The sequence below is a fragment of the Zingiber officinale genome, chromosome 3A (assembly GCF_018446385.1).
Source record: "Zingiber officinale cultivar Zhangliang chromosome 3A, Zo_v1.1, whole genome shotgun sequence".
NCBI lineage: Eukaryota > Viridiplantae > Streptophyta > Magnoliopsida > Zingiberales > Zingiberaceae > Zingiber > Zingiber officinale.
The window spans coordinates 147873170-147945258 of NC_055990.1; the positions used below are offsets into that span (position 1 = coordinate 147873170).

At 38.0% G+C, this 72089-nt stretch overlaps 1 protein-coding gene and 3 long non-coding RNA genes across 5 annotated transcripts; 3 read left to right on the top strand and 1 right to left on the bottom strand.

Moving 5' to 3' along the window:
- Positions 1 to 9598: 9598 nt before the first annotated feature.
- On the top strand, positions 9599 to 32704 carry LOC122052728 (histone-lysine N-methyltransferase ATX4-like). 2 transcript variants are annotated; one of them, XM_042614405.1, is made up of 21 exons: positions 9604 to 11085; positions 11173 to 11228; positions 11294 to 11492; positions 12499 to 12567; positions 12850 to 12923; positions 13024 to 13122; positions 13855 to 13990; positions 14222 to 14315; positions 14434 to 14533; positions 14650 to 14774; positions 20400 to 20545; positions 20651 to 20755; positions 23689 to 23753; positions 23960 to 24161; positions 24812 to 24898; positions 25006 to 25062; positions 25158 to 25247; positions 27606 to 27692; positions 29918 to 29992; positions 30072 to 30172; positions 32369 to 32704. In XM_042614405.1, exons 1-21 carry the CDS (start codon positions 10180 to 10182, stop codon positions 32457 to 32459), a joined length of 2964 nt encoding a protein of 987 aa, XP_042470339.1. In that variant the 5' UTR covers positions 9604 to 10179; the 3' UTR covers positions 32460 to 32704. The 2 variants fall into 2 exon arrangements, 1 of the variants encoding a protein (XP_042470339.1); XR_006132086.1 differs by lacking the exons at positions 30072 to 30172; positions 32369 to 32704 and having other exon boundaries at positions 9599 to 11085; positions 25190 to 25247; positions 29918 to 29973.
- A 10389-nt stretch (positions 32705 to 43093) lies between these two features.
- Positions 43094 to 45266, bottom strand: LOC122054114. Its single transcript, XR_006132566.1, has 2 exons — positions 44787 to 45266; positions 43094 to 43303 (listed from the first exon to the last, which is right to left on the bottom strand). It is a non-coding gene; the product is annotated as an uncharacterized LOC122054114 (long non-coding RNA).
- Positions 45267 to 63565: 18299 nt separating this feature from the next.
- Positions 63566 to 64559, top strand: LOC122054116. The gene is made up of 3 exons (XR_006132568.1): positions 63566 to 63833; positions 63943 to 64128; positions 64496 to 64559. It is a non-coding gene; the product is annotated as an uncharacterized LOC122054116 (long non-coding RNA).
- Positions 64560 to 65195: 636 nt separating this feature from the next.
- On the top strand, positions 65196 to 66339 carry LOC122054115. The gene is made up of 3 exons (XR_006132567.1): positions 65196 to 65629; positions 65714 to 66053; positions 66297 to 66339. It is a non-coding gene; the product is annotated as an uncharacterized LOC122054115 (long non-coding RNA).
- Positions 66340 to 72089: the final 5750 nt, after the last annotated feature.

Sequence of the window (72089 nt, forward strand, 5' to 3'; positions counted from 1 at the left end):
CCTTTTCATCGAGCATTATTCCGAACTCCATCAAAGGAATGGGGTCGAGCAGAGAAGGACCGGGGGTCTTTCTTGGATGAAGCACCCGTTCGGGACGCGCAAAAAGGGAAGGCACCAAGGGACGATGATTTGCCTAAGCGGATCAATCAACAATTCTCATAGGGGATTCTGGATGACTCTCTGCCCAGACACTACACCCCGTTGGCGATCAGAGAGTACAATAGAATTACCGATCCGGACGACCACTTGGTCAAGTTTGACAACGTGGGCACACTTTATCAGTACACCGATGAGGTGAAGTGTCGGGTCTTCCTCACCACCCTTTCGAGATCAACTCAACGTTGGTTCAAGAGATTGTTGAACAGATCAATTCACAGCTTCAAGGACTTCCTAGTGGCGTGTTTATACCACTTCGCCAGTAGTTGTCGCCAGAAGACAAGTGTCAATCTGTTCTCCTTGAAGCAAGGGCCCAAGGAGACACTTGTTGAACCCCGTGGTAGTTTTGATGTGATCAATCAAGTTGGTTAGGTCTTGCGTTTTGTCTGATCCCTGTGTCTGAGTGTGCAGGAACTTAGGAGCACAGGAAGTCGAGCGGAAGACGCAGCTGGCGAGAAGGACGGCACGGGAAGGGAGCGGACGGGCTCGGTGCGTCCGAAGGACGGGAGAGCTGCGAAAGAGTACACCCGGTGGGCGAGAAGAACGTGCGCGGCGTTCGAGGGACATAAAGCCGGGGAGGAAGCCTGCTCGAGGAGAAGGCCGGGAATTGGGTTCGGGTGAGCCCTATTCCGGTAGGCCGCAATCACCCAAGGAACTGAACCGGAACAAGTCAACTGGAAGTTGACTTGTCAATGGTTCGGCCGATCAACCCTTGATCGGCCGAACCCTTCAGATCCGGGTTAGCTGTTGACACGCCGGGCCACGTCAAACCCAACCGTTGGAGCTGATCGGTCGACGAACCTTTGATCGGTCGACCAACCAAGTCTATCAGAGACCAAGTCGAGCAATCCGATCGGCCAACTCAGAAGATCGCGATCGGTCGATCGAACAAAGGATCGGCCGATCAACCCAAGCTCGATCCACGAGATCGCACTCGACGCCGTCGGCAGTGCACAGAGTTCGATCGATCAACTCGATCGGTCGACCGATCCTCTCGAGTCAAACTTGATCCCGAAGGATCAGGTGATCTGATAAGCTCGAGAACCCTATATAAAGAGGGTCTCGGTAGCTTCGATAATCGAAAACAGTGAACGAATACGAACGATTTGAAATACAACTCCTGACTCTCATTTCCTAAGCAACAGTTCTGTCCTCTTCAAGTGTAAAGGCTACTTCGCCTTCAGAGAAGGAGGCTTCCTTTGTTGTAACCAAGTAAATAATCGAGTCTTATATTTATCTTATTTTATGTTGAATTTCATTAACCTGTTGCTTTATTTAAGTTGAAAGCTTGAGGAGGGTTAGGTTTTATTGCAGGCAATTCACCCCCCTCAAGTGGTATCAGAGCCCAATAGCCTCAGAGGGACTAACCGTCATCTGAAGCACAAAGATCAGAACAATGGCCGGCGCAAACATCCATCCCCCGAAGTTCGATGGAGATTTCGCTACATGGAAGCGAAAAATGGATGTATTCGTTAAAATAGATTTTGATATTTTAATTACTATGAAATAAGGTTTTGCAGCTCCTAAAGACAAAGAAGAAAACACGTGGAGCAAGAAGGAGCAAGTCGACTTCGTTGCCAACGGAAAAGCGGAATTCTACCTCCTCAGTGTTCTGCCACCTCAGGAGGTAAGCCGGATCGGAAGTTACGATTCCGCGAAAGATCTCTGGGAGAAATTCCTGGAGCTTCACGAGGGTACATCCGAAGCGAAGCTAGCTAGGCGCGACATCCTCCGGAACCAGTTAACGAACCTCCGAATGAACCAAGACGAGAAGGTAGCGCAGCTCTAAGCAAGGATTAAAGAACTGATCACGCAACTAACCAACCTTGGAGAAGAAGTAACGAACCGGGATTCCATCCGATACGCGCTCAACGCCTTCCCGAGGACTCCAGAATGGGCATCCTTAGTAGATGCGTACTACATCTCTAAGGATCTTGAGGTAAGTAGTTTAGAAAATTTGTTTTCAACTTTCGAACTTCACGAATCTCGAATTACAGAAAATCAAGTAGAAAAGTCGAACCTCAACATTGCCCTACGAGCTGAAAAGGATGATCCCGACTCCGAAGCGACAATTGACGAAAACGAAGCTGCGTTAATGGTAAAATGATTTAACAAGTTTTTTAAATCTAACCAATTTAGATCGCAGTCAAGTAAACATCGTCAAAAGAGAAGGACAGTCCGTTGCTACAATTGCAACGAAGAAGGGCACATCAAGGAGGACTGCCCAAAATTGAAGTGCAAACAAAAGGAGAAGACAAAGACCAATTACAAGAAACCAAATTCCTCCAAGCACAAAAATTTGAAGGCGACATGGGACGACTCTTCATCCTCCGAGTCAGAAATCGAAGAATTCTCGGGACTAGCATTGGTGGCCAACCACCTCTTTGAAGATAACTCAGACTCAGAGATGAGCATTGATCAAGGGGGAGAGACAGAAGAGGAAAGCTGCGATGAAGGGGGAGCTACCGACAAACAGGTAAGTAAGGTACGTGCCCTAAACCCTAAACAGTCTTTTGAGTTTATTAAAGCTTTGTCTAAAGATCTATTCAAATCAGAAAAAGAAATTGTCAATTTAAAAATAAGTTTGGAAAATTTAAATTTGGAAAATGAGATTTTGCAATTAGAAAATACAAAATTAAAAAATGAAATTGAAAAATTGAAAAGTGATGCATGCTTGAAGAAATTTCCAAGTTCAAAAATTAGGATTTATGGAAAATTAAATTGGTACATTAGAAATCATTAAGGTCAACTTAGAAAAGTACCAAGAAACTACATACCCCCTAAGTATCTGACTAATCCAGTAGGAAGGAACCTCTATTGGGTTCCAAAATCCGTACTTAATTAATCCTTTAAAATTAAAGGCTTCAAAAGAGAAAATTAAACATTGATTTTCCTAATGCGGCTTTGACTAGAAAGTGATTGTTGCTCCAATAACCAAGAAAGTCTAGTGCCTCGCCACTACCTGGAAGCCAAATTTAGAAATGAACTGTTTAATTAACGTTTTGATAAAAGCATTGAATATAAAATTGAATAGTGCTTAGAAAAAGTGTTTGGAACTTAGAAAGTTTTTTTTAACATAACCCAATTTCTTTTTTCATTTACTTAGAAACTTGTTTAGAATTTTTTTAAAACTTAGAAAATGTTTCACGTTGAAAATCTTTTTGTCCCTGTTTTTACTATGATCAAAGGGGGAGAATAAAAGATAAGTTCAGTTGGGGGGAATTTAAAATTTTTTATATATATTTTAATGTTGCAATTTAGTTCAAAATTGCAAATTTATGCCTGAGTTGTTAGTTTAGTAATTTTCTTCAAATTACTATTTGTTTGGTTGACCCCTAACTTGAACCTGGTTGATGCACATCAAAAAAGGGGAGATTGTTGAACCCCGTGGTAGTTTTGATGTGATCAACCAAGTTGGTTAGGTCCTGCGTTTTGTCTGATCCACGTCCGGTGTGCAGGAACTTAGGGCGTGAAGTCGAGCGGAAGACGCAGGCAAGAAGAAGGATACGGGAAGGGAGCCGATGAGCTCGGTTGGAGAGCTGCGGAAGAGTACACCCGGTGGGCAAGAAGAACGGGCGCGCGCTCGAGGGACGAAGCGGAGGAAGCCCGCCGAGGAGAAGGCCGAATTGGGTTCGGTGAGCCCTATTCTAGGCCGCAATCACCCAAGGAATCGGAACAAGTCAATCGAAGTTGACTTGATCGTCTTGGCCGATCAACCCTTGATCACGATCAACCTTCATATCCGTTACCAGTGGTGACACGTCAAGCCACGCTGCACCCAACCGTTGGGAGCCGATCGGTCGATCGAACCTTCGATCGGTCGACCGAATCAAGTCTATCCGGAGACCAAGTCGAGCAATCTGATCGGGCCAACTCAGCAGAAGACCGTTGGCAGATCGGTCGACCGAACAAAAGGATCGGTCGACCGAACCCAAGCTCGATCTACAGAGACTGCACCTGGATGCGAAGCTGGGCAGGTACAGCAGGTTCGATCGACCGAACCTAGGGATCGGTCGACCGATCCCTCTCGAGTCAAACTTGATCCCGAAGGATCAGGTGAACTGATAAGCTCGAGAACCCCTATATAAAGAGGGTATGGGTAGCTCTGAGATAATCGAAAACAGTGAACGAATACGAATGATTTCGAAATACAACTCATGTACTCTCATTTCCTAAGCAACAGTTCTGTGCTCTTCAAGTGTAAAAGGTTACTCCGCCTTCAGAGAAGGAGGCTTCTTTTAGTGCACTCTCTTACTGTCTTGGATTAACAACCTTCTTGGTTGTAACCAAGTAAATAGCTGAGTCTTATATTTCTGTTTATTTTAGTTCTGTTGAATTTCATAACTGTTGCTTTATTTAAGTTGAAAGCCTTGAGGAGGGTTTAGTTTTTATTGCAGGCAATTCACCTCCCTCTTGCCGGTCTCCGCTGCACCAACAACACTGAGGGCTTACATCTAGCGCTTCAACCAGGTGGTCATGGATATTCCCTCGATCTCCTCAGAAGTATTGGTGAATGCCTTCGCCCAAGGCCTCACCGAAGGACAGTTCTTCCGATCACTCATCCGGAAGACGTCGAGGGACTTTGACCATCTGCTTAGGAGGGTCATGGAATACACAAACGTGGAAGAAGCCCCAAGTGGACAAAAGAAAGGAGGCGTCTGCCGAGCTCACAACAGCGCCCGAACGACAACCATTGAGTAGCCATCAACCACCCAAGGGACCTCGATCGGAGGGAGCACAGTCACACCACGAGCCCAGGATGCATGCTGTGTAGTATGTGGCAGCCAGTTGGCTAAAGACTGCAAAAGGCAAGGCATGGACGCCACTATTCTGCTTCTTCCATCAGTCGACAACGTACAACATACACGACTACTATGATCTAACTCCGATTGCAAGATGACTGGCTCCTCAAGGATATCATCGTCGGTCACCATCACCCGATCGACATCACATACGTCAGTCAACCGATCGGGGGGAGGAAGAGAGAGGGGTGTCTGAGCGCCGCCATCATCAGCCCCAGCGGAGGAACGACACGAGTCCTGCTTGAGCTTCTGCTGAGCGGAATATACCCTTAGCTTGGGAGGAAGAAAATAGCAACAACGCCGCTCGGGGAGAAATTGGAATGATTGCTAATGGGGCGACAGACGGTGATTCCAACCGAGCGAGGAAATCGTACACTCGACGACTGGAGATCCACGCTGTGGGGTGCAGCAAGGAGAAGGCCGAAGGGCCTAAAATAAGCTTCGACCCTCGAGACTTAGAGGGAGTGGAGATCCCTTACGATGACGCCCTGATCATCCGAGCGGTAATCGCTAATTATACTATTCATCAAACCTTTGTTGAAACAGGGAGCTTGGTGAATATTATATTCAAGAAGGCATTCAACTAGCTGTAAATCGACCAGGGAGAGTTGCAGCCAATGACGACCCCCACTCTACGACTTCACAAGCAACGAATTGTTGTCGATCGACCAGTCATGGATGGTCATTTTGCTCAAAGAGGAGTCGCTGAAGAGGACAAGGATCACAAACTTCATTGTGGTGCCGACAAGCCCTCAACGAGTTCCGAGCAGTAGTATCCACCTTCTGCCAGAAGATTAAGTTCCCGATGGACAATAAGGTGGGTGAGGTCAAAGGCAACAGTTGGCCACTCGGCGATGCTACGTCTAGATGGTCATGTCCGAAGCAAGGGACGCTCGGAAGAACCCGTGCTTGGTGGTAAACACCATCATGGAGGAGCCCCCTATGCTGGTCTACGAGGAGAAGGAGGTCCAGATCGACCCTAGCCGATTAAAGGCAAGGTGCGTGAATAATTTAGATGTATTTGTATAAGTGTATGTCTTGTGGATGCAGTAAGAGAATGAATAAAAATCCCAAGTGTCTCAAACTCTTGTGTCGACCGACCAAGTTAAAAATTGAGCGGCAACTATAAACCCTTGTCTACGTAAATCAACAGTCGAGCGACGACTTTAAACCTCAGTCTTTGTCAACAGTCAAGCGGTAACTTTAAACCCTTGTCTTTGTCAAAATGAGGAGAGAAAACGTGATAGAAGAGATGTCGACAAAAAAATATGATAAAAGAGAAAGTGTGATGACAAAAATAAAGAGAAGAAAATAGTAATGAGAGAAAACGATGAGAGATTTAGAATAGAGAAAGTGTGATGCAAAAAATGAAGAGAGAGAAAGTGTAATAAGAGAAAATGAGGAGAGAGAGTACGATAGGAGATATTGAGGAGAGAAAGTATGGTAGATATTGAGAAGAGAGAAAGTATGATGAAACAAATGAGAAGAGAGTGTGTAATAGGAACGAAAGTGTGATGAAAGAGAAAGTAGGATGAAAGATGAAGATAGAGAAAATAAGAAGAGAAAGTACATAAAGGGAGAGAATACAGGGAGAAAATGATAGAGAATGAGAAGGAAAAATTATAATGAGAGATAAATAATGATGAGGGAACAAGGAGAGTGTAACACCCCTAGAAAGCCTAGAAGGGTAATGGGAGTACGAATGAAAAGAGGATGTAAATACTCTATGTTAAATATTAAGATGGATTTAGATGATTAAAACTTTATGAAAGAAAAATAAAGTTGAGAATATAATCATCTATACATGATTTAAAATGTATGGAATTAATGTGGACAAAAGAAAGAAATAAGAGATAATATGTACATGTATGAAATATTTATGCATAATGCATAATATATATGAATTATTATGTGTAAAAGAAAATAAAATGTTAGAAGAGAGATTGAACCTTGGATCTCTTGTAGGAAACATGTATAGGATACCAAAGAGGATAGGAGAATTATTAGTAAAGAGAGGAAGGATTAAGTAGTTAAGAATAAGAAAGGATTCTTTCTACTTAAAAAGAAGAAGTAAAATATGCATAACCAAGTTTTGAACCTTGGTTCTCTTGTGGATGCATGCATGTGTTAACCAATTGGGATAAGAGAGGATATTGTAAGAGGAGAGATAGAAAATTTTATTAAAGGAGAGAAAAGAGAGATTAAGAGAGAACTCACAAGGCATATCTCTAGAATATTCCTATCATAAAGAAGAGGAATAAATGGGGAGGATGAATCAAGTCAAATTTCCTCCCCTCATTTTAGTATAAATAGGCATGGAGGGTGACTTCAAATTCATCCTCCACTCCTCCTCTCCTCCTCCCTCTTGTGCCGAGACCCCCTCTCTTCTTCTTCTTGTTGCCAAGCAACACGAGAGGAAGGAAGTTCCTCTTCCTCCTCACTCCCTCCTCTTCTTTCTTCCTTGTTGTTGCCGAGCAACACAAGAGGGAGAAGCTTCTTCTTCCTCCCCTCTCCACCAAAAGACCTAGCCACTCCTTTTCCTCCATTGGTGCTGAACCTAGCAAGCAAAGAAAGGTCCAAGCAAGTTCTCAATTCTAGAAACTTGCGAAGAAGGTAAGCTTCCCCTCACCGTGGTACAAGGCTTTTTTTTTAATGTGAAATTTATGTAATGCCATGATATGTGATAGCATATGAAATGCTATACATAATGAGAAGAATGAAATATATGTAAATGCCATGATATGTGATAGCATATGAAATGCTATACATAATGAGAAGAATGAAATTATGTGAATGCCATGATATGTAATAGCATATGAAATGCTATACATAATGGGAAGAATGAAAAATGAAATGCATGAAAGATTGTTAAGGATATGATATGATAGTTATGCATGATAAATTACTTTGTATGGTTTGTACCAAGGGTGGGCTCCGTAAACGCCCCGGGGTCGATGGAATAAGACTCGGGCCTCGTCAGTAATGGGCTTCTGATGCCCTAGGTCGATGGAGTAAGACTCGGGCCTAGTATGTATGTATGGTAGGGTTCAAGACTTGCTACCTTGGACCTACGTATGATGTATGTGGTACAAACCGGGATCCCCAATGATGATGATATTAATTTCAAGTACTTACAATTATAAGTTTTCAAATTCATGATGCATTGCCTGCATATGTGCTTGAATTAGCTAATGATTTGATATGATGCCATGATGATATGAATATGATACCTTTGTATGTTATATGCTTATGATATTACGCATGATATTAATATACGATGATTTTCGGTTTTAGTGAGTAGGAAAGGAACTTACTGAGCCATGAGTGCTCACAGCTTACTTTCCTTATACCGCAGATAAAGAAGCTGGATGAGCTAGAGGAGCAACAGGAGGAGCGGATAAGGATGTGTGTGGTGGTGGCTCGGCAAAGAACGATTCGGACAGATTAATATGATTAGTTATATAATCAATATATGCATATTTTATCTGTGATATCATGCTTATTTAAATAAAATGAATAGTTTAAAAGTTTTTTTTTCTTCCGCTGCTATAGTATAACCAAAGCATGTACGTAAGTAGTATAAAGAACGTAGCGCCGCCTTTGGTTGGGTAAGAAGGGCGGGCGTTACAGAGAGAGAAAATAAAATGAAAGAAAAAATTGAACAAATATATTAAGGATATTTTTGTCCAAAACATAATTTTTATTCCCATTCCTATCAAAACCAAAGGAAAAAAGATAGGTTTTATCAATACTTAAAATTTTAAATTTTATTTCAAAATTTTAATTCCATTCATATTAACCAAACATAAATTTTGAGAATGAATTTATTTATTCATTCTTAAATCCTTAAATAAAACGTCACCTCATTTTTATTCTCATTCCCTTAAATAAGAAAAGCTAATTCAAACATCAAACGGAAAAAAATTCTTACTATTATTTTTAAAGAAAAAACTTTGTTTTTGAAAGTAGAAAACGTCTCAAGCCATTCATAAATATTCTCAACCATCTCCAAAACAAAGATTTAAAAAAAACAAAGAATGGAGAAGCCTTAACTTACTGGACAACTATTTTGCTCATCCAGCCACTGACTCTCTTAGACCCCAGCGTTCATCTCTGGCTCACTCGCCCGTGCTCAACCGACGAAGATGAGCATCGTTGCCGCCAAGCTCCTGCATCACTCCTAATCACCACCTCTCAAGCCTCAGAGCTCTGCCGCCGCGACTACCGGAATTCAACCTCGCGAGGTTAAATCTTTGCCTGTTAGTCAGAGAAAATGCTAGAACGAATGATACATAAATTGCTCGGAAAACTGGAGGAGATGATTCAAGCGAGAGAGCAAGGATTGTCTGCTACTGCCTCTTTGACATCATTTCGGCTACCCATCCGCCCTCGTGCCGAGAACTTCTCTAAAGCTACGCGTTAATTATATGAAACCGAATCCACAAGCAACCTCGAGTCGATCCATTCTTCCAGTCCAGGAAAACACTGCTGCAGCAGCACATTGCAATCGAACCCGAGAAGAAGACTTGAAAACCAAAATTGCACGTCGCGAACAAAAAAAAAAAATCAAATCAAATCAAGGAAGCGATTCGTACGTTGAAATGGGACTGCGTCACAATCTTTCTCCCGAGTTCACAATACTAATGAAAAGCCTTCAATCCTTCCTCGAACATGAACCTGCTGCAGCAGCCATGGCATGAAAATTGTTCCCCCGAACTCTAGTTACAAATTCTGTTTCAATCCGCCATAAACGATTGGGCAGAGCACGAGTTCAATTGTGTCTTAATCCGGAGAAACGAGGGTGCCAAGATTCGGCTGCGCTCCTTTTCTTCATCCAGCCCAACAACTAGACCAAACCAGACGCGATGAGGAAGGGGAGCGGGGCGGAGAAATAAAATTATAAAAAAAAAAGAAGGCGAAAAATAGAGTGGAAAATTAATAGTTCTGTTAAGGGAATATAATTGGGAGACGGTAAGATCTTCGTGTTCCTTTGCATTTCGATTTGGAATTTATTTGAACAGATGAGGTATCCGCCGCTGCCCTCGTCTTCTCTCTTTTTTTGGTATCGCGCCGGCGCTTTCGTTGGAGCCCTAGCCCCAATTCTCGACGGTTGCTAGGGGTTGGGGGTCGATTGGGAAGGACGGGGAGAGGAATTTTGTCGCGGATCTCCGTGAGTTTGGTGGAGGGATTAGGGTTTTCCATCGCGCAGGGGAGAGGGGGGATGATCATAAAGAGGAGTCAGAGGGCGCTAATGCCGACCCTCAAGCGGTGCAATGCCGAGGTCTCAGTGGGCGACGGCGACGGCGATGGCGGTTGGAGGAGGCGGAAAAGGCGGAGGGAGTTGGAATCCTTCCCTCTCGAGGTTCTGGGTCACGTCGCCGCAGCCTCCGACTTCCCTTACTTTCCCTTCGGTTTCGCGCGGAGACTCGAGGGCTGGGAGGAGGACGCCGCCGGCACCGTGAATTCTTACAGGTGCGGTGATTCCTCATGCTGCTCCGCAGAGAGGTATCTGGGGGCGCGGAACGGGCGGAAGGGGAAGATGGGACTGACACGTCAGGAGGTCAGACCGCCGGTGGTTCGGAAGACGTCGAGTGGCCGCGCACAGGTGCTGCCTTCCAGGTTCAATGACTCGGTTCTGATTGACCCTTGGAAGAAGGAGAAGCCTAAGGCAACAGCCTCGGACCCTGATTTTGAAAGTAGCTTTGGTTCGGTGTTGCCCAATTCGGTTTCGGTGTACGACGAAGAAGAAAGATATCTTGCATGCCGAAATATTGGCTTGAAAAAGTACTCTTTGTTAAGAAATTCGTCGACATATCCCCAAGAGGGTTTCAAAGACAGAAATGGAAGATTTGCACAGGTGCGTAATCAACCTAGTTATGTATGTAAGCCAAAGGCAGTCAAAGAGAAGTCAGTGAAGGAAACTAAGAAACAGAGGAAGACTGACATTAGACCTGATGAGTTTACTTGTGGGGATGTTGTTTGGGCTAAGTTGGGAAGAGACTCTGCTGTATGGCCTGCAATGGTAATTGATCCAGTGCAGCAAGGTCTGGTACAGTCTGCAAATGCCTGCATCTCTGGAGCCATCTCTATAATGCTCTTTGGCAAACAGGAGAGTGGGAATGAGAGGGTTGGTTAATCTCTGTGTTATTCTTATTTTGCCATTTATACACTTGCTTGTTCCAGCGTTTGTAACAAAGATATTGACTTTGATCAGGAGTATGCATGGGTGAAACAGGAGACTGTTTTTCCTTTCACTGATTTTGTAGACAGGTCAGTGTTCAAATTTAGAGGGGGGCATTTTTGTCATTAGTCTTCAAATCTAAGTTGCATTGCAGGTTCCAAGGGCAGGCTGAATTGCATACATCTAAACCCAGCGAGCTAAGGGCAGCCATTGAGGAGGCCTTCCTAGCTGAACATGGATTCTTCAACATGGAGGGTAATGTGATTAGTTCAAGTGGTGAACCTCCTTACTCTACTAGCATCAAGGAGGCAACTAGTTCAAACCATGAACAGGAATGCCAGTCAGATACCAAGGCAAGTCATTGTTTCATCTTAAGAACATAATACCTTTTTGTTCTGACTTAGCTGCCCACCATAAAAACAAATTATGCCCTCTAATCACGTGCATTAGCATTTTACTGTGTAAAGCTCGTAGGTGAGCTCGAAATATACTATATTGTAACAGTCTGATCAAGTAACAGTTTTCTTGCCACTATTACATAGTAGACATCATTTACCCAGTATAGAGCTTGCTAAATTTGTTCTTATTGTGTTTTAATATTGAATTATTTTAGTAGACATCTAAACACTTTACCATACTACCTCTGTCAATTGTGGAATGTGGTTATTTGATGGACCTCATGTCATCAACCCATCTTTACTACCAACAGTCACATGTGCTTAGAAATTAGCATAGCTTAAGCACTAGGTTGACTTTCCTGCTCGCAACCACCATACAGATTTTATTGAACCTCAAATCATTACCTAGAGATAAATTATCCTGCAAATGTAATATTTTTATTTATTGTCTTTTCAGTTACACAATCAAGGTTTGGAAAAGAACTTCTGTAAAAACCTTTTTTGTTATTGTGATCCATCAAGTATTTTAATTTTTAAGTTTCTGTTTCTTTTAATTCTTTTTATTTTTATCATGCAACTTATTTTTGGAGTTGGTTTATTAATAATACCACTGTTTTTCTCCCTCGGCAGCCTTCCTAACTTGTGGTTTACAGGGACTGTCAATGAGATTCATGTTTTTCATATCTAAACACTCCTTTATATGCTCTGAGATTAACCACAATATTGGGATTAATAACACACGTTTCTGTCTTTATTACTTGTTATTTTTCTTCTTATTGGTGGACCAGAGATGTAGCTTATGAGTGATATATGGTACAGTTAAAGGTTCTCATTTTTTTGTTTCTATATGTTTTGAATAAATCATTATATACTGTGAATTTAAATATCATTTTTTTTTTATCTATCCTTAAGAACTTTTGGTTAATTATCCTGTTGACGCAATTTTGTTTCCTCTAAACAGTTTTCTACCCCAAAACGATACTGTGGAGTATGCAAGAAGATTTTGCATCACAAAGTTGGTGGGAGATCGGTAAATTCTATGCCATAGCAGAGAACAGTTTATTTTCATGCTTTGCTGCAAAAAAGTCATTTAAAGTATTTTCATGCCATAGAAGAGAACAGTTCTAATTGCACTTTCATCAATCTGAAATTTGTTCTTGTAATATATGGTTTGTTGGAAAATCTATAAGGCATGTGGGCAATTGAATTTTTCTTTTTTGCTTGAAATTCCAAAACACTTAATGATGTTGAATGATGTGAAAATGAGATTCATCGGTCATGTACTCATTCTGTAATTATTTTACATCTGTAGAACAATTACTTTTGCTCCAGCTGCAAATCAAAGTTTGACCTATCCGATACAGAGAAGAACTACTTACAAATTAGGTGGGTGCCTTACATTTTAATTCCCGCCAAAATATGAACCGTGTTATTTAAATTTTATCATTTTGTGTTTAGAAGCTAATGCTGCCTGTCTTCTGAACAGCTGCAGTCATAACAGTGGTAGAGACACCGAACTAGTGTTTGATAAAGTGACAATTTGCTGTTTTGGCATGGAGGGGATATATTTACCAGAGCTAAACATGTAAGCATCTAATCTGATTTATGACAAAACTTGATCAATCTGCTCGACGATTCTGACATAACTCAAGATTGACCCGAAATGCCAAATACACCCCTGAACACCTGTTTCTTTTGGTCGCACAAACCTCTGGGTAAACTCAACCCATAAAACAATCAGAATTATAGTCTCTTGTAATTCATTAACTCACAGATATTCAAGTATTCAATTCAACAATCCACTTGATCGTATGAGTCTTGTTTCACAATTATCAGTTTCTAGTCAAGCTTGACCTCTTGGGCTTCCAATCATTCTTTTGGATTTCTTGTCAATCTGCCAAGCTCCTGGCCCACTATGATCTCTTCGACTTTCAATCAACATCTTCCTGTCAACCTTGAGCTTTTGGACTTCTTGTCTTTATTATTACCTTTTGTTATACCTGCTATAACTTAAGACATACTCTTGCTGTAGATCATTTGAGACTTTTAGCACAGTTCTCCAAAAAAAGAAAAAAAGAAATACTGTGTCATTACAAATCTTTACCTGCATGGGTTTACTAACTAGTTTATTCTTTTTTTTATTAGGTAGACCACAACGTTTCTTTGTTTATGCATGTTCTGTTTGTTATTAGTGGGTTGTTGCTTTAGTCATCTATTTTCCATTTATTTTCTTATTTGAAATGATTTATGGTTCTACTGAGTATGCACTCTTGTTTGGATCATTCTTGTGATATATTTCCTTCTGCATTTTGGTCAGTGTTTCATGCTGCTGCGGCTATTGCAAAGGGAAGAAGTTTATGCTTTCTGAATGGGAGAGGCATACTGGATCCAAAACTAAAAATTGGAGGTCCAGTGTCAAAGTTAGAAGTACAAATATGGCATTGGGAAAATGGGTTTGTCCTTAAAAATTTTCCAGTCATAATGATAATAATATTGTTCTATAGGACTGAATATTTCTCTGATTGGCCAGATGTGATTTCTTCAATTGCATGATTAACTTGTATTTACTGAGATCCATGGATATAGAACTCCCTGTAATTTGGTAGTGGTACAAAGACTAGCTGTCTGAATGAAACAATAGCATAAGCAATTTTAACAAACATTACGAATGTCTTAATTTGCAGTTAGATCGTTATCATTCCAATATAGTTTCCACAAATCACACTAAACGGGCATCTGCAAAAGAAAGGAAACAAAAGCTGCTTGCTTTCCTGCAAGGTACATTCTTTTCCTAGTATTATTCCTTTACCTTCCCCTGTGACCAGCTGGAATTAAGATGCCTCCTTCAGAAGTTCAACGGAATCCATAACTGACGGTTCTGGATTATTTTTTTCAGAAGCATATGATCCAGTATACATGAAATGGACAACCGAACGATGTGCAATCTGCAGATGGGTGGAAGACTGGGATTATAACAAAATAATCATTTGTATTAGGTAAATTTTGATGACATGGCATGATTCTAATACTAGTTTTAAACTTAGATTTTCTTTATTACTATGTGTAAAAGAAATGAAAACTGCTAAAATTACTAATATCTTGCTAACATTAGATGCCAAATAGCTGTCCACCAAGAATGTTATGGAGTAAGAGGAAAACAAGATTTCACATCTTGGATTTGCCGAGCATGTGAAACACCTGATCAAAAGCGGGATTGCTGCCTTTGCCCTATAAAAGGTATCATCTTTTGGGCTACTTGATTTCTTTGCTCTCTATAACATTATAGCAGAGAGCCCCTTAATATTTTATAATAAATGTCAGTCTGTGATGCTAAATATAAACACTCATTGATATAATAAATTAGGATGAGTTTCCAAAATTAAATGATCATTCTATTGATTGCATATCTCTTTTCAGTATGTCTAGATTAATGGGAAACTTATTAAGCTTTCTTACCCTAGGTAAACCTGGTTTCTCTATTTATATTCCTGAATGTAACTTTACATTTCACGCCTTAATAACAGGTAATGTTTACAAGGTTCCATATTTGCAAAGAGGCCTTTAACACTTCCATTGAAGCTGGTTCAAAGATACTATGAAAACTTAGATTCTGTCAAATATGAGTAGATTTACTAGTTGATTATCAAAGCTAACAATGGTAGCTAAGAAACAATGAAACAATTTTGTGGCTTGTTCTTCTCTTTGATAACATCTATGTGTTTTGTGCTCTTATGAAACAATCAATTATTAAGATAGGAGAGGACGAGTTGCTCGGAACCGAGAGATTTAAATATTTAGGATCATTTTTGCAAAACGATGGAGGGATTGAGAGAGATGTCTTATATAGAATACAAGCAGGATGGGTGAAATGGAGGGGAGCGTCTAAACTTAAAGGTAAGTTCTATAAAATTATAGTTAGACCTGCTATGCTATATGGAGCTGAATATTGGGCTATAACTCAAGCACATGAGCAGAAGATGAGAGTTGCAGAGATGAGGATGTTAAGGTGGATGTGTGGGCATACGAGAATGGACAAAATAAGAAATGAGAGCATTAGAGAGAAAGTCAGAGTTGCATCTATTGAGGAAAAACTCCGAGAGACACGTTTAAGATGGTACGAACACGTACTTAGACGACCAATAAATGCTCCAGTTAGGCGATGTGAAACTATAATAAATATGCATATCAAACGAGAAAGAGGAAGACCAAAAAAGACTTGGTTAGCAACAATAAAACAAGATAAAATTTATTTAAATATAGATGATGATATAATAGGAGATAGAGCTCAATGACGTAAAATGATTCATATAGCCGACCCCACCTAGTGGAAAAAGGCTTGGTCGTCTTTGTTGTTGTTATGAAACAATCAATTAGAGACTCGATGCTTGCTTGATTGTTGTAATTCAACATCATTGGTATAATGAGAGCATGCCTGAACTCATTATCAGCTGCTTGATCATGTTTCGCATGTAGCTATGGATAAAACTATATACTACCTTTACGCTCAGCTTGCCTATGCCAATTTGCTTTTGTTCTTCTAGGAAATTAGTTCATCTTCTCAAAGAATGTACTAATCTGATGTAGATTGCCAATATGTGGGAGACCTGCCCAATCATCATTATTGTATCCTGCTATCTCTTACACTACAATCTGAGGATCCTAGATATTAATAAGGAATCCTTTCCGTGATCATTTTTAAGCTATTATAAAATTATCAGTGTTGTCTTGTAATGATAATGTGCTATGGAGTCAAGAGGTTGGCTGATCTGGCTTACTGCAAACTAGATGTCTGTAACTATGAGGAAATTTAGTTTCCTAAATAGTCTTCTCCTATGCTTCCATGGATTAATTAGTGATTCCATCTTGGTATGGTTCCTAGCATCCTAAGTCCTAACCTCAAGCATATCACATACTTCCACTGAGAGATATACTTATCTCTCCCTGCCTTACTAGCCTTTATGCTTTATGCTAAGGAAGTAGTTGAGATCTCTTAAATCTTTGGTCTGAAAGTGCTTATAAAGATATTACTTCATTTGCAAGGTGAAATATTGAGTAATCTTATATGCTAGCATTCCAAACTGAGGAATAGTTGAGCTAATATTCCAAACTAGTCCCATGGAGATGGCTTCGGCATATAAAGAGACTTTTTTATCTTGTATTTTAAGCCAATTTCCTCCTGAGAATGATGCAGATCAACAAGTCATGAAGGCAAGCGTGCTATCATGTTGATATTGTGTTGGTCAAAGACAATTGCTAAGGTAAGAAAGAGGTTGAATTAAAGTGATTTGGTCCACAAGTTGAGAGAGTGTTAATGGTGAAGACCCACTTATAGGACACAATAGACTTCACTGGGGAAAGAGAAACTAGCTCCCAAGTGTCATTAAAGTATCCATCTTTTTTGACCATGGTTCGTTGCCAGCCCAGATCAGAAAGAGCCTTTGAGATAATGCAAGGAATTGATTGTGAAATTAAAGAGGACAAAAAGTATTTGGTTAAACACAACATAAAATAAATAACAAGAAAATGAGTGAACACTGCACCATTGGCTACCTTGGTGAAGAGCAGTGGGAAGGTCTAAATGAACAGCAGAATTTGTGATGATGGTAGGCAATAGGATGGCTATAAATTCTGAAGGAAACACTGAGGCATATTTAAGTCTTAGCCTTCATCCATACACATATAAAGGTAGGCCTTTGAGGTGTGGTTCATAGTGGTACATTGCAGAGGAATGAATGACAGTATGAACAAGGAGTTATAGTGAAGAGATAAAGAAGAGAGTCAACTTAAAGAAAATTAACATTAGCTGAGAAAATAGACTGTGTGTTCAAAAGAGTAACAATGGTACCCCCTTCTTGAGATGACAATAGTTAGGAAAGTACAATTGATGGATTCGGAGAAACTTTTCTTGCCCAGGGTTTAAGAAAGGATGAAGAAAGTACAATCAGATATTTGTTGGGAAAAAGCAAAGAGCATCCCATATTATTTTCGTGAAAAACATTAATAGTACCCCATACTAAGAAATATTTAATATCATGTCCTATTTATCCATGTAATAATTAATTAAATGAATGGAATAAATTATTCCCTTCCTCTAAACATGTACGAGATTTGAGTATGGTAGAGATGTGATAAAAACAACGATTGAAATACCATTCCTTGCCGGGCAGCACAACCAGTTTTTACTGTTCTGCTCGGGGAACGAATTCGGCACAGGAAGCTCCCCAATTTCGCTTGCGTCAGTCGTGCGTCACATGCGCGCATCGCGCAACAGAAGCATCCCAAAGGCGTCGTCGGAAACATTACGGGACTCCTTCGGTGCCACCTGAAGGCGTTCGTGGGTGATGTCACAATGATATCACTATGCAAAATTAAAATTATGATTTATTTAATTCAAACAATTCTCAATTAAGTGTGATATTTTGAAGAGGTTTTCATAAACCCTAACTAAATTATCCCAATAAAATATATAAAAAATATATTTATGTTTTTTAAAAATATTAATTTTATTAATTGATATTATGAAATTGGCTGATCCACCTAGTAGGATAAGGCTTGACTATTGTTGTATATTTTGAAATTATTTTTACCGTTTTAAATTTCATTTAAAAATTCTAAAAAATTTTAATAAATCAAATTTATATCTTGATATTTTTTATTATTTTATATTTTTTTTACTGTTTTAATGTGTAATTGATTTTCTGATATTTTTTTACTATTTTAAATATATATTATTTAAATTAATAATCAATTAAATGAAGAAATAGTTAATTTATATAATTATTATATATAAAATAACATCTTTGTATTAATTTATATAATTATGATTATTTAATCTGAGCGTTGGAGAACTATAGAGTTGACACAAGCAATATTAGAATCAATGCTTCTATCTGATTCACACCACTCCTTTTGATATTATTAAGGTCATCTATTATGATGTATCAATTTTAATTCGAGTCATTAATAGATCAATTTTCTTTAAAAAATTATATTTAATTATTTTTCTAACGATATTAAGTTGTTCAATAATGAAGAACTTATATAAAATCACCATACAACTTATTTTAAAATTATACACAATAAACATATTTATCTAATAATTACTATATATAAATTAAAAATACCAAAACCGTATCGGTACAGCATGATACCGAAATCGTATCGTTCTGGTTTGGGATTGAAAACTCAGCATGGGTCAATCTTGGATAAAAGTCCATAACATCCACTTGTAAACTTTCAATAAGGATAGAATGAAGGTGCCTCTGAAGAACTGAGTTTTCTGGATGGATATCATGCAGAAATATGAGGGTGATGAGTTTGTTAGAGGAGTCTTGTATGCCCCTAACATCATAAGTGATCTAGTAGATATCTTTGGAATCAACAACAAAAACTTTGAATTTGACCATGTGTGTGGTCATCTCCGTGTCTGATTGTTGCAATTGGAAGAGATTATCGATCACATCATAACTTGAGAGATGTCACCCACATACTAGTTCCAAGCTGTTTTAAACCTATGTCCAAATCTCCTTGTGGAGAAGAAACAACCAATACCTCTATAAATAAACATATATGGGCAAATAATTTCTATTGAATTATCCACATTCAATATCACTATCCTTATACTTACTAATAAAACTTTTGATTATTTCTTGGTCCCTCAAATTAATATAGACTCTAGCACTAAGATGATGAATGGGAGATGGTCAGCATAGCTTGGTATAACAAAGAACTAAAAAGCCTTGTGTCACCTGTTCAAACATGGTGTTTGGTATGTAAAAAAAAAATGTATCAGATAGATAGATCGAGATATGCAAACACTCTTGAGGCTGGGATCAATGGACTGCCAAATGGGGGAACTGAGCATTAATCCATGCTTAACATCCTAGTTGGTCCATGAACCAAACTCAAATTGCTATGATCCATACAACATAGTTTTTCCCATTCAACTTCTTTGTAGTAAGTGTCATGGAGCTTGAAAGGACAAGAGACTCAATAGTAGCAGAAAAATAGGAAGTTGACGAGTCCAACATTTAAATTGAGGGGATCTCTTAAGGATTTATCAAGTATAAGGGTGCCTCTTGGCACTGGAAAAAAGATGACTATTTAATTTCTGAAATTTGGGCATCAACCTAAAAAGAAGGAACAAGAAGGAACGCTGTGGAAAGGGCGCAGCAGGTTCCTTGCTCCTACTTGGCAGCTTGCTACTTGTATGTACCCATGGAAAAGGAGGGTGATGTTGCCACCTATAGGTTAGAAGGAGGGCAAAACAAATAGTCGGGAGGGTGCAGTGGCTCGTGAGTCTTATAGTCACGATACTCACGGAGGTGACACTAGAAGCTAGTAAAAATTTCGCATGGAAAATTGACTCATGTGGAAGCAACATGTGCGCATGGGAGATGTTGACCAAAATCATGCGGTCACACATTGTTATGGGTGACATTTGTGGTTGTGGACAAGCATCACAGTCGGTATCCTCATATCATGTCACAAAGGGAAGTTGATCGATGCAGGAAGGGACCTTTTAGTCGAGACAATAGATGGATAACGTAATGTGTCTTTAGTACCATTTGAGATTAATGAAAATGGATTTTGAATTCCATATTCTAGGCATCCCTATTTATATCCTTATTTTAAATTTAGACTTCACATCTCATAATAGGTAATATTTACCATTAAGTCCCTATTTTACAAAGAGGTACTAACAAAATATTGTGTAGCATAAAAATTATATGGATTTTGTTGTTTTCTTATCGAATTTAGATGAATTTTTACCTTAATTTGTTAGTTCTCTGTTTGACATATTGCCTCCATATGGATTATAAACAGTTTGGTTTCAAAATTTTCCCTCATTGGTGTGTTTAGGGGGTGCTCTCAAGCCAACAGATGATGATTTGTTATGGGTCCATGTTACTTGTGCTTGGTTTCAGCCTCAAGTCTCTTTCGCAAGTGATGAAACAATGGAACCAGCTGTTGGCATAGTGAATATACCACCAGAGTTGTTTGTTAAGGTTATGATATTATTAGGAAAAGACATATTTGATTCAATTACTTCTTCAACAGCTTTGTAATTAAAATTGATCTCTGAACTTATTTTGACATGAATTTTCTTCCAGGTTTGTGTTATATGTCGTCAAATGCATGGTTCTTGCACACAGTGCTATAAGTGTTCCACCTTTTATCATGCTATGTGTGCATCAAGAGCAGGCTACCGCATGGAGGTAGAATAAAATGATGATTGTACATTTTGTGTATTAAAAATTTAACTACAATGTCTTTGGATACAAAATGAAACATTTGACAGTCAAACATATCTATGCACAATGCTATATAAGACGTCTATCAATCAGATGTTTGCTTAAATTTGTACTTCAAGAAATCAACTCTTTCTACTTTGATCTTTCACCTCATGAGAAAGGGTGCCCCTTGGTACTTGCACCTTTGATATGGTTTCTATTTCTTGCATACGAGGTGAAGTTTTAGCATCAAACAAAAAGATGCCAAGTCTTCATACACCGACTATATATACTTGTGTCGTGTCTGAAGTATGGAACCATGCTTTTTTGTAAACATGATTGATTAAGGACAGATTGTATATATAACTTTGTTTCTGAAAGAAGGACCTATTCCAGAAGACGCTTCCAAACATAAATTATACTTTCTAGCTATAATAACAATCTTCTGTCTTTGTCTTTTTGGATATTAGTATCGTCCGAGTACTTAAATCATTCTTGGATAGAGTTCAATGAGTTTAGTTTTGTTGCACTTCATTGTAGGGACAACTACTATTAAAATGCTGTTTTCTTGATACAAAATATAGAACATGTAAACTATGTTGTGATGGTATGGACATACTCAAAAGTGTAATATATTCTACAATTAGAAGAATTGAACCAATTAGGGTGGAAGGTACAAGAGGTGGAGGAAGATCTAAGAAAATATTTGTTGATAAAAAATAATTAAATTAGTTTGAAATTACTAATGATAATATAGGGATAAAATTCACGAAGACATCAACTAATCATAATTGGTTTTTCTTGCATGAAGGTAAATAAGTAATAGAGGAATTATCACAAACAAGAATCTTATTACATGATTATCTCTTCTCATTTCCCACTTTGTTGTCTTTTATGCCATTATTCCATATCTGAAGCTTCATCAATATTTCTTGTGTGAAGGAAATCTTTGTCAATATAAGACATTATCTCAAACAAGAATCTTCTGATTTCACAGATTTATCTCTTCTGATTTTGCACTTTGTCATCTTTTATGCTATTATCCCAAGTTATGAACACAGATATGGGCCTAGTAATGTTTTAATAGATTTATGTTTTAAGTATTCATTGACTTAGAAAAAGAGTATGATAGAGTCTCAAGAGAAATTATATGACGAATTTTAGAAAAGAGAGGTTTTAGCATAACATATATTGAACTAATTAAGGATATGTACGAGGATGTAACGACCAGAGTAAAGACTTCAGGCGGAGTAACTGAAGCATTTCCAATAAAGATAGGGTTACATCAAGGATTAGCTCTAAGTCCCTATATTTTTACACTAATTATGGATGAACTCACTGCGCACATTCAAGACACAGTACCGTGGTGCATGTTGTTTGCAGATGATATTATTTTGGTAGATGAGACACGTGAAGGAGTAAATGCTAAGCTAGAATCTTGGAGGGAAACACTAGAAGGGAAATGTTTTAAGCTTAGTAGATTAAAGACAGAATATATGGAATTTAAGTTTAGCAATATTAGAAGTAATGAAACAATTGTTAAGATAGAAGATGACTGGAACCAAGCGATTTAAATATTTAGGATCATTTTTACAAAATGATGGAGGATTGAGAGAGATGTCTTACATAGAATACAAGCGGGATGGGTGAAATGGAGGGGGTCGAGTGTTTTATGTGAGTAAAGTACCTCTTAAACTTAAAGGTAAGTTCTATAAAACCATAGTTAGACCTGCTATGTTATATGGAGTTGAATGTTGGAGCACACGAGCAGAAGATGAGAGTTGCAGAGATGAGGATGTTAAGGTGGATGTGTGGACATACGAAGATGGACAAAATAAGAAATGAGAGCATTAGAGAGAAAGTCGGAGTTGCATCTATTGAGGGAAAACTCCGAGAGACACGTTTAAGATGGTACGGACATGTACTTAGACGACCAATAAATGCTCCAGTTAGGCGATGTGAAACTATGATAAATATGCATATCAAACGAGGAAGAGGAAGACCAAAAAAGACTTGGTTAACAACAATAAAACAAGATAAAATTTATTTAAATATAGATGATGATATAATAGGAGATAGAGCTCAATGGCGTAAAAGGATTCATACAGCCGACCCCACCTAATGGGAAAAGGCTTGGTTGTTGTTGTATATAGGTATCTTCTACTACCTCAATTCCTTTCTGATAAACGAAAATGTTGCTTTGTTGATTTAGGTTTATCCCTGAAAGAAAGTAAACTTCTTTCATATAGAAAGGATATCATTGGAACCAACAATAATTGCAATATTTAAGGAGGGGGCAATAGTCTCAATGCTTAGTCATGTTTATTTTAAGAGTCTGGATTTTCATATGTATGGAGGTACAATTCGCCATATGTTGTCATTTGTCAATACACACGAAAGTAAGATAGGTTTGCATTCCCATTGAAAAAAACAGAGAGATCAGTCTGACAATGCCATTTTTAGCCTTCTTGATGAATTTCACAAGAGAAGTATCATGCGAGCATCACCCTGGGGTATGACTGTATGAGCTCTGTCTTTCCATCTTTGAGAACTCAAAAAAAGGGCTTGTTACTATATTTTCTGTATTGTATTTTTCTTTATTGTCTGGAATTAGATGAAACCATATGCCTGCACATTAAGTAGCTCATTATTTACCTTTTGTTCTCAATTATTTAGCAAAAAGAAATTATGGAGTCACTTTATTTCTTATTTTCTGAACACTGTGGTTGAAGAAAATCTGTACAAAAAAGAACAGATCTCTGAGATGAGATCTTCATTCTTCAAGTACCTACTGATGTTTCCTCATCTAAACCATTTATCCTTGTCAACCTTCTGTTTGATATGCAATTGAAGTCTTATATCTGCCATACCAACACAAAATATATTTTTGATTAATAATCTCCATTTGTGAATTACAGTTGCGTTGCTTGGAAAAAAATGGGAAGCAGACGACAAAGAAAATTTCTTACTGTGCTCATCATCGGTAAACTTTTTTACTTTTTCAACCATTAATCTTTATCTAAACTGCATGTGCTGTTCTGAAGTATCACTTATATTGGTCGATGAAAATATACACAGCAATTTTACTTCGTAATTATATATAGCCACTCTTTTTTCTGTTTCACCATAACTATCTTAATTTCAAGCACTCCTCTGCTCTCGTAACATTTTTTTCTTATGTTTTGACAGTGTTCCAAATCCAGATAATTGTTTGGTTATTCATACTCCTCAAGGAGTCTTTTCTTCCAAAAAGATGAATCACCATAATGAAAAGCAGACTGGTTCAAGACTGATTAGAAAAGGCCATCTTCATAATTCAAGCATCCCTATTCAAAATGCTGAAACACCATCTGTTGCGAGGTGTCTTGCATATGGAAGGACAGAATCTGAGGTTTTTCACATTGGAACCTTGTTATTTTTGTTTTAAAAACACAATTTATTACTTGCAGTTTTTCAACTATTTATCACATAATACAAAATGGCCCATGTGACATGAGTATAATTGATTTTTTTTTAAATTTCGTTGTGATAAATGAATTTTAGAAAGATTACATAAGGAATATCTATGTAATAATAGACATTTGTTTTCACTTGAAAACAATGTACCACTCATCAAGGGGTTAACAATATTATCAAATAATATAGAACATTAAGGATAAGGGTTCCTGTATTTGGCAAGTAGTATAGTCTCTATATAATGTTGAAGATGAATCAATAAAGTCAACGGTATTCCTGTAAAGACAAAGATAGAGGGAGAGACATTTTAAGTCGCTTGAACTTGTTTGACATCTATTGGAAATATGAACTAATAATACATTATTAGTTTTAAAATGTCTGCTAAGTATATTTGATATTGTCATTTCATTTTACATCTTCTACGGGTTAAACTCCCATTAACTGCCATTCTAATATCATGTGTTTGATCCTTCAACTACTTGTTGGTATGCTGGCATTATTCTAGAATATAAATGCAGCATATGCTCTTAGTTGATGCATAACCAGCCCCTATATAAGTTTATTTTTGCATTTTCTTCGTTTCAGAGGAGACATGAAGATGCCATTCCACACCGTGTAAGAGGACCTTCTCATCATTCTTTAGACATGGTTCACAGTTTAAATTCACCTAGGGTAATGGTCCTTTTTTCTCCTTGTGTGACATCTTTATAGCCTTCATGATCAAGCAATGCTTTAATTGAACTGAGATATGTGTGGCATCTCATGTTTTGTCTATCCAGAAAGAGAAGGATCCAGAGCTGTTTTCGTCATTCAGGAAACGTCTGTACCACTTGCAGGTAACACTGGCAGTGAACCAGCCTACATTTGCATACATGATAATCTTATAGCAAGTTAGCAACTGATCTACTCTTTATTGTGCTTATGTTTATAGTCAACAGAATATAGTAGAGTTTGTTTTGGCAGATCCGGGATACATGGATGGGGCTTATTTGCTTGTCGGAACATTCAAGAAGGAGAGATGGTATGCTCAGACAATCTTTGTCATTCAATTATCTGAAGAACTAGGTCTTTTAATAACAATTAATGAGATTACTTATAATTACATTTGGGCATGTTCTGAATCAACTAATTTGCAACCACTTCATGCTATTTTGCCCTTTGTGTGGAACTGAAATCCATGGTTGTAATTCCTAATTGTGGATCAAAAGTAACCAGTCATCTCATTCTAGCTGCAACATAATCTGTAGCACACCTCATCAATCAAGCCAAAAAAGGTACATGGATTAACCACCATGGCTAAATCTTGTGAAGGAAAAAAATGACATTGATTGATTATGTTGGTTAATTACAACTGGTTCATTTTAATTGTTGTATGAAAGTTAGTTTGATAGAATTAGAAAAGAGATTAAATGGGTTACATAAGAAAGGATATTAAGTGAAAGAATAAACTAATCATCATTCCTTTGTCATCCATCCATCCATCCATCTATCTGTCCTTCAAGTTATCTATCCTTCTAATTGAATAAGCTTTAATGCTATGTTTGATAGCAATGAACAAAACGAGAATTGTGGAATGATTCATTCCATTAATGAACTAGTATGACAAGTGAAATGATTTATTTTATGCTTCATCCATTTAGCCTGTTCATGTTTAAAATTTCATTTTGTACCGAGTGAAATGGGCAAAATTTACCATTTCGATCACCGCTTGGCACCGACACCGCAGAGGGGATTTTCATCAGGCGCGTCCCAGTGATGCGAAGGCTGCTGCGACGTCCACAGGTAGTGGCAAGGTCACCGCAACCTCCGCGGGTCACGGCGAGATCGCGCGCAACGCGCGGGGTGTAGGTTGTGAGAAAAATTAGAGTAATAATAAAAATTAGGTTAATAATTTCAATCAAGGTTTAAAATCTTGAAACGTGCTGAGGTACCGTATTAGGTCGTGTCGATATAATTTTAGTATTTTTTAAATATAAATATATTAAATAAAAATAAAAAATAACAAAATTAATTATATATATATATATATAATGAGATAATTTTATTAGATTTTAATTAAGCTATTTAGATTATCCCAATATAGTTATGAGTTGATTAAAATTATTAATCTAAGTTATTTAATTAAACCTATGTTAAAATCTTACCCCTCCGATGCCACCCGCCACCGCGGGTCTGCGAACATGTTTGGATGCATCGCACTAGCTCGGCGAGTCTGGACATGTCGTTAGGCCAGTGCAACGTGTCCGGACCCCTCGCAACATGCCGACACTAGAAGCGTGCTTGTGCCGGTGTTGGTCCAATGGCGGAATGAGATGTTTCGCCTATATCGAGTGAAAATGTGAAATGGCTCGAGATTTTATTCAATCTCCCAACTAAAAATAGATAATCTAAACAGACTTAATCTAACCCTAATAAAACTACCTCATTAACTTAATATATATCAGCATATATATTTTATTTATTTTAAATTTCAAAAATATATAATAAATTTTTATTTATCATATAATATACCACAATCTCATTATTTTTTTCCCTTTTTTTTTAAAAAAATTATTAGTTATTTATTGTTTTAATATTTAGATTAATTTTTAAATTAATATATTTTATAGTTAAAAAATATCGAAATCATACCAGTATGACATGATACGGTACCGAAACCGTATCGTTCGAATCATAAATTGAAATATCGATGGTGGTCGAGATTTTAAATCATGAACTAGTTTCACACTCTGAGTCCATTTGGTCTAACCTACATGAATGACAAGTATATTCAAATTTTCTAATCCACTAGGTCCTCTACCTCGCTTGGTACGTCGAACATGCTCAGTTTGCCCCGTCAGTGCAATCCACTCGATCTACTTGGCTTACTTGGTATGTTCATCATGCCAAGTCTACCTAGCACATTCAATCCTCTCGTCACGCTTGGTTCACTTGACTTGCCCAGTTGACCTGTATGGTTCGCCCAACCCACACTTTATGATCCATCTATCATATTTATCTCTATCGAATATTTGAAATTCTTAATAATATTATATTTAGGAGTAAAGGGACGAAGCATATTTAGTAGTGGCGAAAGGAAGCATTCCATCTTTTTTTTGTTTGAAAGCATTCCACCTTTTAACATGCAATGGGTGGATATTCTTTGTAATTATCATTTCACCTCAATCAAAACATTGGATCCTATAGGGAATGAAGCATTCCTATTGCACCCTACCAAACATTCCCTCAATGATTGTACATGATATTCAAAGTCATGGATGCGTAAATAGTCATGTAATATTATATGTGCCATTTTATAATGCTGAGCATTGGACATCATTGAATTTCATAGGACACGAGAATGATTTGATGAAACTAACAACTGGTGAACTATTGTCAGGTTATTGAATATCGTGGTGAACAAGTCAGGCGTAGTGTTGCAGACTTGAGAGAAGTACGATACCGGTTGGAGGGAAAGGGTTGCTATGTGAGTATTCTTCTTCGCTTTCTACTGTCTTTATCTTCTGTCATTTGCTAGTCCAAAAAATTTCACACAAGAATCTTTTTTAATATTCTCATATCTTTTTAAACTAATGAACAAACTGTTATTTCCTGTAATCTTTAATATTATTAAATTGCACAGTGGTCTATGATATATTTCTCTCGTAAAATTACTTTATTAAAATTAAAGGAAACCATTTGCTTGGGCTTTTATTCATAGCATGATAAGCAGCATGCACCAATCAACAGTCTATGTTATATTTCTCTCATGAAACTCTATCAAAATTAAAGGAAACCATTTGCTTGGGCTGTAATTCATAACACGATTAAGCAGCATGCGCCAATCAACAGTTTATTCTAAGATGTATGGCAGTTGTCTGTTGAGATGATATTCTTTGAGTAATCACTGACATTAATACTACATATTTACCATATTGTCTGACCACTTTGATTTTTTATTTTTTTTATTTTTTTGCATGAATTATCCTTGTTTGTAAACGTGTTTGTTGTTAGGTAAGTAGAGTAAGTAGTCTGGTACTTGCACAACTCTTATTTTCCTTATTTATGTTTTTAACTTTATTCTATAAGAAAACATTGCATTTTTTCCACTTATATGACATTAGAGAGTTTTCCCTTCTTAAAATAGTAAAAAAATTATCACAATAAAAAATATTTCCCTTTTAACTTTTAAACATATGAAATATTTTGAATTAGATTGCTTATTGATATTTTTACAAAGTTTTTTTGAAATGACATTTGAACATTTGGAAGAATATTTGAATATGAAAAGATTATTAAACATATGATAAAATTAAAATGAGAAGAGGAGAGGCCGAGAGGGAAAAAAGAACTCAAATAATCTTAAAATAGATGCATTTTGGGATTTAATTTTAACCAAGAATCATTAACTTAAGTTTAATTCAAATTAATGGCATGTATGAGAGATTTGAAAATTTAGAAGGGTATGTATGCAATGCTAAATTTTGTATTGAAAAATATTTCTTTTTTTTTTTGAAAGGGTAAATATATGTTTGCTTCAAAAATGAAAATCATCCTGGCCTTACATAATTTGTTAAATATTTTCCATTTAAGTTAATTACATTTTTATTTAGTTAAAGATTTCTAAGAATTTTGGTTGTAGTTAGGTTTGTGATCTTTATAGTAGGATTTTCCTTGGAGATTCATCTTGCACTTTTGATGGAGCCTACATAGTTTAAATGTTATATACAGGTTGTTTGTCTGTTTGAGGTTTAACCATAATGTGATTTATGTGGCAGTAAAATCTGATAACTCAATGTGGTCTGTGCAGCGTCTAAGATTTTTTTTTTTAAAGAAATTTTTTTGTTGAACTTATACAATTGCATTTTGGCCTAGCAAGTGTGAATTATCAGTTGTGAGACGGCCCTTTCTGAGAACTTCTCTGATCATCATAAGAAACCCTTTTTTTGCTTAGGATTGTATATAAAACCAATCATGTAATGGACATGCTTACCTCAAAACTAATAAAAACAATAATCAATCCGTGCACTAATTTTCTATGTATTCTTTTATTGATTCTATCTCTTGTGCATGCGACACACATGCACACACACCAAAAAAAGATATCTGTGAAGAGGAAGATTACTAGATAAGTTTGATCCTCAAACCTATTGTTATGCTTTTAAAGATTGCACAATAATCAAGGATAGTTTTCACCCTACTGGCTTTGAGAAGTAGGGAGTACAGATACTATGATTATCTTCTCTCAGATTGTAGTGTGAACTTGCATGGAAAGCATCTTGGTAATGTTGCTTCTCTGTCAATTCAAAAGCACTGAACTGGTTAACTATGATCTGATGGTCAGAATTTGTAATGTTTATTGATTTTATGAATGGTAAGTGTGATTTGTGTGAACTTACAGTAAACCTTGTCTCCAATTCTGAATGGTCTCATTTTTCATATAGTGGAAGAACGTTTATCTATATTGCTCATCAGCTATTAGACTTAGTTGTGTTGGAAGATAAAAGGGGAGAGGGAGAGATAAAAGATCACAAAATTACAAATGGATCACGGATCACTTGTACAATTTTGTGTTGCTTTCCCTCCCCTTCCCCCTCCTTGTTATTTATTCAAGTAGTGTAAGATCATCTTGATTTACTGAACACTGCCCATAATACTATAATATCCTAGCAGTTTAATGTTTATTGTCTAATATAGTCATTTGTCTTGCAGTTTTTTAAGATCAGTGAAGAAGTGGTGGTTGATGCAACAAATAAAGGAAACATAGCACGCTTGATTAACCATTCAGTGAGCCATATGTTTGATAGGATAATCTTTTATTGAATCATAGCATAGTGATGACAAAAGAATTGTTACTTCTGTACAGTGCATGCCCAATTGCTATGCTAGGATCATGAGTGTTGGTGACGATGAAAGCCGAATTGTTTTGATAGCTAAAACAAATGTTTCTCCTGGTGAAGAACTAACGTAAGTTCATTTTGTATCTGCAAACATTTACATTTAGGATATTTCTGTATTTCATTTTTCCTTACATTTGTACGCTTCACGAGTATGATAATTATCAAATTTCCTGCGTTCCATCATCATCATCATGTAGTTGTTTGTCCCGGCAATTTGGGGTTGGCTAGATGAAACTTATCCCACCATTTAGCTCTATTATTATATTGCTTCTATGCAGTGCATCCCCAAACCCCAATTGAACTCCATATGCATGATATTGTCTAATTTTTGTTTGTTGCATGCTAATATTATTCCACCCTAGCTGTTTCTAATTTCTATAGACATACTTATGAAACTAATTCTATTGTTCAATTTATAGCTAACTCTTCCAAAAGAAATCATGTTACCTTTGGTTGATGTTCTGAGAACCATAAACTTAGGACACTAGACACCATGGAAAATTAATGTTGTTTACTGTATAGAAAGTTTAAAGATGACGACAATAACAACCAAGTCTTATCCCATTAGGTGAGTTGGCTTATAGAAAGTTTAAAGACCACCTCCAAAATTCATGGTCTTTGAGACAATATGTTGATCAAAAGCCTTCTTTCCTCTGAAATTGTGTGGCCTCTATGTCTCTTTCTAAAAATATTTTTTTTGATGCTCCACGTATAGTTATTGGTTCGATGGACAGACGTATGCCCTATTTGGCCAATAATACTTTTATTTATCTTGGAATTAGAAACTCGAGAGAAATTTCTTACTCCAAAAGATTATAAACTTCTTCAGTTTGACAAAATAAATGCAGTTAGATTCCAATGAAAAACATGAAACCTTGTTAGGTGATAGAAACATAAGATGAGATTCCATGTGTCCTTCACTTACTTGAGAGTTGAGACCAATTTTAGAGCTATTTTATATAATATTTTGGATTAATGTCGTGTTCTTTGTCACGCCTAAGTGCATCTATGGCAATTAGCATGATATGGAACTCAATGGTGTGACAATTTTTTTTTGGTACTTGTGGAACAAGATTTATACTCTAAGAAGCACCAGTATAATTACAAAATCCTGATATATGAAAAATCATTAAAAAAAAAAACTTTAATTGCTTAGACAACTCTAAAAGTGTAATATAAGCAAAAAATTTTATGACATTAGCAAAGTAAATAAAAAGGAATTAAGAGTGAAATCTAAATATCTCAAAAATGACCTGCCACATGTGCATGCCCCCTCAGGCGCGCACGTTGGCATGCAAGGGGGCTAGAGAGAGAGAGAGAGAGAGAGAGAGAGAGAGAGAGATGGTTGGCGATTGGTGGGTGTCAGCGGCGTGCAAAGACATGAGTGATGTGATGCCGCATGAAGAAGGTAAGTGAGGGGAAGGATCACGAGAGTAGGGAACACATGGGGAGTTAGGAGGTGGACTATGAAACTCCTAAGTGCTAAAAATTTCCACTAACCCAATTCAACACGGCTAATGAGAATATTCGAAATTGAAATTTGCTTCAGGACTAAACTGATTAAAACGAGTCTAAATGATCTTGGTTTGCCATAACCTAATTATTTGGTTAGTTTAAAGGGAATTAGTTTGAAATTTTAAATACGATTAAAAAAATCTATATCTAACATGTCCAATATTTGGTTAAATGAAAACCAGACAATCAATCTAATATTTTAATTAAAATCTTGATTTGGTTGTTATCGTAATTTGAAACTCTACTGCATTGAAACCATATAGTTTGACAAAGTTCAATTAATTCTTATTTTTATTCTCAAAGTTTATTTAATTTGATATTTAAAAAAATTCTACTTGATAAAATTTCTATGTAATTTTAAATATGAATTTAGGTATGGTTTCAGAGTGACTAGTTTGGTTCGATTAATCAAATGGATATTGGAAACCTCATCAAAATCTTTCCAAATAGAAAAATATGAAGCTCTCTCTCATCCCTCAAGATGTCTGAGAATAAGAATGTCCTCAAACATTGTAGACAAATTTTCTAAACAATGTATTCCTTCTCTTCATCACTTGGCTGTCTTTTCAGAATCTGAAATTGGAAATTTATGGAATTTCCAGGCACCCAATAGGCCTTATTTCCGCCAGGGTAACGCGTTGCTAGTGGACTACTCAAAATTATTGAGTTGAACATTAATTTGTCTGTTTGTTATAGTTTTAATAAATTTTATTTACTCTCAAGTTCGAACCTGTGCGATGGCTTGCAGGTATGACTATCTTTTTGATCCTGATGAAGGGGATGAATGCAAAGTTCCATGTCACTGCAAAGCTCCGAACTGCCGGAAGTTCATGAACTAGATACTAACGATTAATGCTCTGATTCCTTTAGCAAAATTCCCTTTTCTGACTCCTTGGAAAAGTCTCTTTTCTTCATAGTAGGTCTAGCGTTGTCTGTTCTTATTCAATCTCCCATTATTTATTAAATAAGCTATTAAGAGAAAGAGAGAGATAGAGTGAGAATCACAGGTCTCCCATTCTTTGTAAATTAACTGGTGTAACATATAGTTCAATTGATTTACAAAAGCCAAGGACTTTTCATGACAGCTGTCTTGCCAGTGAGAGTCAGTCGATTTTTTTGCGGAACTTGTCGGTTTTAAAGTTTTAGTCTATCTCTAAAACAAACAAGCAAACAAAACTCCAAACCGTCTTGATGACTGTAGTATTCTTGCACCTAATGCGTGCGTAATTTGTATCCTAAAGTGACCTAGTAGGATACTTAGCAGAGATGTACGCAAGGCTTACACTTACCGAATTGGAGTTTAGAGAGGCATCCGAATGTGGTTAAAATTACCCAGAAATCTTGGGTGTCACAGAGAGGTGACATCGTTCAGGTAAGCGATGGCTCGCATAAACCAATCTACGTACACCACTTCATACGCGTTATGACCCCACCTGGTCCCTCCAAAGCAGTGCCCTACTTCATTGATGCCACTCGAAGCTCATCACTGTTCTCTCTGGGCAAACTGATTGTCATTCCATGTCCATCAAAACTCAATCAACACGACCGAATTCAAATCATTGGACGCAATGATTGGCCTAGGCCTAGTTCATGCCAAGCGATTAGGTACCACCCGATTCCATGATCTCCCAGGCAGGTCTAGCAGGGCCCCAAGAAAGAAAAATGAAACAGAACAATAGAAAAACCATCTTCGCGTTCCGGTGGGCGGAAATCGGTGGCCGCAGCAGTCTCTTCCACTCTATCCATTCCACAGCGCGGCAGAGGCATCTCCCTTGATCGTAAATAGCCTGTTCGATTTGTGATCCTACAAATCGCCTGGCCTGTAGCAACGAATTACCAAGACACAAACTGATGTTGTCTGCGTGTCCAAACAAGAAAGGTGAGTTGTTTAGCGGTGTCGGATCCCATGGTCTAATCGAATCACGTACTTCTGACTGAGGTCGAATTCTCTCGGCTGATCGAGTTCGAAACATCGATCAAGGATTTTATATCCCTGAGGCAAATTCATCTGAATCGATATCGTCTACTACAATTCGATCGCAACACGAATTAAACTAACAGGCCATTCATTCGTTGCATGGTCTGTTCTCTAGCTAGCTAGTTAATGATCCAGCATAGCTTCCCAAATGTCGACGAAGGCCTCCATGATCACGGCGTGGTGGCGCGGCGAGTTCAGGGAAAGGTAGCGGCGCAGGAGTCCCTCCATGTCGCTCACGGTGCTCACCTCCCGCCCCGCGAGCATCTCCACCATCGAGCTCCGGAAGTCCGCGTACGGATCGCTGGAGTTCTTCACCAGAGCAACTCCTCTGTTCATGACGCCGCTCGCTTTCTCCTCCCCCTTCCTTCTCCTCCTATCGGGATGGGAGCCAGAGGAGACGTCGTCGGAGCTGGAGCTGCCGGCGGAGCACAACGAAGAAGAGCCGCTGAGCTTCAATTTGCTCGTCGGAGTAGAAGCCGGACGCCGCTCGCAACTCGCATGCTCGTGAGCTCCGCGGACCTGCGGGACGAGGGCCGCGCGGCGCTGCTGCTGGCATCGGCCGGAACATCTTTTGCAGCGAGGATGAAGCGGGTGCTCATGGTGTTTGGCGGCGAGATGAGAGGCGGCCGTGGCGGTGGCGGCGGTGCATGAAAAGTCGAAGAACATTTGAGCGAGGCGATGGGTGAGGCCGCCTCCCCGTCGACCAACTCTTCGCGTGCTTTTGATCTTCTCCATGGCGTGGATTTCGTTACACACACACGACTTCCACTTGTATATAAATATCAAATTTGAGGAATACAAGTTCTAAAATTACTGCCAGGAATTGATGAAAAGAATTAAGTAAAGATTTAAGAAAAGTTGTGCTACTGTTACGCTCGTGACCATTTTCAATTTCTCTTTGAATTCAAATTTATTCCGGGAAAAAAAAATAAAAGGACACTCCAATCTTACTATTTTTTATTTTTTTATTTATTATCAAAAACATCCTATTCTATTATAACAATTATGATTTTATAATTATTATAATATTAATATTAATTAATATTGTAGTATTGATAAAAAAAAATAAAGCACTCATTATAGTTATTATAATATAAAATTATTAGTATTTATAATATAATATTAAACAATATTAATTAGAGATAAAATACTAATATATGCTAGTTCAATAAATGGTATGAATCACAGTTTATTCCTTAGTTCTAAATTTGAACCCTATCAATTAATCTTTCTTCATCATCGTTGGTCGGATATATAGTCATCGTCAAAACACAATTATATTTTATTATAGAAGATTAATATTGTTTGTCTTATCAGTTATCATTAACCGTATCAAGTCATGGCACAATTAAGCAACTAGTTCGAAAAGAAATCATATTGGATTTTTTGTTTTAAACTTTAGTTTGTCCTTTTCAATCAATAATGAATGCCCACGTGTAGACCTACTGTTTTTTTATTTTTTTTTCAGTTTAACGGTAGTGATGTGGAGGAGGATGTGGATGGCACGTGGTAGCAAGATTCGATACGATTAATGAAGACCCTAATTAATTCAAAGTTAAGACGTACGGAATTCTGCTTAGGTTGGCTTAACTCATGGCGAACTCGACTCAAGTTGGACATGTTCTGCCAAGGTCATCTTTCGGTGAAGTTCAATTCGGATTGGTCTAAATTGAGATGAACTTGTACTGTAAAAAAAAAAAACATAATAGCTACGAAATTTACATCCCATCGTTAATCAACCATGAAATTGAGTGTTTCGTCATTCGTCAACGATGATCAACAATGGAGTTACTCGATTCCGTCGTTGGTTCACGACGGGACATCAAGTCCTTGTCATTAATCCTTCTCCAATTAGCAATTATGAATATAATCAAACTCCTTATTAATGAATCAAGAGGTCATGTTTAGTCGATGATCAACGACAAAATCGAGTTTCTATCGTTGATCATCATGGACCAACGATGGAATACTAGATTTTGTCGTTGACCAACGACAGAATACTCGATTCCGTCATTGTTGATGATAATATTGAGTTTTCGTCATTGGTCAATGATGACTAACAATGGAATCGGGTATTCCGTCATCGACCCACGATGGAACACTCGATTTCGTCGCTAAAATAAGGCAAAGTTAGGGTTTTCAACCCGACTTTTCTTTTCACGTGATCTCTCCTTTCTCTCTCTCACTCTCTCTCTCTGGTAATTCCGTCTGACAATATCCGAAGTGCTTTGACTCCGACCCTTCCTCTTCGGCGCATCTCTAGCTAGTTCTCCAGTATCCCTCTGCGTGTCGTAGACGTCGTTGTCCTCAGCCCCATGTCCGGCAACCTCAGCCACTTCTCTGACCTCCTCAGGTCCAACCTCCTCAGCTTCGGCAGCCTCATCTCAGGTTTGACCTCCTCAGCTTTGGCGGGCTTAGCTTAGATTCGACACTCACAGCTCCAGCGACCTCAGCCTCTTCTTCGGCCTCCTCAACTCCGACGGTCTCACCCTTAGATCTGGCCTAATCTCTAGGGAAGATGTCAGTGTTTTTTATCTGTGAATTTTTGGTTTAAATTTTTGATTAAGTTTTTGTGATGATTTGATTGTCTGAGCTAACATAATTGTCTTATTTATCAATATTTTTCTATATTGAATAATCTAGTGTGGATAATATATGTTTGGTATATTAATGTAATATTGATGTTCTTCATCTCTAATGAGTTTGGATGGTTATTGATAATTTTGTTATCCACGTTAGTAAATTTGGGATTAATTTAATCAATAAATCAAAATTAATTTGATCTACATTAGCAAATTAATTTAATCAATTAATTTAATTAAGCTTAATACAAAGACCAAAATGACTTTCAAAATTAAATTCAAATTATGAGTTATAACTAGACTTAATATGAGTGCAAGCTATTAATATTATTGATATATTATGTTTGATTGCTTTATTTAAGTTTAATTTAAATTGTACAAGTTTAATAATATTTTAAATTTTATTCTCATTAGATAACAATGTATATGAATAAAATTTGGATGTACAATAAATTAGAAAATAAATTTATCATAGATAAATTTATTGTTGAAGTTGACAGTTTATGAACTTTACTAAGAGTCATCCAGAATATATGATTGATGCTGAATTACAGTGATCGTATAATCATTGCAAACGTAGAAATAAAAATTTTCATGATGAGGATAATGTGAAAATACATATATGTAAAAATGATTTTATTCTAAATTACTACAACTTATATTGTTATGGAGAGCCTTATTTGTATGAACCAATTAGGTCTTCTGTTGGTTCATCATCTAACACAACTATTGTTCGGGAATCATCAACCAATGATATTGTAATGTAATCAATGGTTTACGATACGATAAATGCAGTTGATTATTCCAATATAGATGAAATACCGACACCTGAATATCAAGAACTACATGAAATGTTAAAGGCTAGTGAAAGAGAAGCGTGGGAAGATATTCCTTTTAGTCATTCCCAACTATCAGATACTACAAGGTTATTAAACATGAAAATTAAAGATCATTTTTCAAAAAGATGTTACTATGACATATGTCAATTGATATCAGAGTTGCTTTCTGCTGATAACATAATGACTGATAGTTTATACAGTATAAAGAAATTAGTTAGGAATTTGGATTTATCTATAGAGAAAATTGATCGTTATATAAACAACTATATGATATTTTGTAATGAAGACTGTGAACTAATTGAATGCAGAATTTGTACTAACAATCGTTATATGCATCATAGTCACATATCAAGGAAGAAGAAAAAAAATATTGAATGAAAAGTTATGTATTACTTCTCATTAACGACTATATTTCAATGCTTGTATGCATCTACCATAACAGCTTTGTTGGGATATGCCCGGGGTCGATACTAGGGGGGCCGTTAAGATAGCAGATCTATCTTTTTTTTTTGTTGGGATATACTCGATGCGGGTGCGTGTTAGAACACATTTTATAAACATGTGCAGTGAAAAATAAAATAATAATTCCTAATTATTACATCACACGCACCACACGCATACAAGGATACAACATGCCAACATGATCGCATAGTTAAAATTTTATGGAAAGTAAATTTATGTTAGGTATACCTTACGTATGACCTGTAACGAGAAGAGCATCAACCGTAGTGACATTATCGAATCTCGCCTCTATTCGTATCCACGTTAAGCTCCTCAAGACAATTTCTTGAGTACAAGCCTCTCCTTTAGAAGTTACTAGCCATGAGCGAAGAAGAGGTTCAAGAGGAAGAAGAAGAGAAGCACACAAGGGAGAGTTTTTCACCCTTGTGGTGGTCACGACAACAAGAGGGAGAACCCTCTTGTTGGCGGCGGGAGAGAGAGGAGAGGGAGAGAAGGATTGGGTTTCCAAAAGCCAATCAACCAAATAATGAAACTTGTATCTAATTATCTCTCAATTACATCTATATAAAATCCTCTTTAACGAGTTGGATTAGAAAGCTCAAATCCAACCCATTATCGCTTAACAAAAAATTAGCCCATTAACCCCTTGGTTTGGTTCACAACTAAACCAAGTTGGTTCATGACTACTTTATAATTAAACCAAATATGATTCAACTCTACCATAAGAGATGTAGCCCATCCGCGTTTCCATTATGACAAATATTTTCATATTTATCTTATATATGGTACAACCAAACATTTATCTCTTGAACTAAAATTCTATTCTTTAACTTGTTTTACGTCTTTTAGAGACTCATTAGTGCGTGTGACCCAATAGGTTTCCGGTTTATTTTGGTTATCCGTAATTAACTACTTAATTATAGAACGATCATGAGTAACACCTAGTAGTACATTGTGATTCCCAATTAGTAGGAAAATCATAGTTGATCCTAGAACTAATTCTAAATTCTTCAGCAGCTACAATTAGTCGTGCCTTGTTCCTTTCACTCGTCTTATACCCACTTGGTTCAGGACATTGTCTATGTGTCTGTCCCCACTAGACTGATTATGCCACACCTAGCCTATATAATACTTCCTCGTTCTACGAATTTAAATTACTCATACATGTGTTTAAGAGTTCGCACTCTTAACATGTGATGCTTTGGCTAAAGACTTTGAGTAATAATGCTAACGAGTGGTCATAGGATATACGTCTCCTTGCAAGGAGCAGTGAATCCTGTGTGGGCTATCCAAACATCTTCGAACATTTCGACTTTACCCAATCATCAGGGGTCCACACCTCAATGAGGTGTTTGCTTAAGATGTCAAAGTATAAGTCTCCATGACCAAGATGACTTCTATAGCTTAAGTCGAAGGAAACTTACACTTGAGCTGTAGTAAGAGCTTCACAAACATATCCATATATATAGATGTTAGAGTGTATACTAAAAGCCTAGCTTTTTGTAAACATTTATTTTGAAATAAAGAATCACATTGGTCAAATGTCTACATTTATATGTTAAGTGTAGTTGTTCAATTAATTTATATTGTAGATAACATGATGTGTGGTGTCACACACAGAAGATCATGTTATCAATTCTTATAAATTATAAACAGTAGCTCACGACTAAGATGGAAAGGAACAAACCATTGGAATAGTCGTAGTGTAATTTAGTATTAGTTTATCTTAACTATAAAATTACACTAGTACACTCTGAATGTATTGAGAAGTGTTGGTTGGTCCTAGGAAGATCGTACCGGTTCCACTGTACAAAAATTTTGTACAAGTGTCGATCCTTTCCTAAATAACCTATTGTGTTCTTTAGAAGTTAAATTAGGAATCATAAACGAAACTTAACATTATTGATTCCAAATTTAACTTATTTGTTCTTAATGGTTTAGATTTGAATTGCAAGCGAAACTTAACACTATTGATCCAAATCAACCTATGTTATAAATTCAATTAAATATTAATTTCAAAAATTGGCTTCCAGGACTGTATGGCGAGGCACATGACCTTCTTGGGTATGGGAGCATCCACCACCGCCTAGACAAAGCCTTTTAAGGAAAGCTAATATTTAATTTCCTTATATAACTCTAGGTTTAACCAAAAGGAACAATCGAATCACAAATTCAAAAAATAAAAAAAACACAAACTCGAATAACAAATTCGAAAAACTAGAATCTAATGTCTCTTGTGTTTTGGAATTCATACAAAGAAAAATAACTAGCATGATGCGGAAAATGTTGGTGCAAGAAGCATCCGACGATCGAACCGTTGTTTTGATTATGTCAAAGGGTTCAAGTTAAGTTATTTTGTTATCTAATGAGCTTAAACAAGTGTGCAGGAAAGTCCTAACTGCGGTTAGGCAGGTGGAAAATCCTAAGGGGCGGTAACCTTAGGTCCTAGGGGGTGGTAACCCTAGGTGGAGGAAAACCCTAAGGGGCGGTAACCTTATGTCCTAGGGGGTGGTAACCCTAGGTGGAGGAAAACCCTAAGGGGCGGTAACCTTAGGTCCTAGGGGGTGGTAACCCTAGGTGGAGAAAAACCCTAGGGGGTAGTAACCCTAGGTCCTAGGGGGTGGTAACCCTAGGCGGAAAGTCCAGTCGGTCTGGAGGACCGGACTGGCATCAGGTAAATCTCCTGAGTGGAGTAGGTGAGGACGCGTTCCCCGTAGAGGGAATAGTAGGCATCGGGTCGACCTAGGGTTTCCGGTCGGAAACCCGAAGTCAGACCCGGACAGTCCGAAGGCTGTCAACTCATTTGTTTATATATTATCTTTTGTGTTCTAACTCTATTTTGCAGGAAACTAACACTTTTGTGCAGGGTTAGTACTGACCGAGATCGGTCGACCGAACCTTGGGATCGGTCGACCGAACCTCCAAGCTCCCAGACCAGATCGCCAGAAGTTGGACCAGGTTCGACCAGGGATCGGTCGACCGGACCTCGGGATCGGTCGACCGAACCTGGGACAGGTGTCGACTGAATCAAGCCGAGGTGTGCGGGTCAGAGGAGACTGATCGGTCGACCGAACCTTGGGATCGGTCGACCGAACCCAGGGATAAAGTTTGACCAGATCGAAGCGGAGCGACGGATGGACGGATCAGATGCAGTGGAGATCATCTGATCGGTCGACCGAACGTGGGGATTGGTCGACCGATCCGCTTCGGGTCAAATCTGATCCCGAGACTTGGGGATCTGGATCAGACCTTGCAGAGTTATAAAAAGGGGCCTCGAGGTGCAGCTCAGAACATCGAATTCCGAACAGAAATCTTGTGCTCTCGTGTGCTCCGTACGCTACAACAACGCTTTGCTACAACAACGAACTGAACCTCCAACGCTCTTCTACTTTCTTGATTCGTTGGTAAAACTTTCTTATTGGAACTTAACTGTAATTGCTTCTAGCTTGTAATAGTTCGAATTTATAGTTGTTGCCCACCGAAAGCAGTCAAGGACCCCGGGCCTTCGAGTAGGAGTCGAGATAGGCTCCGAACGAAGTAAAACACTCGTGTCTTGTGTGTTTGCATTTACTTTCCGCTGCATTTCTAATCTGTGTTTTAAATCGCTAAAAATAGCCACGAGCGCTATTCACCCCCCTCTAGTGCTTTCGATCCATCAATTGATATCAGAGCGAGGTCATTTTGAATCGGTGCAACCACCATTCAAAATAATTTTTCGTGGTATTTTCAGATTTTTCGGAGTCAATTAGAATTTAGCTTTGTAGCTATATTTTAATTCTTTTCTCGAATCAGTTTCTGCTCGAGGTTGGTGCAACACCACCCGAGTTCGTGTTCTATTTTCTTCTTCCCGCACTACTAATCCAGGACCAAGTCCTGGGATTTTCTTGCTGTTTATTTTTTTTTAGTTGATCTAAAATGGCCCTTCAAGAAGGCTACAGTACAGCCCGCCCCCCGCTATTCACCGGAGACGACTTCGGGTACTGGAAGGGTCGGATGGAGGCATATCTCCAGACTCATTTCAAAGTCTGGATGATTGTCAAAACTGGATTCCAACTACCAACTGATAGCGCTGGCAAACCACTACCATACGAGGACTGGGACACATCTCTGATTAAGAAGGTGGAAGCCAATGCCAAGGCGACCTGCACCCTCCAGTGTGGCCTATCAAAAGAAGAACTCAACCGCGTCGGCCCTTTCAGCAGTGCCAAGGAGCTGTGGGATAAGCTCATTGAACTTCACGAGGGGACGTCCGACACCAAAGTAAGTAAAAGAGACTTAATCTTCAATAAATTGTTTAATATCAAACTGTAGGAAGGTGAGATAGCTGCCCAACTCCATGCCCGGATTCAAGATCTGCTCAACGGTCTTCATGCAATTGGACAGAAGGTAGATAACCGGGACATCATAAGGTATTCTTTAAACGCTTTTCCGAGGAACACCTTGTGGGCATCCATGGTAGATGCCTACAAGGTTTCTAAGGATTTATCTACTATTAAGTTAGATGAACTTTTTGCAGAATTCGAACTTCATGAACAGACTAATGCACACCCGACCGAGAAAGGGTTGGCTTTGGTTGCAGGAACAGGAAGAATGCGCGAATCAAAGATGAAGCGCAGAACCGAACCTGAGTCAGAAGAAGAACCAGATTCGGAAGACGACGATGAGCTTACAACCGAAATAGTCAACCTGGTAAAGAAACTCTGCAAAAAGAAGGGCTTCAACAAAAAGGATGTCAGAAAAGCTATCCAGTCCAAAGAAGCCCAACCAAGCTCGAAGGTCAAATTCGAAGTGACATGCTACGGGTGCAATAAAAAAGGGCACATCAAGGCAAACTACCCGAACCAGAAGGATCCAAAGAAACCAAAGAGAAAGAAGGCATTGAAGGCAACATGGGATGAGTCTTCTTCCGAGGAATCCGATGACGAAGAACTCGAGCAAACGAACTTTCTTGCGTTGACAGCCCGGGACTACAACAACGAATCCGGAAGTGAGGACGAATCAGAAGCCGAGTCCGAGAGAAGCCACGGATCCGCATCCGTTTCCGAAGGGCCAAACCCCTCTGTAAGTAAAAATCGCTTATATAGCTTAATTAATTATTTAATGCATAAAGTAGCTAAGTCCAAAATTCGAATCAAGTCGCTTCAAAAGGAGGTAACACTCCTTAAAGAAACAACAAATAACGAATCCTTGACTGATCCAGTTCAGACTGGAACCTCAACTCAAGTTCAAAAACTTGAGGAAGAGAACTCTAACCTGAAAAGCCAAGTCAAGGATTTGAAGACAACCTTAGAACGATTTTCCCTGGGATCCAAGAATCTTGACTTGATTCTTGGAACACAAAGGGCAATCTTGTCACGCCCCAGAGGAGTTCTTGCCAGACAAAAATCTGACAGCATCTCCCCTGTACGGGTGACAATCTGAAGCATTACTACATAGAAAATATACATCAGCCACATACGGCTGGAATATATACACAATCACGCAGTTTATACCATCAGCCCACTCGGCTGGAATAAAATAAACACAACCACGCAATTTAATAAGCCTACACGGCTGAAAGGAAATCACACAACAGCGTAAACGCAACGGAAAACACAAAACAACACGAAAAACAAGACCAACAACGGCACTAACAAAAATGTCTGCAACCACCAGACTAGACTCCAAAAATTCACATCGACTCATTGAAAAGCAAAATACACAAAATCAACATACCATCCAAACAATAATAAAACAAAACAAAACTATCCTCGAGTGTGACGTGGGACTTAGGACTGGCGGCCGACACCTCTCCAAGCATCCATGACTCATCTACCTGTTACCTGGCGACAGAAAATCATTTTGTGGGGTGGTGAGTATTGGAACTCAGCGGGTAAAGATAAGATAGTGCATGGACATAATATACAGATAAAAAGTGCCAAAAGTATACAGTCTCATAAGAGGAAATAGCAGATACTAAAATAGAATCAAAACAAATGCTCATACTTGAAACCACATCCTAGGCTAGGTATAGTAGGTTAGAACTGGTATTAATCTGCTACAGTACTGCTCATAACTACAGAGGTAATAAGCAAGGTATATACAAATTTCCAATGACTAAACATCGACAACGAGAATATATCTCAACACAAGCATATCAGCATATGCGAACAACAGCAGTAGATAAGCAATAACAGCATATATAAATAACAGCAGCCATAACAAATATAATAACAGCGTATGCACGGATGGTCACTCCCGCCCACCTCTCTGCACCATGACCCTGTATGGTCGAGAGGCTGAGTCAGTGACAGACTGTACATCACTCCAGCTACCACTCACACGAGTGGCCGAGGGGACAGTTGCATAGTAGCTAACTAGCTACATCTGCGACGGGGTCCCTGTTGCTCGAACTCCAGCTACCACTCACACAAGTGGCCGAGTGCGGCACGACAGGACAAGCGACATCAACTCCAGCTACCACTCTCTCGAGTGACCGAGGATGCGGCATGCAATGACATGATGCGAACAATGCAACAGTCATCATATATATATAAGCAGAAACAGGTATGCTACATGAAGCCAGCATGTTCAATATCGTACATAAATAAGCAACAGTCAAAGCATACAAACATGATATCTAGTATCTGCTACTGAACATGGACAACAACAAGACACTGTATAGATATGGAACGAATTTCTCAAGGATTTCGTGGAAGTATCAAGCGCAGGAAAGTAAGAGTGGAGTCAAGGTAAACAGTCCTTATCCAAAATAATTCATGCACTAAGGTCAAAGTACTAAAAGAAACAAAGCAAGAAGTACCCGCCTTTATATGTCGATTATGGTAAATTATCTCACGTCAATACGCTAATCTCGAATCAATGTCCTGCAAATAATATGATATATGGTTTAGCTAATCACATATATAACAACTAGCTAAACCCCAAAATTCAATCCTAATACGATTAGGTAACTATGTTTCCATTCCATTTGATAATCCAATACTTCTTCGTAGATAACATCCTGGTGAATTAATTCAACTAGAGAAATCAACTCATAAATGAATTTCTAATTGCATGACTAAATAGATTAAGCAACCTTAATCATTTAACCTCCAATTAGGGCATACTAGAAGCATAATCAATCTAAACTCAATTACTTCATTACCAATTGATCAACCCATCCACAAAAATCACAACTACACTGGATTAAGCTAACTTGAATTAACTCTCAAGCATCATAACTCAAGTAACTCCAATTGACCTCAACCACGTTCAATTAACCAAATTAATGAATAGATCTAACTAGGTTAAAGAGTTTGTTACCTATAGCTCCTCTAGCGATGAGTAACAACGGCAATCGACTGTGGATGAAGCTATGAGGGTGTAGAAGCTTGCCTCTTCTTTTCCAGTGGTCAGCAGTGGCTGTGGGGTGGGAGACGAGATTCGCGACTCTCGCAACGACCAGCGACATCGGCGATCCTAGCTAGGGCACGACGCGGTGAAGATGGAGAGGTGGATCGGTCACCGGGCTTGGCATAACTGAAGGGTGTGACGGCGGCTCCCAACATGGCTAGCGACTGCGGCTCAAGAGAGGGAGAGATCGCCGGCTATGGTGCCTGTGCGAGGAGGAAAGGAGACCCGCGGCGGTGGTGCTCGCGTGAGGAGGTGAGGCCGACGACGTCCGGGGAAGCTCATCCATAGGAGAGATCGTCGGCTGGAGAGGGGCGGCGGTGGATCGGCCGGAACCGAGAGAAGGGGGAGTCGGCGGTGTCGAGCTCGGGGAAGATGGAGTTCGGCGTTGGAGGGGGGGGGGGGGGGGGGGGGGAAAGAGGTGTCGAGTAGGCTATTAGGGTTGGAGGGATTTTATAACAAATGCTTAGGTTTAGTGCAATTAAACCCTAATTTGATTCCTTAATCAACTCCTACTTCCGGGTATTCCTAACAGGTTTTTTATTGGCCCCATTAGTGTATCCTCTCTAAATACATCATACGAGCTCCAATTAAATCCCAGAAAATTTCTAAAAATTTCTAAAAATTCCATTAAGATTTTTCGTCCATTAAACCTTATTATTTAATTATATTTGTTGCCGTATTTTACAAATCTACAATAGAACTGGACTAGGATACAAATCTAAAAAGAAATATAAGTCATATTTATCTCTCATACAAAGAACAAATAGAAAAATGGTCCAAGCATGGGTTGCCAAGTCCAACCTGATCAATCAAGTTGGACTCGGACAATATTGGGTTCCCAAAGATCAAATACATTATCTCGATAGACCATATCGAGGCTATGATCCAGGGGGAGCTAAAACGATTAAAATTTGAAATTAAAATAAAAAATTCAATTAAAAATTCGAAATTAAAATTAAAAACTCAATTAAAAATTCAAAATTAAAATTAAAAACACAATTAATTCCAAATTAAAAAAATTCGAAATTTAAATTAAAAATTCAATTAAAAATTAGAAATTAAAATTAAAAAAATTCAATTAAATCAAAATCCGAAATTAAACTTAACATTCGAAATTCAATTGAAAATAGAAAGAGGATCCAGAATAGCTGGCACCCGCAACTAAACTACCCGACTGGGTAACCAAACTTAATCTATCTGAAATGGGTAAACAAGAGTAGACTACCCGGCAGGGTAATTTAAGTCAGATAAAATAGGCTAGGTTTAACTTGATCCACGGTACTGGCGAAGTTTTTGGATGATAGTACGTTAGGGAAGCTTGAGCATCGCATGTCTAGGAAGATATGACTTCGACCTGGTGCATTTGGCCAAGTGGAACTGACCGAAGCTACCCTTAAATGGATCATAACTAGTTAGACCAAGGTTTAGTATTAAGTTCAATGGGTAGGACTATTTGAAAAACCTCGAAGACATGGTTACTTTAATGAGTTCCTTGTGACTCACCATAGCCCAGAAGTTTATCCAAAGAATGCTTACTTGTTAAACCCAAAGCTAAACCTGAATCTAACATAAAGTTAAACATACTCCTAAAATTGAATCTCAATTCATCTCACAAAAATTATAGGAGTCCCTGATTGAAAATTTAGATCGGGTGAGATGACTAAGGAATTAAAAATAACTTAAATATTTTTCAAATTAAAAATAACTTAAATATTTTACAAATTAAAAATTAACTTAAATATTTTTCAAATTAAAATTAACTACTTTTTCAAAATTAAAAAATTAACTTAAAATATTTTTCAAACTTAAACATTTTTCAAAAAATTCTTCAATAGAATTAACTAATTATTAACTCAGATTGGGTAGGATGCAAAATTAAGGACTTACTTCAATTAAACTGTCTTTTGATCCATCAACTACTTTATGTGTAGGAATTGGATCAACGGGTGTTGGACAGTGGATGCTCCAGACATATGACTGGAGATAGGTTGAAGTTCACTAAGCTAAAACTAAAGAACCTAGGATCAGTTGCATTCGGCAACGATGGAAAACTGAAAGTAATCGGAAAAAGTAATATCGAACTTAACTCCGATTTTATTATTCGAAAAGTGTTATTAGTTGAAAATTTTAATTTTAATTTATTAAGTATAAGCCAATTATGCGATACTGGTTACTTAGTTAATTTTACCAAGTCCGAATGTATAGTCAAACATATTGATAATCCAAAAATCATACTTAAGGGCACAAGGAAAGATAATGTCTACACAATTTATCTACCAACACCCTCGATAAAGTGTTTTCTAACACAACAAGAGAAAACTGAGTTGTGGCACAGGAGATTGGGTCACACTCACACAAGACTCATTTCAAAAATGAGTCAAAATGGACTAGTCAGAGGATTGCCCAAATTAAAAGTTATTGAAAATTCAATCTGTAATGCGTGTCAACAAGGAAAACAAACCAAGTCAACCCACAAGTCAACCAATCTAGGTAGAACTACTTGTTTACTTGAGCTCCTTCACCTAGACCTATTCGATTCACACGGAGCCAAGTCACTAAGCAAGAACCGGTATTGCTTAGTTATAATAGATGATTTCTCCAGGTTCACCTGGGTAAAATTTCTAAAAACAAAAGATGAAACATTTGAAATATTTAGTAATTTTTGTAAATTAACAGAAAATGAAAAAGACACTAAAATTAAAAGAATAAGAAGTGACAATGGAGGAGAATTTGAGAATCACAACTTTACTGAATTTTGTGAAATAAATGGATACAAACATAAATACTCCTGCCCTAGGACCCCTCAACAAAATGGTTTAGTAGAACGTAAAAACAGAACCCTACAAGATGCTGCTAGAACCATGTTAAACGAATATAAACTATCTAATCAATTCTGGGCTGAAGTAGTTAGTACAGCATGTTACATTCAAAATAGGATTTTAATTAACAAAATCCAAAATAAAACACCCTATGAAATTTATTATAATAAAATTCTCAACTTAAACTATTAAAAGTATTTGGGTGTAAAGTCTTCTTTTTGAAACACTAAGACATTAAATAAAGGGCTACTCTTCAGGGGGAGCTTAAATTAATTATTCTTTTCTCTTCCTGATATTCTTTTTTGATTTATGTCAAAGGGGGAGAGAAAAGTCAAAGTTAAAGAAATTAAGAATTTAAACATAAAGAGGAGCATAAGTCTTACAAAATTTCTTAATAATTTCATATTTAACTTTTGTCATACTTTTACTTAACTTTGAACTGTGTTGCCATAATAAAAAAGGGGGAGATTGTTGGTGCAGGAAGCATCCGACGATCGAACCGGTGTTTTGATTATGTCAAAGGGTTCAAGTTAAGTTGTTTTGTTATCTAATGAGTTTAAACAAGTGTGCAGGAAAGTCCTAACTGCGGTTAGGCAGGTGGAAAATCCTAAGGGGCGGTAACCTTAGGTCCTAGGGGGTGGTAACCCTAGGTGGAGGAAAACCCTAAGGGGCGGTAACCTTAGGTCCTAGGGGTGGTAACCCTAGGTGGAGAAAAACCCTAGGGGGCGATAACCCTAGGTCCTAGGGGGTGGTAACCCTAGGCGGAAAGTCCAGTCGGTCTGGAGGACCAGACTGGCATCAGGTAAATCTCCTGAGTGGAGTAGGTGAGGACGCGTTCCCCGAAGAGGGAACAGTAGGCGTCGGGTCGACCTAGAGTTTCCTGTCGGAAACCCGAAGTCAGACCCGGACAGTCCGAAGGCTGTCAACTCATTTGTTTATATATTATCTTTTGTGTTCTAACTCTGTTTTGCAGGAAACTAACACTTTTGTGCAGGGTATACTGACCGGGATCGGTCGACCGAACCTTGGGATCGGTCGACCGAACCTCCAAGCTACCAGACCAGATCGCCAGAAATTGGACCAGGTTCGACCAGGGATCGGTCGACCGGACCTCGGGATCGATCGACCGAACCTGGGATAGGTGTCGACTGAATCAAGCCGAGGTGTGCGGGTCAGAGGAGACTGATCGGTCGACCGAACCTTGGGATCGGTCGACCGAACCCAGGGATAAAGTTTGACCAGATCGAAGTGAAGCGACGGATGGACGGATCAGATGCAGTGGAGATCATCTGATCGGTCGACCGAATGTGGGGATCGGTCGACCGATCCACTTCGGGTCAAATCTGATCCCGAGACTTGGGGATCTGGATCAGACCTTGTAGAGCTATAAAAAGGGGCCTCGAGGTGCAGCTCAAAACATCGAATTCCGAACAGAAGTCTTGTGCTCTCGTGTGCTCCGTACGCTACAACAACGCTTTGCTGCAACAACGAACTGAACCTCCAACGCTCTTCTACTTTCTTGATTCGTTGGTAAAACTTTCTTATTGGAACTTAACTGTAATTGCTTCTAGCTTGTAATAGTTCGAATTTATAGTTGTTGCCCACCGAAAGTGGTCAAGGACCGCGGGCTTTCGAGTAGAAGTCGAGATAGACTCTGAATCAAGTAAAACACTCGTGTCTTGTGTGTTTGCATTTACTTTCCGTTGCATTTCTAATCTGTGTTTTAAATCACTAAAAATAGCCACGAGCGCTATTCACCCCTCCTCTAGCGCTTTCGATCCATCAGAAAACAATAACTAGTTATACCTTTTTTTTGTATGCTAATAACCTCGAGATCTTCTGCCGTATTCCTCGCCTCGTCTTGGACGTCGTGTGGGCGACGATCCTCCAAGATGAACACCACCCAAAAGCTTCTCCTCCTTCTCTAGTATTCGGCCACCACCACCACCACCACCACCACCAAGGAACCAAAGAGAGCAAGGGGAAAGGAAAGGGGAGAGATTCGGCCACACAAGCAGTAGAATAAGAATAGATGCAATCCCTACTTCTCTTCTTCTTCTCCTTCTCTTTGTATCCGGCCACACAAAGTATCCACAAGAGGTGGCCGGCCCTAGCATGAAGAGAAGCAAGGGCCGGCCCTTAGGAGAAGACTAAAGAGAAGAGAGAAAATAATAGAATTCATTCATGAGGCCTCTCCTCCCCTTCTTTTATATTACTTGCCCAAGGCAAATAAGGAAAGACTTTTTACAAAAATTAAAATCTCCCTCTTGTTTTTCCTTTTCCTCTTTTATTTTTCCTTTTCTTTCCACTTGATTGATTCAATCATCAATCTTTGATTGATTAATTGATTGGCCGATCCCTTGCTTGGACACCAAGCAAGGGTGGCCGGCCACTTAAAGAGGGATAAAAACTTTGTAAAAATTTTATAAGCAAAGAAGGAAAGCTCTTATAAAATTTTACAAGCTCTCTTTTAATTTCTTAATGTGGATGTTAAAAAAAAGGAAAGTTTTAAAAATTAAAACCAAGTTTTAAAATTTAAAAATCCTCTTCTAAAATTTCATTTTTTAACATGGTTACAAAATAGAAAGTTTCAAATTTAAAACTCCCTTCCTTTTTTTCCAACAACTATGAGGATGGTTAAAAAAGGAAAGTTTTAAAACTTTTAAACTTTTTTTTAAACCATGTGGCCTAATTAAAATAAGGAAAGTTTTGTAAATTTAAAATCCTTCTTTTAAACTTGTAGTTATCTACAAAGAGAAGATTTTAAAAATTCAAAATACCCCTCCTAATTTGAAATATAGTGGACAACCCCTCCTTTGCTTGGGCACCAAGCATAGGGCCGACCCTCTTGAGGAGATGGTGGCCGACCCTTGGCTTGGTCACCAAACCTTGGGTCGACCCCTTTCTTGGACACCAAGATGGGCTTTTATATGGATGGACTTGAGGCTTTAATGAGGCTACGACAAGGACCTAGAGGAGAAATTGGTTTTGGCCTTTCAACGAGCTTAAGTATCCCGTGTTCGACCCGAACACACAACTCAAGTTCATCAATAATAACTCATTCCACTAGAGAATTATTATTACACTACCGCACCAATCCCAAATTACATTATGGGCTCCTTCTTATCATGAGTGAGTTAGTCTCCCTGTGTTTAAGATATCGAATGTCCACTAATTAATTGAGTTATTGACAACTCATTTTAATTAATGTCTTAGTCCAAGAGTAGTACCACTCAACTTCATTGTCATGTCGGACTAAGTCCACCTGTAGGGTTTAACATGACAATCCTTATGAGCTCCTCTTGGGGACATTCTCAACCTAGATGACTAGGATACAGTTTCCTTCTATAATCAACAACACACACTATAAATAATATCATTTCCCAACTTATCGGGCCTCTTGATTTATTGAACTAAATCTCACCCATTGATAAGTCAAAGAAATAAATACTAGATATATGTGCTTGTTATTATATCAGGATTAAGAGTTCATACTTCCATAATAACAAAAGTCTTGTTCTTTTATTTAGTCAGTATAAAAAGAACTTACCTTAAATGGTCCTACTCAATACACTTAGAGTGTATTAGTGTAATTTATTAGTCAAGATAAACTAATACCTAATTACACTACGACTATTCCAATGGTTTGTTCCTTTCCATCTTAGTCATGAGCAACTGTTTATAATTTATAAAGAACTGATAATACAATCTTCTGTGTGTGACACCACACACCATGTTATTTACAATATAAATTAATTGAACAACTACACTTAACAAATAAATGTAGACATTTGACCAATGTGATTCTTTTATTTCAAATATAAATGTTTACAAAAAGCTAGACTTTTAGAATACACTCTAACAAGCAGGACCATTTAAGGTAAGTTTTTTTTTATACTGACTTAATAAAAGAACAAGACTTTTGTTATTATGGAAGTGTGCGCTCTTAATCCTGATATAATAACAAGCATATATATCTAGTATTTATTTCTTTAACTTATCAATGGGTGAGATTTAGTTCGATAAATCAAGAGCCCGATAAGTTGGGAAATGATATTATTTATAGTGTGTGTTGTTGATTATAGAAGGAAACTGTGTCCTGGTAATCTAGGTTGATAATGTCCCCAAGAGGAGCTCATAAGGATTGTCATGTAAACCCTGCAGGTGGACTTAGTCCGACATGACAATAAGGTTGAGTGATACTACTCTTGGAGCTAGATATTAATTAAGTGAGTTGTCAGTAACTTATTTAATTAGTGGATATTTTATATCTTAAACACAGGGAGATTAATACACTCATGATAAGAAGGAGCTCATATAGTAATATGGGATTGGTGTGGTAGTTCAATAATAACTCTTTAGTGGTATGAGTTATTATTGATGAACTCGAGTTGTGTGTTCGGGGAGAACACGGGAAGCTCAAGTTCATTAGGAGACCAAAACCAATTCCTCCTCTCGGTTCCTATCGTAGCCTCTTATTTATAAAGTGTTATACCCACTCATACCCACCTTAAGGTGGCCGACCAAGCCTAGCTTGGAGCCCAAGCTAGGGTCGGCCAAACCAAGGTGAGAGGTGGCCGACCCTAGCTTGAACTCAAGCTTGGTGTGACCGACCACAATAAATTAAAAGGTTTTTATTTTTTAAAATTTTTCTTATGTGGAAGCCATGATTTTAAAAGAGAGTTTAAAATTTAAATATTTCCTTTTATAGTTTTTTACAAAAGATTAAGTGAAAGGTTTGATATCTTTCCTTATTTGCAGTTAAAAGGAAGATTTTAATTTTTGATAAAACTTTACTTTTTTGTAACCATCCTCATGATTTAAAAGAGAATTTTAAATTAAATTAAATCTTTCCTTTTATAGTTTCTACAAAAGATCGAGAGAAAAGATTTGATATCTTTCCTTATTTGTAGATTGAAAGGAAAATTTAAATTTTAGAGAAAATTTTTCTTTTTGTAAATCATCCACATGTTTTAATAGAGAGATTTTAATTTATAAAAGTTTCCTTTTATGACCAACCATGAAGGGAATTTTTAAAAGAGAGATTTTTATTTTAAAAATTTCTGGAAATAAATTAGGAAGTTTTAATTTTGTGTTTAAAACTTTCCTTGTTTGGAGGGATTAAGGTGGCCGACCATATATAGTTTGAAAGGGAAATTTTATTAAACTTTCTTTTCATTGGCAAAGAGAATAAGGAAGTTTTTATAAAACTTTCCTTATTTGCCAAGACCAAGGAATATAAAAGAGAGGGTAGAGGTGCCTCACCTTATAACAAGATATCTTCTTTGGTTTCTCTCTTCCTTGGTTGGTGACCAGCCCCTCTCTTCCTCTCCATCTCCTATTCTTCTTCCTTGGCCAGCGACATCTTCATCTCAAGGGTTTTGGTTGGTGGCAGGATTTTGTTAGAGGAAGAAGGAGAGATAGGAGGTTTTGTTTCTAGCATCCCTTGGAGCTTGGTGGTGGTTGTCGAACCTCATCTTCTCTTGGAGTTCTTGTGGTGGCCGAAACTTGCTTGGAGAAGAAGGAATCTTGGGTGGATTCTCATCTCGGTAGATCGTTGCCCACACGACGTCCGAGATAAGAAGAGGAATACGGCAGAAGATCGTGAGGTCTATAAGCTATAAAAGGTATAACTAGTTATTAGTTTCCACATTATAACTAGTTCATCCTTTTATTTAGATCTTGAAATACCAAACACAAGAGACTAATGAATCTAGGTTATCGAATTAATGTTTTCAATTTTGTGTTTCTTTTGTTTTTCGAACTTGTGATTTGATTGTTCTTTTTAGTTAAACCTAGGGTTACTATAAGGAAATTAAATATTAAATTTCGTTGAAAGGCTTTGTCTAGGAAGTGGTGGATGCTCCCATACCCAAGAAGGCCTAGTGTCTCGCCATGTTTAACCTGGAAGCCAATCTATGAAATTAATATTTAATTGAATTTGTAACATGGGTGGATTTGGATCAATAATGTTAAGCATCATTTGCGATCCAAGTCCAAACCACTAAGAACAGATAAGTTGAATTTGGAATCAATAATGTTAAGTTCCGTTTGCGATTCCAAATTTAATTTCTAAAGAACACAATAGGTTGTTAGGAATGGTTCAGGACTTGTACAAAATTTTTGTACAGGGGAACTAGTACGATATTCCCAGTAGCAACCAACAATAGATAACCATATGAAGTCTTACAGCGAGTCACTCCAATGAAATAGTTACCATAACTAGCATCCACATTTAACTCTTAACATCCCAATGTCTCCAACCAGTGAGAAAACAGTTACTTGGCAAACCAAGGAGTATAACCCGTGCTAGTCTTACAGAATTGATGATGTCTGAAAATTCGACGACTTGGAAAATTCCAATACGTTCATAATTACACATGTAGAGATAATCAATAGTTGCGATCCAATCACAATTTCTCTTATGATATGAATTGTATTGCATACATTTAGTAAATGAGTTTAAGACAATCAAATATATAATATGTACTCAAATAGTGAATCTATATTTAGTAAAAATTGTAAGGTGATTGCCTTAGGATATTCCTCAAAATCTAACAAGTTTGTCACATGAGGTGACATCATGAGCATGCGCACGAAGGAGATGTAATGTGTCATCCTTATGACTCCCCTGCATGGAAACATATTGATACTATATTTCCCTGATTTGTAATGGATATATGTGAGATTGAAACTTTTCGCAGATAGATTTTAGTCATTTGGGACAATAATATTAATCTTGTCTAGTTATATTAATACCGTACAATTTACTATCATATATGTGCATGAAAGATGTGTAATGCCCGAAAATTCTCAAAAGACTTTTAGAAATATTCTATTATTTTTCTGGAATTTTAGGATATTTTTATGGAATTTTTAGAGTAGCGGAAGTAACAAAAATAAATAGAAACGTAAAATAGCCTAAGCGGGAATTGAACCCGAGTCCTATGAGACCCTATGTCTTATAGAAAACTCTAGTAACCAGGAGGCCCCAGCAGGGGTGTGCTGAAAGAAGAGGGAAATAATTATATTTATATTTAAGTTGGCCGAATAAACCACTTAATATAAATAGGAAAAATTAAGTGAGGAGTTATTAGTTTTCATCGGAAGCTTTTCCTCTCCTCACCCTAATTCCGCCGAACCCCTCTCTTCTTCCAAACCTCACGGCACCTCAACCTCCAAGGAACCTAGGGTTCCATCCCTAGGGTCGTAGGAACACCTCCCGGTGACAACTCTGGCACGAGAACGCTCCTCTCCGAGAGAAGAGCACGTAGACGCGAGGAGATCGACGAAGGGATCTTCTCCACCGGAAATTAGCGATCAGATCGTAAGGAAATCTAGCGCAGGATGTAAGAAACCCCTCACTTGCAGTATAAGTAGCTCTTTTCATGATTTTATGCCTTAGTTTAGTTGTATACAGATTTTCAGCACAGGGTGTGAATTAGTGCACACCAAATGTTTGATAAAATGTTTAGCTCAGTTAAATGCAACATAGGCATTTTTAATAGCTTAGATAAATGCAATAGGAGAATTTTATAGCATACTTAGCCTTGCTACAACTTATATGGGATTACGGTCCCATGGGTGGGCTCCCATAGTAGCCTCTGGGTTCAGATAACCTAGTTCTAGGTTCAGATAACCTAGTAAAAAAAAGAAAAAAGTAAGATATGATAAACTAGCTATAAACAGTATTTTACTTTATCAGTGGCACTGTACTGGACTTCAGTTATCCTTGGGTTGGGCTCCCACAGTCGTCCCTAGGTTTAGATAACCTAGTAGCCCTACTAGAATTGAGATTTGCAACCCCGAGTCTAGTTAGGGATGCGCGCACAATAAGTACAGTTGCCAGGCCCATCAGCAGCATGATTAGTATTTTCATCTATTTATGATAAATAGTTTTTCAAAGCTTCACAATTTAGTTATGTGATTACAGTTCAGAATTTGTATCAGTTTAGCATTAGTTTAGTTAGTTATTGGATCAGTTTAGTTCTATCTTATTGATACTAGAAGATATTGCCATGATCAGCTTTTGATTTCTATGTTTTATATGATAGTATGCCATGCCATGCTCTAACATGTTCAGTATATATTTCAAATAGATAAATTGCATCGTATGCATGTTTTGTGAGGTAGATGGTTTCTTACTAAGCTCCCAAGCTTACAGATACTTCTTTTCCTTATACTGCAGATAAAGGTAAAGAAAAGATGGATTAGCGGAGGCTGGAGGAAAATGCAATGAAGATGTGTGTGGATAGGAACTTGGAATAAAGATCTTTGGAGAAACTAGCAACTTAAGAACTTAGTATTTCTTGTAGTGTTACTTTTCTGCACTTTTAGTTAATTAAGTGTCTTGAATTGCTATAGTTATGCTTAGATTACTGATTGTCATGATCTTAGTTAGCTAGCCATGAGTAATGATAGGTCTAGTAGCTTTGTTTTTGCTTATAGAGTTGATATATGTGATTTGAGCACGAAACAGTGCTGAAATCAGACTTCTGATACGAAATCAGAAACCCCAATCGATCAGCCGATCGATTGGAGGCTCCTCAATCGATCAGCTGATCCATTGGGCAGCTTGTTCTGCGAATAGTAAGCTCCTGGATCGATCATCCGATTGATCCGGTAGCGTTCTGTCGCGAATAGAGAGCTCTGGAATCGATCACTGGATCGATTGGCCAGACTGGATTGATCAGCCGATCGATCAGGAAATTGCTCTCGTGAACAGAGAGCTTCTGAATCGATCATTGGATTGATTGGAATAGCTGGATCGATCAGTCGATCGATCCATAAGTTCTTCCGTTCACAATAGCACGCTGAATCGACCAGTGGATCGATCAGATGACTCCAATCGATCAGTCAATTGATTGGAGTGTTTGATTTCAGCTGGAAGGGTCTCATTTCAGTCTTTTGAGCAAATAGAAGTGTGAGTTCCTTCCCTAGTATATGTATGTCAACGGAGAGGTCTTTGAACCTAATCTTACAGGTCGTAATAGTCATTAATAGAGTAAGAATTTAATCAGTACAGTTTTCCGCACATTAAGAATAGTTTAGCAACAGCATAATGTAACCCCCGGCCTTACAGCTTAGCCAGTAGAAGGCGGGGCGTTACAAGATGAATTTATATTCTTTATTGTACTTATTCTTGGTCCGACCAATCACAAAAAGAAGATAGATATTTTTTTACAACCTTTGATTGCTGAGCTGAATGAATTATGGGATATATAGTCAGTAACTTATGATGTTGCAGATAAAACTAAGTTTACATTGTATGTTGTCTTATTATAGACAATCAATGATTTTCCAACATATTCAATGTTATTGAGATGGAGCACGGTTGGTAAATTATCATGCTCACATTGTATAACAGAGTTTGATGCATTTTCATTATCTTCCAGTGAGAATATATCTTGGTTTGATGTTCACCATAAATTTTTACCAGTTGAACACCTTTCAAGTGAAATAAGAAAAAATTTCTAAAGAATATTGTAGAAAAATACATTGTTAGGATGTGTAAATATGATTAGAAGAAAAGGAGTATTTTCTGGGATCTGTCATATTGGAAGTATCTACTCATTAGACATAATTTAGATGTGATGTATGATCTTCGACACTGTGATAAATATGCTTGGAAGAACTAAAGACACTGCAAATCACATAAGAATTAAAAGAACTAGTCAACGGACCAGAGTTACATCAAAATGAAATAACCAATAAATTTTTAAAGACTTGTTATACATTAGACAAAGATGGTAAGAAAGATTTATGTAGTTGGTTGAAAGAAATCAAATTCTCAAATGGGTATGTCTTAAATATGACTCGATGTGTGGATATGAACAGATTAAAGATGTTTGGAATGAAGAGTCATGACTATCACGTGTTCATGCAAAGACTTATTCCAATAGCTTTCTGTGACCTACTTCCTAATAATGTTTGACAAGAACTTACGGAATTGAGTCTATTTTTTAGAAATTTAACAATGAGGTGTATTATGATGGTCAATATACTTCGGCTAGAAATTGATATTCCTCTTATACCATGTAAGCTAGAGCGCATATTCCCTCCTAATTTTTTTAATTCAATGGAACATCTACTAGTACATTTACCTTACGTGACATGAATATGTGATCCTGTATAGTACAAATGGATGTATCCATTTGAATGGTTTTTTAGGAAATTAAATAATAATGTTTGCAACAAAGAAAGAGTTGAGTAGTCAATATATAATGCTTATCTGGTTGAAGAAGTATCTTCTTTCTACTTATATTATTTTACTAATAATATGAAAATCAGACATCGTAATATTCTAGAAATTCTAATAATACTTAGTTGATAGATATAGAGATGTTTTTTATTTTCAAATTTCCTGGTAAGTCAATTGATGCATCAGTTTTTAGATGGTTAACTTAACAAGAATATCATACTCTAAATTGTGATAAGGTTAAATCCTACATAAAATAAGTTGACTTCTCTAATCAAACATTTATCATATTTTATTTGTTTGTTATCTCAATTGTCTTAAAATTACCTTTCATGACAACTTGAATGAACAACAATAACAATTATAAAATCTATCAATGGGTGCAAATGAGGTAGCTGAAAAGTTAGAGATCAAATTTACATTATGATTTCAAATCTATATAAATTAGAGATTTTTTTTAAAAAAAAATTATTCATGTGTATTAAGTCCCGCCTGTTGGATCTTTGGCGGCCGGCTAGAGGGGAGTCAATGGCCCTGTAAAGAAGAATGAACCTTCCTCGAACTTTTATAGCTTAATAAATTTACACTTTTATAAAAGAATTAAGAGACTTAAATAAAGAACGGAAGAGGTACAAACAAGTTACTTAATTATAACTGGGGAGGTTGTTAATCTAAGACCTTGAAAAGTGCACTAAGATTCTCCTATGGACGGAGTAGCCTCTTACAACGTTGAAGCATACAATTACAAAGCTAAATAAGAAAAGAATTGATTACAAGTGTTCTGTTTTAGCTTTTGGAACCAGGACTATATTTATAGCCCTAGTCGGAGTGCCTGGAAGGGGTTCCAGGCGCCTGGGGGATAAACTTTTATCCCTGTCGCAATGGAACGCGCTATGTCACGTTCTGAATAAAAACGTGCTCCGGGCGCCCAGAAGGAGTCCTGGCACCCATACTAGAGTTAACCTCATGTTTGTTGGGACCTTGACGCCGCTAGAAGGGGGGGGGGGGTGAATAGCGTCCCACCCAAAACGTCACTTCCTACAATAGTTAGTGTGCACAGTGGAAATACAAGACAAACACTAACAAAAAAAAAAAATGCAAACCTAACACGTTGTTTAACGTGGTTCGGAGATGAAGCTCCTACTCCACGGCTATCCGTAAGGTGGACGATCCGGATCTGTCGGTGGATGACTCCCCGAAAAACCTCCGGCTAGCTTGAGTAGCTCCTTGTGGGTGGAGAAACCTCACCACAAACTCGTACAAACTCTTGATCACTCAAGAAGACCTTGTAGACTCTAATGGGGGTTAACTACCTCTATTTTAGTCAACCTTGCTCAAGCACCCCGAGCTTTATTAAATAGAGTCCGGGAAGAAACACTTAGCTATATTTTTCGTTACCAGTCGACTAGTAAAACCACCAGTCGACTGGTAAAAGTATCAGTCGACTGCTCCACATGGGTTGAGCGAACAGAGACATTCTGTTCGCTAGCAGTCGACTGATGAAAACACCAGTCGATTGCTATAGTAACTGCTATAGTAATTACTGTAGTAAAACCCTAAACCTAGAATTTTACCCTGAGTACAATCTCTCATGCACTCGTCCTTGCCCGCATAACCTAGACCTAGCCTTTTAGCCTCCTCCATCAGCCTCGCGTCTCTCGGATGCCTCCCCATCCTTTACACCTTACCTTCTGAAGTTTCCTTCAGACTTGTCCTTATTATCGAGTCTTCCTTTGCCAAGAGGCTGCACCTCCGGGACTTTATCCATTACCAAGTCACACTTAGACTTACGTTGCCAAGACTACCTACTTGAACTTACACCGCCAAGACTCACCTTTGGACTTTCCTCCTTTGCCAAGATCACACTTGAATTCTCCTTGTTGTACCTGTATTCTGCACACTCACAAGGCATATCAAATACAACAATAAACCTAACTTAAACCTTTGCTCAAACATCAAAACCTAGGATACCCAGATTGCTCCAACAATGTTAACTTGTTTGTCCTGGGTTCTAGCTCCGGCTCTGCTCACTTAGGTCCGTGTCTTCCTCTCCAGCTCCGGATCTGCTCACTTAGGTCCGTGTCTTCCTCTCCAGCTCCGGCTCTGCTTGGGTGATCTTGGCTATCTGGAATAGGGCTCATCCGAACTCAACTTCTGGCCTTCGAACAAACTTCCGCTCTGACTTCACGTGCCTCGAAAACGTCACGCGCCTCCTTCTTATCTACCTACGTACTCTTCCACGACACCTCGTACCTCAGACGCACCAAGTTCGTTAGCTCTCTCCCATGTTATCCTTCTCACTAGCTGTATCTTTCGTTCTACTTCTTGTGCTCCTAAGTTCCTTCACACTTAGACACAATGGTTAAATACCACAAGGACCTAACTTGACTTGGTTGATCACATCAAAACTACCACGGGGTACTTACAATCCTCCCCTTTTTGATGTGAGCAAACCCAAGTTAAGTTAGGGTAAATCACAAAAATAATAATTATATAAAAAAATTTCAAGTAAAAAATACTACTCTCCCTAGATTTAATTTTTACTACTCACCCTTTTGATCATAGTAAAAATAAGGTACTTTTAAAATAACTTTGGAAAAGTTAAATTTAAAGTCTAAGGAAAAACAAAAAAACTTTAGTTTTATAAATAAATGTTTTACAAAAAAATTAACAAGGGTTGAACAAAAAAAATTTCACAAAAAGTTGGATTTTAGGCAAAAATTTTTAAAAAAATTGTATTTTGATAACTAGTTCTTAGAAAATTTTCTAACGGAAAAGAAAAAATGTTTAGATTAAAGAATAACTTAAATAAATTTTAATGATTGTACTTTTCCTAATAGAAATTTTGACAAGTAATTTAAAGCATTAGTTAAATGCTTCACAGTAAATCAATTAAACATTTATTTCAATAATTGACTTTCAGGCTGTGGCGAGACACTAGGCCTTCTTGGTTATTGGAACAACAACCACTTTCTAGTCAAAGTCTTTTAAAGAAATTAAATATTTAATTTTCTCTCTGAAAGCCCTTAGTAAAAAAGTAATCAATTTAAATATGATTTTGGAATCCAATATAGGTTCCTTCCTACAAGATTAATCAAGAATTTCTTAGGAATATATTTCTGAGATATTTTTCTAATTTGACCCTTATGATATTTGAGATACCAGTTAAGTCTCGAATAATTTCTAAAATTAGAAGGAATAACATTTGAGCATGCACAACTTTTCAAATTTTCTTTTCTATTTCCTTTTTCAATTTTTTATTTTTTATTTTTACTTTGTTGAAAGCTTCTAATTGACAAGAACCAACAAAGGTTAATTTTAACTTTTTATTTTCTTTTTCTAACTTACAACAATTTTTTGATAATAAATTTATAAACTGAAATAACTTGTTAGAAGGAAGAGACCGTACTTGACTTACCTTGTCGATCCTCAGTCTAAAACTCCCCCTGAAGTGTTGTTTTCTTCTGATATCGCTCCCCTTTCATCGATGCTCTTAATGTTCATTTCGGACGAGCTTGCTTCGTCTTTGTCTTCTTGGTGACTTGCCACTAGCACAAGTCCGATGAGGGCTTCTATCTCTGATTCGGATGACGTGTCGCCCATGTCGCCTTTAGATTATACTTAGGCTATGTTGGTTTCTTGTTCTTTTCCTTATCTTTGCCCTTGTTCTTAAATTTTGGACAGTTATCTTTGGCATGCCCTTCTTTATTGCAGTGATAGTATCTTACTTTCCTTTTTCTTTTTGTACCCTGCACTTGATTAAATTTATTAGATTTAAATAATTTTAATTTTTTTTTTTACCATTAACATCGTTTCGCCATTGTCAAGTGATATCTCAGAATCTGGTTCATCCGTTTTAGCTTTTAAGGCAATGTTTTATCTTGGCTCCTTCAGATATGCACATCTCATTTCATCACTACAAGAAATTTTAGATTTAACCACACCTAATAGACAACAGTTTTTCGAGAAACTGTTGTCTTTTTACCATTTAACAACGGTTTTATTGAAAACCGTTGTTGTTCACCATAATTTTTTTTAAATGACAACGATTTTTAAAAAACTGTTGTCTAATGTATGTCAAAGACAATGATTTTTAAAAAATTGTTGTATAATGTATATCAAAGACAACGATTTTAAAAAATGGTTGTCTTTAGCGTTGCTTACATGATAATATACAACAGTTTTATTAAACTGTTGTCTATTGAATGTTGTTGAATTCCAAAAAAATAATAGTTTTTTTTAACTTCACGAAAAAAAACTCACGAACAAAGAGTTTTTTTGTTCGCGTGAGGCTAGGTCACTGATAATGAGCATTTTTATTAGTTATTTTGGCTCTTAGACTTAGTATTTTTACCTTCTCACAAGCTTAATTTGGTGTTTATATTATATTTTGTGAGTAGGAATTCATTTTGGACTTAATTATAAATTTTCTATAAATTGTGGAATTTAATTGCATATTTTGATGTGGTTTTGTAGGAAATTCAAAGAGCCATGGATTAGGGTTGAACCGGATCAAATTTGGCTTGATTTGGAGGTCAAATGAGGAAGATCAAGCTAAATTAATGTGGACCGTTGATCAAGATCCAGTGAAATCCTGTCCCTTCATTCAGATCTAAGTGATCCAGCCTTTTATCATGATTTAAAAGCGATCTGGACCGTTGATTTAGAGCTTAAGGCATCCAAGGGTTCATTCAAGAAGTGGAGCTCCAATTCAAATCCAATCCAAAAGTCCACTCTTCAAACCCAATTTCAAAAATCCAATTTCATCCTCTTAATGGATCCGGATCCCATTAACTCGAAATCTCAACTTCTCAACCCAATATCCAAAATCCAAAAGCCCACTTTTAATCCTAGGTTATTGGATTTGGATTCCTCCCCTTAAACCCAAAACCCGAACCCATTAAGAAAACCCACCTCCCCTTTTCTTCCTCACGCACGGAACAGAACCCTGGAATCCCTCTTCTCGCGCGATTCTCTTCCTCGCGCCAAGCTAGGGCAGCGGCGACAACTTTCCACACCGCGCCTCCTTCTTCTTTCTTCTCTCCGGCCGGCGGATTCTCCTTTGCTTTCACTGCCTCCGGTCGGCCAGTCAATACAGTCCACTCTTTTCTTCTTCTCAGATTCCAGCGGCGAGCGGCAGCAACAACTCGGCAGGGGGCAGCAACCTTCGGCGACAGATCCGACCAACTCCACCTTGCCGGAGGGGTTCTCCGGCAAGAACCTTCACCTCCGGACGTTCTTCCTTCACTCCTGACTTGATTGTATACATTGTTTGGGATGTTGAGTTTGGTTGTGTGATCGTTTATTACAGATCCGTCCGGCCAAAAAACATATGCCGCCTTCTCAACTGCCAGCCGCAACTCCCCCACCGCGCCCTCACCAAGAAGGACCCTGACGCCTCCTCCGCTGACGGCGAAGACGATCCCCTCCACTTCTCTGTGACTCTTCAACAGTCTTTATGCTGCGTATGCTAGAACTGATAACTTCCATTAAAATCAAATGATTTCTCCCTTTTGCAGTAACATCCATTTAGTTCTTCGCTTCTGACTGATTAATATCTTTCTAGTTCCTTTGCTTTTTGAATTTTGGTGTATATGCAAGATCCAATGATTTTAAATCACGTTTTCAGATTTGACTTAATGTGTAGTGTCCATCTCTATTCAGCCCCTTAGTAGATCAAGAATGTCATGCTATAGAATGTACCTCTTTTTTATTGGAGAAGATGATTCTGTTTCCATTTTGATATCAGGTTCATAAGAAAGGTGTTGCACTTGGAAGATCTGTTGACTTGACAAAGTTTGATGGTTATGACCAATTGATCGAGGAGTTAGATCAGCTATTTGAATTCATAGGAGAATTGATGGCTCCAAATAAAAATTGGATGATTGTATTTACTGATAATGAGGATGATATGATGCTTGTTGGAGATGACCCTTGGCAGTAAGCATGCTTCTACATTCCTAATATTCTTCTCTTATGTATATATATCTTCCATTTTCTATGTATAAAGTGGATATGTTGACAACTGGTGTTGTATAATTTTCTGCAGGGAATTTTGTGCTATGGTCCGTCAGATTTTTATATACACAAAAGAGGAGGTCTAGAAGATGGATTCAAGTACCTTGAACCCAAAAAATGAAGATTGTCCTGATATGAAAGAGAATGTCAAGGAAACAAAAGGTAGTCAATCTGCATCATCATCTAATTCAAAAAACTCATAGGCTTATCCTGCAATGTAAGTAGGAATCTCTTTTTGTTTAATATAAATTACCGTGATAATCATTTTATCCCATCATTTCCCAAGTTATTGAGATGTTTTATTTGAAAACTATGATAGGTTAGGTCCTTCTCCATTAATTCGACATTTGAAAGATAACTCCAACAGTTAATCCCCGAGTACTTCATACTCATATTACAGCTAGTCAAGTATTTATACAACATGTTATCTCTCAATGAAAATTAAACTGCATCCTTTGCAAGAAAGACTGACAACTAGAAAAATAGTTCAATATCGCTACTAGTATTTCATGTTTGGAAATTGATTTAAGTGAGAAGTTTGCAGGCTGACGACATCTTTGCCATGTGCAATTCAATCTTTGTAGGATCTTGAAGCACAAACAAAGTGATTGTTTGTGCTTTATCTAAGTGATTGTTTGAACAGTTTTATAGCATTCATCTTGACAATTAATATAATTTTGAAGATCACTATCAAGGAAGAATGTTCAAAGGAAAGTAAAGGCTAAGGAGAAGATCACGTAATTAACTACACGGGTAGGTTTCCATAAGAATTCAACTTTTTCTTGATCTATTCTTATGTAGTCCATGGTACACATTAAATATTTCACTGTAGCTTACTTTTAGTATTCTAACATGTAAATTAATACACTTCTGTGGATCCTCCAAACAATCTAAGTTGTGATGGATTGATATCCCTTTATGTTCCAAACCTTTGTTCTTTTTTTGGAACTTGTAATTTTCATTGCAAACAATCCATATGGTGTATGAATTACATTCAGTCCAGTATAAACTTAGCACTTTCGCTTCAGAGGCAATTTATGGGTTTTATTCTACAATCATGTTTACTAATTGATCAGATTGATTAAGAAGGGTGTTGGAGTAGCTTGGTAAATTTGTTTTGCTAGGTTATGATAAATTAGCATTCAGAGGAAAATTTTATAACTTCCACAATAGAAAATTTTATGTTATTTGCCTACTACCAATGCAGTTTAACTGATTTATAGCATAAATTATAGAAAATTGGTAAACTGGCTGGACCTGCACTTTAAGGAAGACAAGGTACTTATAATGTCATAAATTATAGATTCTGCTTTCTTAAATTCATGCGTATTAATATTGTACACTGCTTCTTACATTCTTCCTAAACTTAGTTTCTACATTCTAGTATCATTTGTAGTCTTGCCAAGTAAACCTTATATGAAGAACATAATATTGAAGTTGGCATAAATATGTTTGGAAAAGAGTAGTAGAATTTGGCCTTGAGCAAACATATAATAAATGGAATGATACTGCATTCTAATTCTGTTATATCTTGCAAATTTAAGTGTGTCGCCCTCCACCTGTAGGCTTTTACATACTTGCTCTTTCTTGTTTGCATTGTTCATCTCGCCAATAGTTCTCTTAGAACATCAAGAACTATTTGGCTTTTTGATTTGCAGCTTAAGCCAAATCTTGGCCAAGAGAAAGATCCGATGGCAGGAATTATGGATTTGATGAAGGTGATCTATCTATCCTCTATGCTTCTCTATTGCCCTCTGAGTTGTTGTATTCAAACTCGGATAGTGATTTTAATATATTTTCAGAACATGTATGAAGAAGGCGATGATGAGATGAAGCGGACGATTGCCAAAGCCTGGTCTGATGCAAGATCTGGAAAAACGGCTGATCCACTAAAAAATTACCCATGAAAATAGGAGCACGAGGATGGTTTTATCTTTAACCATTCCAGCACATCTTTGTTTATTCAGCTGACAACATGAACTTTGACTGTTGAACTCGTTTTAGCTTTTTCATTATGCTATAAATCGTTTATTTGTTGAACTCTCATTATAACTTCCACAACAGAAAATTTTATGTTATTTGCCTACTACCAATGCAGTTTAACTGATTTTACATTGACTGAACAAGGTTGATTTTATTTAGGTATCAAACTCTCCCATTTGTTTTAGATATTACATGTCTTGTTTGTTAATTTCTCCAAACCATTATTTCTCAATTTGTTAACAAGGAAACTCATGTTAGCATAGTCATGATCAGAGCCTAATTATAGTTTATAATTATCTGAGTGTTATTGATTAACTGTTCTGTCCTTTCTTCTGGTTCTTTTTTTTTTTAAATTTGTGCACTCATTTAGATGGTTTATTATTCTTGTTGTGATGAATTCAGGTCTAGTGAAAATACTGAAGAAGTATGACAAGAGAACAGGAGCACTTATCAGGCAGCCCTTCATCGAAAAGGTGCTGCAACAGCCATTCTTTACAACTGATCTCCTATACAAACTCGTGAAGGAGTGTATGGCTATGCTCGACCACCTCTTCCCCAGCAACAACCTGTCAATTTCAGCAGAATGCGACGAACAAAATGGAGTGCCAAAGCCGGCACAATCAGGTGGGAGGGTTCCGGAGTTGGAGGAGATTAAATATATGCAAAGCTTATACATGAAGAGCACCGTAGCAGCGCTGCGGTCCTTGAAACAGATTAGGAGCAAAAGTTCAACAGTCAAAACAGATTAGAAAATCTCATGTTATATTGTTCTACCTTTGTTTTAATAGTGTTATCATTTTGTTGGTTGCTTATGAAATTTTGTTGGTTGCTTATGAAATTTCTTCAGAATGTTATAGATATTATTTTTGAATGTTAGAAAATTGTATATTAAATTTTATTTTGAAATTTAGTATTTTGAATGATTTATGATCCTGTCTGAGAAGTTGACCGTGTAGGAGATCCGGAAGAAGGAAACCCACTGTAATGACGAGGAATAATGCCGGTGAAACCTCGACCCGAGAAACCCAAAGCGGATCGGAAGAAAACCAGAATCACCGTAGGAAATCTGATAAATAGGAGGAAATCCCCGTCCGAATAGGAGAAAACCGAATTTTCAAGCTCCTGAAGCTTTCTGCGCACAAGAGACCAACCAACACTATCGTCAGTGACCTAAGATCGGGGTGGGAATCCCTGGCTAGGCCCTCCGACGCTCAAGTTAGTGATCTCCCTTGATGTCGAGGAAAGAAGAAGAAAGAAGATGAACAGTAGCCATAAAATTAGGGATGTCCACTTACCTAGCCCACGGAGAGGATTCCCCCTTTTATACCACTTCATATAACCTCCGTAGTCATGAAGTGGACCCCGGTTTGTTAGAGTTCGTTATGACATCAGCTGCGTACTTGGGGAAGATGATTTTTAAGGAATCTTTTTTGTACCCCAGATGTACCTTCTTTGTCGTTTAGCGCCTGCAAGACAAGCTGAAAGCATATTTCCTGCCAAAATATATATTCTCTATCATGAATTATTCTATTCGGTATATTCATGTATGATTCTCCTTCATGTGTCTTCTGTTTGTATTTTTGTTATGTTAAAAAATAACATTTTATTCAACATGTTTCTAAGGTATTCATTGAAGGAACTATGCGGGTTCTTTGCTCGAAAGAACCCTCTTGACCGATATTGGTCTATCTTTGCTTCAGAGTATGTAGCGGTCGTTATTGGCTTACCTTCATACGGCAAGCATGTGTCGACCGATATTGGCCTATCTTCGTTCGGCATGCATGTATCGACCGATATTGGCCTACCTTCGTTCGGCAGGCATGTATCGACCGATATTGGTCTATCTTTGCTTTGGAGTGTGCATCGGTCGTTATTAACTTACCTTCATATGACAAGCATGTATCGACCGATATTGGCCTACCTTCGCTCGACAAGCAGGTATCGACCGATATTGGCCTACCTTCGTTCGGCGGGCATGTATCGACCGATATTGGTCTATCTTTTCTTTGGAGTGTGCATTGGTCGTTATTAACTTACCTTCATACGGCAAGCATGTATCGACCGATATTGGCCTACCTTCGGTCGGTAAGCATTTATCGACCGATATTGGCCTACCTTCGTTCGGCAGGCATGTATCGACCGATATTGGTCTATCTTTGCTTTGGAGTGTGCATCGGTCATTATTAACTTACCTTCATACGGCAAGCATGTATCGACCGATATTGGCCTACCTTCGTTCGGCAAGCAGGTATCGACCGATATTGGCCTACCTTCGTTCGGCAGGCATGTATCGACCGATATTGGCCTACCTTTGTTCTGAAAGTATGTTTCGGTCATTATTGACCTTCCTCCTTTGACTCTTTTCTTCCTTTTCTTTCCTCATCTGAAGACCCACAAAACCTAACCCATATCACTAGCCTTCCCTTCAAGTCTAGTCGAAGGAGGTGTAGACGACTGACTAGACAGAAGTATGATCTTGTTTTTTCCTACCCGTGACTCTGCTCCAGATTTTGAAATGACCTCACAGATTTTGTGTACCACTGTCTTAATAGATTAGGTGTGGCCATACTGTAAGCCTTTTCTCCTTTAAATAGGGCTACAACCTTCTCTTCACCCACAACCTCTCTCAGTTCTTTTTCTTCCTTGCCACTTTTTGTTGCTAAGGCCATGGTCGTGGATCCTCCTTTTTGGAGGCAACTTTTGTTGGATCAGGTGAGATCTATATATGAGTTTATCGAGATTTTTGCTTCGGCTACTTCAGAGGTTCAAGGGATCATCTTAAGAGAGGAAACTTCACAGTTCAAATCTTCTATCCAAAGATGCAGGTGCTCTGAAGGACCCAAGAAACTTCAGAGAAATTTTTTCTACTTATAGAGGGGCAGCCAAATGACCCAGGGGTGTTGTGTGAAGGGCACAACATATGTCACCCTTGGGCTAAAATTGGTTGCTTCACTTGTTGAGCTCATACGACTTGAGAGGGGAAGTGGTTTTCACATTTACTTTTCCATCATGGAATGAATCAATGTTTCCCTGTCTCGTTGCCCTTGAGCTTTTGTTTTTTGTTGCTTTCTTCATCTCGGGCAAAATATTGCCTCTTATGAGCCTTGACAAGCTCGGACGAAGTGGGCTATTTCTATCTCTGCTCCATGGTAAGTTTGAATCTAGTGGTGATTGAAATTTTCTGCGTGCTCCAAGAGTGTATGCTTGTAATATTTGTTTTCTATTTGAGGTTTGTTGTTCTTGAGGGGAATGTAATATTGTGTATCTGATCAGATCATAAATGTAAAGACCAACTTTTGTCTCAGATGCTTTGTTCTTGTTACTAAATCTTCTGTTATTTACAAGATGTTGTGTTGTACTCATCATTTCTTCGGGTATTTTATGTGCTATTCATCATGGCTAACACTATCTTACCTGTTGGCATGGTTCGGTATTTCTACATCAACGGATGCTATTCCTTAGACTGAAACATTCATACCCGCAATTATCTCTGTAAACATAAAGTTATTTCAACAAATACTAACTTTATGTTTCGTACGCCCAAATTAAAATTTATCCTTCTTCCTAAAATATTACCCTTAAAATATTTTTGTCTTTAGCCTAAGTACGGTCAAAAAGTTCTGCCCCTTTCTATTTCATTAGGCCCAGTCGATCACGTTTCCTTTCGAGGTTTCTGAACTGGTGATTGGCTCTCCTTCGGGTGAGAGAATGTTCGAGGCACTACCAACCCCATCGCGATCCGATTCGTCACGTCTGCTATAAACACCCCTCTGACACATGCCTTTTCTGATCACCACGTCACATAGGCCTTTCGCCTTTCTTTTGCGATCCTCAGCGTCTGCAGAGCTACCAACGTCCTAATCTGACGACCGTCTTGCGTTTTTCAAACCCTAAACCTTTCGTCTCCTCTTTAAACCTTGTCCTTCCTTTTTCCTTCTCTAGAGCTTTTTTCCTGTTGCTGTCTTCAACCAGTCCTCGTGCTCGCTGTTTCACGACGATCCCCTTTCTTGTCTTCAGTAAGTAATCCATTACTGCTCTAGCCCATACCTTTGTCCATGGCTGAAGAAGCAATTGCTCCTTGGTATGTTCATATGTCTTCTATCTTTGATAAGAATGCTAGACTATCCATCCGTCGCCAATATGAAATTCCTAAGGAATATAAAATCATACTCCCAGCACCGAATGCTCGACCTCATCATCCCCCTGATAACTGCGTGACTTTTTTCAGGGACCAGTTGATAGGGGGCTTAAGGTTCCCCATTCCTCCTTTCTTAATTGAAATAAGTCGATATTTTGATATTCCTTTGCAACAATTTGCTCCTAATGCATTTCGTTGTCTATGCGGTACTTATATGTTGTTTCGTCTATGATATATTCCTCCTACTCCTCAAAATTTCTTCATGTTTTCCTACCCCAAGCTCTCGGAACCTGGTGTCTTCTTATTCCAGTCGAGAACTAAAATGGTCCTTTTTGGAGATATGTCATCGTCTCTCAAAGCCTGGAAGTCTCGTTTTTTCTTTTTAAAGTTTCCGGGACCTATTCCTTGGTCTCATGCTTGGAAATCTTTCTTGCCTCCCTTACCCGATGTTAGAGAGTTTCATCTCCTTCCTGCTTTTCCTATTTATTGTGAGAAGTTATTAGGTCACCGGCTCTCGATCCCGAAATGGTTGAAGGTCGAGCTTTTATACCTATTTGGTTTAAGCCCCGTCAAACCCGATACTCACATTTCCTTAGGTAACGTCTTGTTCTTTTCTTTTTGCTTATAACTGCCTAAATTGTTTCTCTGTTCTATACAGTGGAGAGTTTTTATGATGCTTTGATTGATGAAGAAATACGCGTGGAAGAAGAATTGCTTCGCGCCAAGGAGGCCGAATTTCTGGCCGCTATCGCCCCTCCACCGTCAATTGAAGAGCCGGCTCCCTTAGCCGAAATACCTAGCTCTTCTGGGCTTCATGAGACTCCAGGAGGCTCTTCTAGGGATCCTGCTGCGCAGATCCTCCCTGATCCTGCTCCCGCTATTACGTCTTCCGCAGCTGTCACTGTCTCCCCATCTGCCTCTATTCCTCTTATTGAGCTTACATCCCCTGGTAGTTCTGATAAACCCCTAACTGAGATTTCTGCAGGCAAGCGTCCAGGACGCAAGCTGACCAGGGCTCCTCCTCCAAAAAGGAGGCTCATTCTTACTGATGATGAGCTTGCTTCAGAAGATTTTGTGTCAACTGACCTTCTTTCCGATGAGCCCACATTAGCAGAACTTTATCCTTCCTTGAATTTTCCTGACTCTCCTTTTCCTAAAACTAGTACTTCTGGTGACGTTTCTTTTACTTTTCCTCTGTCTATTCCGACTTCAGGATCTCTACCCTCTTCGCCTTCTTCTTACTTGGTTTTTGCTCCACCATCTATCCCTACTTCTTCCTTCTCAACTGGCTCTTCTACCATTCCTGTTCTCCCCATATTACTGGGGGGGTTCTTTCGCTAATTCCTGGGATGAGGTGCGTCCCCTCTTTGAGGGGCTTTCCATTCCTGAAGCAATTGACCGCTTTTCTAATAAAGAGAATAAGGTATGTTTACATACTCCTGCTTTCTGTTTATGAAGTATCGTCTTATGGTTTTGAATATGCTCCCAGCGGTGGCTAGAGAACATGGGTTTCTCCCGACTATTGCACAATCTGTACACTGAGAACGAGAAATTGAAATCGGAGAACAAGGGGTTGCGACAGCAGGTTATCGAATTGTCTTCTGCCGAGTTTTCTGCTGCCGCCAAGAAGCAATTTGAAACTCAAATTGAGAGCCTTGAAGCCCAATTCAAATTGGTTACGGACCTCAATCAAGAGCTGACCTCAAAACTTGACGAACTAAAAGAGAATTATGAAGCAGAATTGACTGAGAAACTCAAAGCCTTACAACTGAAAGAGGACGAGGTAGCCTCTTTGACCACCTCCCTTGATTTGGCTAAAGTCGAGGCTTCTGCCAGAAAAGATGAATTAAAAACCTCTCAGATGGCGCTGGTAGTCTACAAAGGGGATGAGGATGTTCGTTATAAGGAGCGAGCCACAGCCATGATTGAATCTTCCGAGTTCAACAGACCGATCGTGAGGTCCATTCTATCCGCTTTTACTACAGGAGCCAAAGGAGCAATTCGACAGTTGGAAGAGGAGGGCTACTTAGCGCGCGTTCCTCCTCTCAATTTCCTGA

What these genes read in the sequence shown, in the direction of transcription:
- LOC122052728 (XM_042614405.1), top strand. Translation starts at nt 10,180, where the DNA reads ATGATCATAAAGAGGAGTCAGAGGGCGCTAATGCCGACCCTCAAGCGG. An exon ending in CTGCCTTTGCCCTATAAAAG is followed by an intron (nt 14,775 to 20,399) that starts GTATCATCTTTT and finishes TGGTGTGTTTAG; the next exon opens with GGGGTGCTCTCAAGCCAACA. An exon ending in ACAGTTTAAATTCACCTAGG is followed by an intron (nt 24,899 to 25,005) that starts GTAATGGTCCTT and finishes TTGTCTATCCAG; the next exon opens with AAAGAGAAGGATCCAGAGCT.